The sequence below is a fragment of the Pomacea canaliculata genome, linkage group LG5, assembly GCF_003073045.1.
Source record: "Pomacea canaliculata isolate SZHN2017 linkage group LG5, ASM307304v1, whole genome shotgun sequence".
NCBI classification, from domain to species: Eukaryota; Metazoa; Mollusca; class Gastropoda; order Architaenioglossa; family Ampullariidae; genus Pomacea; species Pomacea canaliculata.
Genome location: NC_037594.1, coordinates 28,538,574 through 28,599,521, shown reverse-complemented (window position 1 = coordinate 28,599,521; position 60,948 = coordinate 28,538,574). Strand labels below are relative to the sequence as shown.

At 40.1% G+C, this 60,948-nt stretch overlaps 2 protein-coding genes across 3 annotated transcripts in view; one reads left to right on the top strand and one right to left on the bottom strand.

Annotated features, from left to right (window-relative positions):
• Positions 1-4,593: 4,593 nt before the first annotated feature.
• LOC112565114 lies at positions 4,594-25,342 on the bottom strand. The gene is made up of 5 exons (XM_025240412.1): positions 25,101-25,342; positions 15,420-15,517; positions 14,867-14,962; positions 6,137-6,293; positions 4,594-5,026 (listed from the first exon to the last, which is right to left on the bottom strand). The coding sequence occupies exons 2-5, from the start codon at positions 15,510-15,512 to the stop codon at positions 5,016-5,018; spliced, it is 357 nt and encodes a 118-aa protein (XP_025096197.1). The 5' UTR covers positions 15,513-15,517; positions 25,101-25,342; the 3' UTR covers positions 4,594-5,015.
• A 28,961-nt stretch (positions 25,343-54,303) lies between these two features.
• The window catches only part of LOC112564732 (rac GTPase-activating protein 1-like), a 17,083-nt gene continuing 10,438 nt past the window's right edge, over positions 54,304-60,948 (top strand). For both annotated transcript variants that reach the window (XM_025239755.1, XM_025239756.1), the window contains exons 1-10: positions 54,304-54,434; positions 55,002-55,083; positions 55,560-55,701; positions 57,136-57,196; positions 57,519-57,667; positions 57,872-58,052; positions 58,332-58,467; positions 58,580-58,664; positions 59,367-59,466; positions 60,810-60,855. In XM_025239755.1, the coding sequence (XP_025095540.1) occupies positions 55,002-55,083; positions 55,560-55,701; positions 57,136-57,196; positions 57,519-57,667; positions 57,872-58,052; positions 58,332-58,467; positions 58,580-58,664; positions 59,367-59,466; positions 60,810-60,855 (982 nt within the window). In that variant the 5' untranslated portion in view covers positions 54,304-54,434. The remainder of the gene's footprint in view (positions 54,435-55,001; positions 55,084-55,559; positions 55,702-57,135; positions 57,197-57,518; positions 57,668-57,871; positions 58,053-58,331; positions 58,468-58,579; positions 58,665-59,366; positions 59,467-60,809; positions 60,856-60,948) is intronic.

Genomic DNA, 60,948 nt, shown 5'->3' with positions numbered 1-60,948 from the left:
CGTTTGGTAATGAGTCCGAGTATTTTGTCATTCTTTGACACAGGACACCAATGACATTTAACTTTCGAAACAAATGCCACTTCATTTGCACAGTCATAGTTTATAGACCCGATCGATCTGATTTGTTTCCATTTTTAGGGAAATATCCAGAAGACACAAAGGAAGAAATTTATTCAAGAAAAACATAGCTGTTTGCTGAAAGTTTCCGGACAGTTTGTATATATTACAAACTTTCTCTTCTCTTTTTATGCACGGGAAGGTGGACTGGAATCTGGAGACAACGAGCTCAAAAATAGAATTCATCACGAATATTGCAACTTGACACCTTGTCTTCATGTAAATACTTGTGAAATACATTTACTCCAATTAATGTTTCAATCTATTGTTATTGTTTCAAACCTAAAAGCCTGTGGCTGGGGATGGAAACCTGATTGTTTTCTTAAGATCGTAGAAACATGTCGGGTGATGTATGACAATCAAACGCTGGTAAGAACAACTCACGACAGACTTTGATTTCCTCTTCAAATGGCTGGCAAAAACATCAGTACAGGCAACCGAAAACAACAAAATTAAAAACGTCCAGCTCGAACATAATGGGGAAATAGCTTGTCTGACAACTGAAATCAGAAATTGGTTAGTCATCGAGTGTCCTCTGAAGGTAGTCTTCAGACCTCGGTCAGGAGCGCCTCGGGCTTGTGGCTGCAGCTTGTTCCATCAATTATTGAAACGGAAGAAAACAGTTGCGCCGGCCTGTGGCTGATTTATATAAACACAAGAAGTTTAATTAACACTGGGGATTCCTTGAAGGTTTGTTTCATAAATTTCTAAGAGAAAGTTGTTTGTTCACAATCTGATCGTTGCGTTACGGACAATCTGTATTGCTGGTAAATCTTGTATTCATTCTCAGAAATAGTTTGACATATCACCACCCTCCTTCTCTTATTTTTTTTTTTCTTTTTGTCTTCTATTTATTCTTTTTGACTGACTTCCTGACTTTATTTTGTTTTTGCTTTGTTTATTATGATTTTATTCTTGTTTTCTTTTAACTCGAGCTTCTGTAACATTCCCGAGAGACAGTCAAGACATTTTATCACTAAACTATATACGATGGTCAAGATGGTCGGTGGTCGATACTTTCGCAGTAAAATGGCCTCCGCTGCTGATTCGGCGTGAAACACATTCAAAGATCAGTGGTTACGAGGGTGGTCACCACCACCACTACCACCACCATCATCAAATATTTTATGAGAGCTGCTGGAGGCAAAAGATGAAGACGAATTTAACGTTAGTTTTTTGTGTACCTAGGACTTTTTCTTTTATTCTTTATATAGATATGTACAAATAATTTTGTTTTCTTTGTAACTGTCAATAGGAGCACTCTAGGGACATGGAGTGTTTGTCAGGGAGTGTTTGGGCCTGGCAGATGTTGGGCCTGGCAGATGCCATGGAGTATCTGAAGAGGTAGTACATTTTGTCTTGGAGTATTTGGCCGTAGTAACCGGCTGGGAGCCACTCACCTCAGAAGGAGGAACTTGTTAACCAAGATTAGCAAGACAGGAAGAAGATGTGGTTGCTCGTCCCCAAGAGGCAGCGCCTGTTTGTTCTAACGACTGTGCCTTAGTAGCGGCATCAGTGATTTTTTTTTTTTTCAGATATCCGTGGAAAATATAGTTTTTTAGATCATTGGATCATCAGGCTCCAATGACTATAATTAATAGCATTGTTAAAAAGTATCAAGTGTGAACAGATTAAAGGGGATCTTTGTTAAACTATAACCGATAAAGATACTGACTCCTACTCTAGGAGAACTGTAAGACAGCAGCAGCACTGGTCAATCGAATGAAGTCTAGTCGCCGGATAAAGAAACAGAAGAATGGAGGATGGAACTCACGGAGGTCGGAATCAATAACTAGCGGACAGTCATGTAGATGCCGTTGACAAGACTGACTACAGCCACCACAGACACTGTACCCTTGTCCTCTCAAACTGTTCCGTGGTTCCAGAGAGATTGTAGGTGGCCTCCTTCTCTGATGGATAGTCACTCAAAGAAAACTCTACACCTAAGGGACCTAAAAGTTAGAGGACTTCGCTGGAAAATTAGATTAAGTGTTGTCGATCCTTTTAATCGGAATGCCATGGCAGGAACCACTCTAACCTGATTAAAAGATTAAATAAAGTTGTACTTCATCTGTTTTGTATTTCAATTAGAGAAGCATACTTGACTGTACCTTTTGTGTCGATTTTGTAAGTCTAGTAAAGAGACATCCTTGATTTCCTACCAACCCACTCTCCTCTTTCTTCCACAAAAAATACTCATGAAAGAGAGATTAGACTTTTGACATTTTTTAAGCTCTTCTTTATATTGTTAATAAGGGTTCAGAACAGTCGTCTGACAGTATTCTTGAGAAATAAAAGAAAAGACAAATTAAATACGCAGTTTGAAGATGCAGCTCAGAAATTTAAGACTGCAACCCAGCAACCAGCCAGTACAGACTGAGAACACACAGTTCTTACCTTTCATAACTAAAAAGCTTTGGTTGCAGTATATGTCTTCACGACGGTCTCATTTATTGATGTTTTATTAAAAAAACTTTACACTTTTTTCGATGTCGTTTTCTCTATCGCTTCTTAACACCGTAAAAGCTGGATTCCCGCTATTCCTACAACATTCTAAACCATCCAGAGTTTCTGAAGCGATCACATTTTGAAACATGAATGATTTTTTTTTTTAATATCTTGATCGTCAGACTCGTCTCGCGTTCCCAAGACCTGTCTGATGCCCCTTGCAGGGCGACGGCATTATCTCCCCGCCTACCCTCCGCCCCACATCCCCCTGCTCTCTTCCAATCCTTTTCCAAGTTAGAAAAAAACTGTTGGTTTCACTTTACTTACACACACCAGAGTTGAACTTTGACATTTTCTCTTGCCATCTGATGACGATGCAACTAAATGCGATGTTAGACAATGACAACGATGTGTGTACACACCGCCCTTACTGCTCATTAAATCTCTTACCAGTCAGAAAAAAGTATAAAACAAGTTTCAAAACAAAAGAAATAATCCAAGGCGTTTTGTAAAACTGGACAGTTTAAAAAGAAATAGTAGATTCGAAAGACATCAATTAACTATCAATATTTTTATTTTCTGCAGGGTGAACTACTTCGGAAGTAAATAAACATACAGGAAACAAACAGAAATCAAATATCAGTGGAAGGCTATTCATGTAATGAAGTAGTCCACTTAAAGAAATAAACCTTTTTAGAAACATGCAGAAAATATGTGAAACCATCTTTGGTCCAAGATTTTATGATGATATAACCAATAATTAATCTGTGAGTGAATGTTATTCCTCTTCTTTGTAACCTTCATTGGTGCAGTCATTTAAAGAAAGTTTGTGAATTTTGTTTTACTCACGCCAAAATTCTTTAAATGATATCCACAAAAAATATTATTACAGACTGATCTAAGACCAACAAACAGGGATTGGTCATTTTTCCCAGGTATGTGGAGAGGTTCGGCACTCCATCCATCTTTATTTCTGCTCAGTGATTGCCTTGGTGTTGTGAAAGATGAAAGACTATTGACAGTATCTCAACCTATCTCAAAATGTTATTTGACTTTGTAAACCGTATTTCTCGTGCAATATTCTCGCAGTCTGTGAACCACTTTTGATTAAAATAAGTTTTCCACTCACTGTATCGCGGAAAAACTTGTGGATAGATAGACGGTTGCTAACTTTAAAGAAATCTTAGACAGGATTCATGACACTTCTGACATTAAAAAAAAAAAACAGTCGTCTGAGATGTCGACAAAATAAGCGGTTTTATGATCAGATTGTTCGGTGGGTTTCACTGGTCCCCTGCCACATAAATAACAAACAATGATTCACGGGTGGATCTGTGACGATCAGTGACTGAACACCACTCACATCTTCAAAGTTTCTTGGTGACACGTGGTGGGCTGCTGGCTATGTTGCACTCGTTGAACGTATTGAAAATGTTTTAGCATCTTGAGCTTGTGACACGAAATACTTTTTTGTCTGTTTTAATAACTAATGAACTTTCACAACACCTTGTACAATTATTTGTCCAGCACTTTGAATATTTTTTTTTCTATGAACGCCAAGTAAATGTCATTTGATGCTCTGTCTGCTCACGTGTTTTCCTCCCTCCTTTCAGCTTCTATGTAATCAGAGGGGGGAAAAATCGATAACCTTTTGAAAATTCAATCTCAGAGCAACACATTTTATATTTGTCGTTTCTTCTTCTTTTGATTTGATTGAAATATGAGAAGTCTTTCTTGACGCCTTTGCTGTATATCAGATCCTCTGATGAAAGTAATCCAGGTTTAGGAGGAGAATGATAGAGAGAATGGAGATAGCAGAGAGAGAGAGAGAGAAAAGAGAGAAAGGAGAGAGATAGAGAGCGATTGGTATAGACAGTGAAAAAAAACTTGGCTGTCAGACTGAGTAGGACTCAAAAGTTTTCTAGACACACGTGCATTCCTCTTTCTGCTTCTTCTTCACTCTTTCTCACACACTAACCAACTCGCAAACTCACGCACACACTTACAAAATATCACAAATACTACATCTGGTGTATATTCCGACTCTATTTCACATCAACCCGAGATGATGCACATGAAAGATGGAAAATTCCGACAAATTAATAACGGAGATTGTGAAGACTTATTTTTTTTTCTTTTTGCTTGGTGAGAGAAAGTACATTTTCGAGCAAAGGACAAGTTCATCCTGAGTTTGAGCGATGGAGGCAATACACACTGCTGTTCACAACCGCCCTCGCAAGACGACAGCTCCGTACACATCTCTGCAGACTGCAACTTTCCTTTCTTTCAAGCTCCAGGTAGACCCCCAGGTGAATGGCAGTCGCTACATTGAACACTCATCTTTGCCGTTCGGTTTTATCTGCTTGATGTAGAGGCTCGAAAATGGAGAAAAGAAGATCCGGACAGATGAAAATAAGAGGTCACCTGGTGCGTTCCTGCTGAGTAAACACTCAGCGTCGCCCTAAGGGTTGAAAACAAAAATTTTTTTTTTCAAACAAGTGTTGTGTTTATTAAAACACTTCATCTGCCAGGAAATGTCAACATCGGTAGGCAAGGGTTTAATGACGTCAGCGTTGTACTACAGAACTTGACTAAGGATATAGTTACAGTCGTTATGACAATCGCTCTCGTTTGTCTTTCTCCTGGTTTGATTGTCTGTCACCTCACTCACTCACTGACACTCACTCACTCACTCACTCACTTTTCACCACTGTCTTTTCCTATTCACAGGTTTCGTGTCAATTTAAACAGCTCTGTCATGATTGTTCTCCTACTCGCTTTTCTTGTCCAACCGGGTAATAGGATTTGTGTCGAAATAACCACCGGAAAAGACAACGCGATTAAGCCCCTTTGACGTTCGGTGTCGCCTGCAACAACAGGCAGAGGATGGGGAGGTAATTTTCCTCGCGGCCTTACAGCACGTGCATTATCTCCCTGGGCCATACTGAGCCCCACAAGCTTATTGACATAAAAGTCAGATTAAGGAACTTGATTTTTTTGCTTTACGATTTGGTTTTGCTTTTCTTTTTTTCTTTTTTTCTTTTTTTAAAAAGATTCCTCTTCTTGAGTTACAACTGTTTAAAATCAAAGGGAAAGAAATGCGCCCCTGAGAAAACACAGACTCATCATGAATGCAAAAATTATAAAAAAATAAATGGACGAAGAAAGAAATGTTGCCAACAGCATTAAAAGTGTCGGTCTGAGGGAGCTCAAAATTGACCTGCCAGTGGTAACTGGGTTAATGGTTAGTAGAGAGTGATTTATTGAAAAAAATGTCTTCAACGCATTATTCAGCGCTAGGTAGATGGTCAGGTACACAGCTTACATTGCTATGTTCGATATCATTCGATATTATATTCATTTCTTGTATATTGTGATCAGTATAGTAGACGGCTACCCGTTGGTTGGTCAGCTTACACTAGCGACTTGCTATGCCCTGTTCTCAACATCTGATTGACCCTCGAGACACTGATGATTTTAGCCTAGGAGGAGGAACTACTAAAGTAAATAAAAGTGAAATCCAGGAAGATCTTCGTCCAAAGACCAGCAGGTGGGTTAAGGGGTTGCTAACCTGAGCGCAGACAGGGGTAGGGGATGAGTGTGTTCTGCCGGCGCCGCATGCAGATGCCCATGTACTGCATGCGCTTCTCAATACTCGTCGTCTCGTTATCGTCGCCCTCCTCGTCTCTGGGCAACATCGCCGGGTTCAGTCGCCCCTCGTCCACCAGCTGCAAGACAAACAGAATGTTACCAGCTGCAAGACAGACAGAATGTTACCAGCTGCAAGACAAACAGAATGTTACCAGCTGCAAGACAAACAAAACTTTACCAGATCCTCGGAAAATAAATCCACATTTCCTCCTTTCTTCAAGGCGTTGGAAGAAGACACCAAACTCAATACAACGCTTACTCTCTCGTCTCAACATTCACCCGCCTTGTGTTATTTTTTTTTCTCACTCTTTCTTTCCCTCTCTCATTCTCTCTCTCTCTGCACTCGTTGGCTCAAGTCGCTGCGCGCTCAGAATGAGACTTAAGTTTTTGTGTTTGTTCTTCGCGTGTTTCAACTTGTCTCGAATTGCTAACTCGCTTGGTGCTCGAAAAATAATCAGATTCTAAAGGCGTCGGCCTTAAAGACGAGCTCCTTAATCCCCTGTTTTCTTTGGCCCAGGGAGGAAAAAGCGAAGTTCAAGCCTGTTTACCAAGACACGATTTTATTTCTTGTTAAGCTTTGCGATTGTTTTGTTTTAGATTTTCATTCTTGCGTCATCTTGTTTGTCTTATATTATTTTTTATTTATTTTTGTGGAAGACTGTTTTCACGCTATCGTCATTGCATAAAGCATCACACGGAGTATTAAATATTCTTGAGGTTTTTTTTTCTTCTTTGACTGTCTATTAATCTATCTATGAATCCATCTAAACAATCCTCAATTTCTCTGGCCATGGAGGTAGAGTAGTGGTCAGACAAGATATTAACTGGCTTATCACCACAGCAGTTCTGATGATGAGGTCATGGGTTCGAATCCCGAATTGGTCTCTGGATGCGGCACCTCTTCTCATGTCCAATCTTTAGGATTTTTAACGGTTGATTGCCACTTTTCAACATCTACCCCCAAGTTGGATGTTACATCTGGTGTAAACAATCCGTTGTCATTCCTACATTTGAGTTTCATTCACTGCCTCTTTCAGAAAGAAAACATTTCTGACTTGGGAAAAGAAACGGACATTGTCATTCAGTCTGTATTAGTCTTGCTCAATCGACGTAAAAAGCACGTAGTTACAAGAAAAACAAACAGATTCACGACAACAACCTACCAACTATCTTTACATCCGAATCTGTGAGTGATTGATAAAAATAAAAACCAAAAATGTCTCAAAATGACGAGTATTTCAAATTTTGCTCGTCAGGAATAACAGTCATCAAATAATGCCTAGAGGCTAAGTGGGAAAATGAATGCTGCTTAGTTTTTTGGAGCACTTTCAGTTTCCTTCTCAATTCACTGAGATGACATTCTTTCAAACATGTTCTGCCTGCAATGCTGGCGAGCGGTTATAATCGCAACAAATAAAAAAATGTGTAATCACGAAACAGCTGTGAAAACAAAATAAAGCTTGTCATTTTGCGAAGTTGTCTGGCCACCGGAAACATCATGTAAGGGTTTTTGTTACAATTTTTTTCTCCAGAACTCAATACTTTTCCCTTTCAGCCAGTTCTAAAGAATCCAAGAAACACAAAGCAATGAAGATTATTAAAATTGCAACAGGAAACTACGACTTCATGAAGCCGGCACAAACTGGCCAGAGACAGAGAGAGAGAGACAGACAGACAAGTGATGATGAACATGAATGTGGATGCTGTGTCGGACTAGTTCTGTTTTAATTTTTGAAGCCATTTTCCCAACCATCCATATTGTAATGTGTTGATTTCTCGCCTTTCAGCCACGTCAGGGTAAGGAAAAGGGGGAAAAAAAAAAGACAAAGAAAAAAGAATCAATCGTTCTCGCATCTTCAGCATCTGAAACAAAACAGAAAAGCTAGTCACCACTTCGATCAGGCCTAATAAATGTTTCACGGTCCCGCTGCAGGCACGGAATTCCCAGCGTTTTGTCTGTTGTCCCGCCAGCAGAACTGAATGGCCACACCATTGATGTCAGGAATACACACACAAAAAAAAAAAAAAAGAAAAAAAAAATGGCGGGGATCGTCTGTTCTGTCGCATCACGCTCTGCCGAACAAACAGACTATCGGTTATCGTCAAGTCGTCGGCGTGGCATCGTACCCCACAGTCCTGTCTGCAAGGACTGACCAACAGAAAACAAACAGACCGTTGTTGCCGAGTGATCATCAGTTTACTGTTGGGTTCAGGTTCGGATGTCTCCCCGGGACAATTCATGATGCCAGGACTATAAACCAGCGCAGCAGGGCCCGCTGGTGTGCACTCACCCACTCTCTTAGTAAGTTTGAGTTCTAAATGACTGAGTCAGAAGGGTCCCCGGCCATAAATGTAAGCTTGGGTCAATAGGAAACAGCGACTGGCTCTCTAATCCTAAGGTCTAGTGTCCCATGAAGGCAGTGGACCCCATCATCTGCAGCACGGGTTCGAATCCCGTCAGACCCAACAAAGTTTAGTTCAGCATGGGAATGAGCAAAGAAGGTCCGCTGGCGACTTTGGTTTTGTTTACGAAGTTCTGCGACTGGCTGTTCTACGCATGCGCCAACAACCCTTAACTGAACATTTTCTTTGTTCGATCATTCTGTTAAAATAAAAACAAATACCTGCGCCCTTAACCAAACCTTAAACTTGGACTGTAACCCTACTCCAAATTTTATTAGATAACTAAATCCAGCGCTTTGTTATGCAAACGTGTCGAGGTAACAAGTTAACACAAACAAACAAACAAACAAACAAACAAACAAACAAACAAACAAACAAACAAACAAACAAACAAATAAACAAACAGACAAACCAACCAACCAACCAACCAACCAACAACAAATAAACAAATAAACAAAAGAACAAACAAACAAACACAAACGCAAACTTCAAAAGTCATAAAAGGAGTATACCAAGTAAACAAAAATATTCAGTAGAACTCGTATGTCATTTTCACTTTTAAACCTCATTTGCTTTTCTAAATACAGCTTGAGCCAAACACGACTACCACGAACCTGTTTGAAGTGCTGCATTTTGATTGCTGACTCACCCGTCTGCGCATGCGTGACAGAACATCGTAGATGGAGGAGAAAAATATTTGCATTAAGCTGTGGATCGCGCAGGATGAACTCTTACATCCTATTTCAGTTTAGAGGCATCTGCTAATTTGATTTTGGACTCACCTGGGTTTTGGAAAACAGTTGTTGCTAAGCACAAACAATAAACAGAAAAGTAAAATAAAAGTCACACACGGTCCAGTTTGACAGACAGCATCTGGTTTGGATGGAGAAGTAAATTGTTTTTCTGACTTTTGCAAGTGTGACATGTGTAATCAAACATCGATCGTCAGGAAGAAGCTTCTTGGATGGAGAAGAAAACGGTGTAGCAGGGTTCTACCCAGGACACACAGATGACAGGTACATATAACGACCAGATAGCACATTAGGACACATAGTTGACATCACAACCAACAGAGAAAGCCTAACCTCACAAGCTGTGAGGAGGGCCACTCACACTTCTACCCACCACCAGTGTATCATGCTCGGATTGTGACAACGGTTGTAAAAAAAAAAATAATAAAAATATAAAAAAAATAAAACGCTGCTAACACCAGTTGAATTTATGTTCAACATTATTTTTAAAAGAAATGGAAACTCTTTCCATGATCTTTGACCTTCAATAATTGGAATCAATTCATAGAAATGTTCTGCCCCCTACTACGATGTAACGAGCAATAAAACCAGACTCTTAACCACCGACCGCTGTGGCTTCAACTGCGCAAAGATGAGAGAGTTATCTCAGCTTGGTAAACGTGAGCAATTCAACGGTGGATAGTTTTTTTTTTTTTCTTGATTGAGCGTGATGCGGTTCGATTTCGCTCATGGGTCGTGCTGCTTGTTTGCGAGTGAGGAGGAGTAAGTGCAGATGATGGCGTGTAGTGGTGCGGGAGAGACCTACTGCCGCCATCATTCAAATGGTGGGACATTGTGACACGTCCCTCGCATTATCGGCGCTCGTCCGTAGTCATGAGAAACATCGCTAGGAAGAAGCAAGAAACCATCCCCGGGCAATCTGGAAAATGGTGGACTTCCATTTCGCCCGAAATCATGAGACGGAGAAGATACCTTGACAGCACTCCTTGCGCTTGTCTGACCTCCTTCTGAAATGTCCAAGGGATGCAACTCGGTAGTCTCTTCCAATCATGACTTGTTATTCTCTGTTGTTTGCGGCTCGTCCCAGTAGAACAGCAGCGGATTGATGGCGATGTTTTTATATTTGTTAAAAAAGCTCTATTTGACATTTCTGTGTTGAATATCCGAAAGAGACCAGGCTAGCAATCGCAGCTGAAACTTCTCGAACCGGTGGAAAAATTATACTTGATACACAGGAGAGCTACACGTCATCTTAAATCTTGTCTGTCGCCCTCTGAAGAATTCAAAGGCGGGTACAAGAAACAAAAGTTAATAAAAGTGTGAGTGGACATTGCTAAGGAATCGTACATTCTCAGACACTGGGAGACATCACAGTTAGAAAATGTTAGAAGACTGGAACCTTCGTCTCCATCCTGTCCACATCATGGCTTTGATATAACTTCAACCACCTTTGGTTTTAATTTTGCATTACGGTTTCCTGTCTTTTGTGAATTTTATATCATCACATTTTCTTGTCTATACCTCTAGCTCTTTTAAGCTTTTCTCCAAGCGCATAATCAGGTAAAGCACAGCATCAAAAGATTCTCCCACCCCGATCTCCATTTGTCTTTCTTATTCCTTTAATGTGAACATTCTTTAATACACACAGGGCAATTGAGAAAGAGTCTGCTTTTGGACCATCGATTACGAGGCAAAAGAAACGATCCAGTGATTTATGGCTTTACAATGCAACGGTCAGGAAATATCTTTGGCTGTGGACACGCTGGTGGCGATCATCCGAGTTAAAAAAAAAGGGAAAAAAGAGAAGAAAACTTGTGAAAGAAGCATTCTCCTTTAAAACAGAAACCATGGTGTCAAAAGGTTAGCTCACCTTTAAACGTAGTAACGATATCTTTTCTCTAGGTCATGATCTAATCCCTTTATCACACTTATCTCTTAACACACCCTTCGCCACATCTTTTCCCCGCGAGCACATGATCACAGCTTTTAAATCACACTTATCTTCAGGGAGGCTTACATCCGGGTCCTTGAGACTCCGCTTTCATTGTCGGTGGTCGATTGAAGCGCGATTAACCCTTCTCAACCCGAGCTGCAGAAATCGCCAGTCCCATCTGATAATGTATTAATTTTAACCCCCGCCTCTCCCATCCTCATGTGCCATTGATTCTGTTGGGCGACAGTCGAGTCATTAAGTCCCAGCTTCCCGACATCAGCCTCTTGTCACTTGTGGATGTGCTGGCAGTGGTTGATACCATTGACAGGGCAACAGGCGCCAGAGGGTTGATGCTGCTCCTGGAGAAGTCACTCGCAGGTTCATTTGATTTAACATGTTTTGCTTGTTCGTGTCACAGAAAGGACCTATTGGACAATCTTACTTACATCCTAACCAGACTTTGCTTTTAAATTAGAATCAATATCACATACATTCTTGGTGTGTTTAAAAGTAATTTGATCATTCTTTCTCATTGTAGATGTTTTTTTTTAATATCCAGAATGTTAGAATGTGAGATAACTTTATATTGCAGCATCGACACACAGAAGTCTTGACATACAAGCAGAAGGACATAAACCAATGAGAACAAGACAGTCATTAACGGTATTGTATCCAAATACATCACCTCAAGCATGGAAAAACAAGTGATATATTTTTAAAAAAGCTGTAAAAACAAGGTACAAGCACCAAGATATTTTTTTCAGTATTAACGCTGCTATTTTAAAGAGTGATTCATCATGACCTGTCACCGTGTCATCTCTCATGAGTACCGCCGATACATTAAACATCCCTGTTGAGTGCTTTCCACGCTTTGTCGCAGCATTGATCGCAGAAGACAAGGGAGGAACAAGCTCACAGCTCGGATAGAATGGAGCGTGCTGCAAACCTATTTCTGTTCATCCCAATGCATAGATGATGGAGGATAAGGCAACAACAACACCAAACAACACTTCGTCACAGACATAACGGCAAAGATCGTAATCCTCGAGCTGTCATCATTACATTAATGATGGCGAAATATTATGGGATACTACTTCAGTACATGAGTTCGGTCTGTCAGATAATAATCACACAAAATAAAAATAAAATAATAATAATAATAACAACAATATGGCCGGCACCAGAAGACATACGCCAACAGGACGAGCGTACTAAGTACTGGGTGGCTTCTTGTGGGGAATATGGTACCCACGCACGTTCGGGGGACAAAGAATTCCCAGGTGTAAGAATCATGTTTATTTTGGCAGCTAGCAGCGGGGGGAACCTTTTGGCGATGCACTCAGATGGCGGGTGTCGCCTAAAGAGTGCGCGCCATTTTCCAAATGAAGGTAGCACCGACACGGAGGGGCGGGGCCTCGTGCCTCTCACATTTACCTAATCTCATTGAGCTGTGGCCTCGAATGATCAACAAGCAGCAGCCTCGATGATGGTGTTGACAGCAATCAAACTGTACCATCAAGCTTGCAGGAGGCAGGGATGCGTCTGTGCATGTTGATAAATGTTCTGAAATTTTAGAGGCCATAGGTAGGCATGATGGTGATCTCTTTGATAGCTTTATGATTATGTCTTTCTCAAAAATCTACTAGCTGCCGGATAGTATAAACAATTTAAAAATTAGTAAAATTAATTGATTTCCACGAAAGAGAACCAAGAAAATGTATTGTCTATGACAAAGAAAGCTACTCAGCTCTGAACTCCACTCACGCACTTAGCAACTTTCATGAAAAAGAGTTCGTCTGTGACAAATTTCCAAAATGGTCTGGTAAACAAAATGTCCTTGGGGGTGGGGGAAAGGGGGTAGTCTCCCCCACCTCAATAAAGATACTGTGGAGACAAGAATGTGAACTTCGTTCACTGACATCATGGAGTTTGCCTACAAAGCAGAGAATTTGTCTGAAAATTGTTCAGACGTGAATAACATGATTTAGGAATTGATTCTATTCACTACTTTCCACCATTTGTACAATACATTTTAGTGGAGTTTAGTCATCTACAAAAAATTTCGGATATTTTAGAGGCAGGAGTTCTTTCCTCAAGAATAACTTTTAAACACACTCTCTATGAAGTTTCTTGGAAAGCAGTCCAGGGACTGAGCCACCAGCTATCCAGGTGGGAGAAAGCTCCATGACTGATTACAATCAATTTCAATTAGATGATTAAAGATGAACTTCTGCCCTCGCTAGTTAATGGGGTAGAAATACAACATCCTTTCACGAGTAGGTCTAAGTTTAGAAACAATTTACTACCTGACCGAGGCATTACGAAACGATAAACATTTAATTTGCTATTCGTAAAATAACACTTATCTTGAGGGTAAAAAAAATAACCGATTATTTCTGGAACTACTTTACTATTCTGGTGTTGCAATTGCGAGTGCACATATGCGCATATTTGTGTCCATACTCGTGTTAGTGCATCCGAGCGAAACAGAATGGAAAAGACAAATGGACTGGAAAGTAGACAGGAGACTGGAGGGAAGTGGAAAGGGGGTTGTAATGCGAGGTGGGGAGGGGGAGTGATGCCATAACAGTGATACAGTGATTTTCCAAAAGGCATTTGATTTCCGAGACGAGGTGCGGGGTCTGCGAGCAGGTCCCCTGTGACAAGAACTCATTCATGAAGAGGCATGCACGGGCGCTGCTGGTGTCATTTGTTTATTTTATCTTGCGATCAGCTTCGACACCGACCCGCCGCCACAGCCGACCTGTTAGCGCGCCCGCCATCTCGCCAAATGTCGGAATCCCTCCGCGCACCGCTTCTGCGCAACGCCAGACATCCTCCGGTTGTCCCTCGCAACTGGGAAGACTAACGGCGCCACCCTCCTCATCACAGAAACCTCACGAACATTGATATTCTTCAGAGAAATGCGTGCTGAGTGGGAAGATGGTTGCATGCATATCCCAAATAAATTCGCGCACGAAGGAAGAAATACACAAAGATCACACACGCACAGAAAGAAGGATAAACTCTTAAAGTATTTTTTTTTCTTCGATCGATCATGCCTGCTATCATTTCAAAATAAATGTCTTTACCTGCTTCTGGGATTTGTTGAGTTTTCCGGTGAAAAAGAGACTATGACCATATAAATCATTAAAATTAATGTTGTTCAAAGAAGCAAGATTTTTCGTTCATCTGCTCCTGTAATCCTCCGACGATCTGTCTCTTGTCTTCAGTGTGATGGTATATTTTTTACGAAGTCAGATTCGAGTGCAGCTGGTTCGTATCTTGGCTTGTAATTTTTCTCTTGCTCCTATATATAAGGCTTAGAGTCGTGGTTGTGGTGATGTTTCTTATGAACTGAGTGAAACTTTGAAGACACACACCCACATCATCATCACCACCACCATACACACAAATGAATGATGGAGCCTGTGCGAATACGAATAACCAAAGTATGGTTTGAGGGAAAAGGGAAAATACAGTGTTGACCTGTGACTCACCTTTCTAAAGCCATTCTGCTCACGTGACTCACCTCTAAAGCCAGTCTTCATAAGTGACTCACCTCTTTAATAGAAGCCATCAGCATATATTTGAAAATATCCAGATCCCGTCGTGTGTCCATGTACTTTGGCCTCTTGTCTGCACTCAGACTGGAATCCTGTCCCAGACACACAGGGTCATGCAGGGTTAATCATCCAAACGAGCGCACAAAATAAATGAGAAGAACGAGAGTATTCTGACAAAACTATTGTCACAAGATGACAGGTATTACAGTGTCGTGAGGAGAATACTGGTCTTAAAGTGAGTGAGGGAAAAAAAGGAATAAAAATTCTCCACAGTTATAAACAAATAGGCTAACAAGATGGGAAGAATTTACAGAAAGATCCCAATGGAAAAAAAAGCATTGTGACATCACTCCACCTCATTTCCCTCTGGGTAGCTCTATAAAAATCAGAGTTTACAGTTAAAGTGTTAAAAAGTTGGGTGTGTGATAAGCGAGTGTTTAAATGTAAGAGGACGACTAAAAATGTCAATGGAAGACAGGGGTGGGTGTAGGGGAAGGCAATAATTATAATGATGGTTGAATAGAATAAACAGCACAGGGGGAGGCTGACCTCAAGAACGGACTCTCCAGAAGGTAGGGCCTGGCAGGACAGAGCCAACAGTAGGGAAATGGCCGCCACTAGGAGCACCAGCTTGTTCTCCATCTTGTCTGCACGCCGTCACCGACACAGGGAAATGAGACACACACACACACACACACACACGCACGCACGCACACATGCAATAGAATTAAAACTAAGATCTTTATTTCTTTATAATTAAAATAAAGAGATTTTTCCTATTTTGTAATTAAAATGAAGATACTGCCTCTTTCATAATTTCTTTGAGTTCTCTCTTCTTTTTTTAAGTTTTCTTCGAGCATATAAATATTCGTGAGTATTTGTATATTTGTATATATATATGTCAGAGAGTGAGAGTGTTGGAATGTCGTGAGTCTGTTATGTTCGCGTTTCAGTAATTCTAGCTGAACACGACCAAATATTTCCTATGATAGACAATAACAAACATTCCTTCTTCCGTCTCCTTCTTTTCTCCCTCGTTATCATCAACGTTACCACCACCACCACCACCACCACCACTACAACACCAACAGAACCAACAACAACAATAGAAATCTTAACAACTTGCAAGATAATAATTGAGAGGACAATCAAATAATTAACGGTGATAGCTATTCCAGTGCAAGACCAAGGTGCGGCCAGCCATGCTGTTCCCTACTAACGAGGCTGGACTGACCCATGACCGCTGCGCCAACGACATTACTTGTCTGCTATGGCTGCACCTTTCTCTCGTCAATCCTCTCGTCTGACAGAAACCCCGCTCACGTGGGTTGGGAGTGAGCGTGGGGTTGGGGGAGGCGACCCTGGTGATGTCGGGGGTTCGCTTATGTCGTAAGTGAGCATCTTCCGCATGAGTAATGATGATGACACGGGGGGAATCAATTATTATCTGCTTTTTGCGGCCACCCTTCACCAAAAAAAAAAGCAGGATGTGAAATCAATGCTAATAAAATTTTATGGGCAGTAATTTCCACACAGACCCCAGTGCGGAGGAACAGGGTGCCAATGAAGGACCGGAAGTTATATACTAATCGCCCTGTGGTGCTGGTAGGAGCATGATTGAAAGCTCGTGAAGTGGACATGCGCTGGAGCCTTTCAGTGCGTTTCCACCCCTCTGACATGGTTGGTGTGTGACCCTTGATACGAAGTTCAACCAATCCAACCACATTCTCCATGCTATGCCACTTAGCTATTTTGAAACATAACATAATCGCCAACATGAAAACTATATTGTATGCAGCAATGTCCCCAATTTGTCTGAGTAACAACAAATATCGTGTACAGCAGTTTTTCCTCCTCACAAACAATAATTTAGTACCCCCTTTAAAAAATTGTATCTCCATTGACAGTCAGCCCTAGTGACCTTTATGCTCCTGGTAGTGCCACCAGTTTATTGCGGAGTCCCACTAATCGCGAGCAACAAGAGGTATGAGTTCATGGCGCTCCTTCGGGACCTGACTGATTGCATTGCTGTGTGATACCCACCAAGATAAACAAACTGTGAATTATGCAAATAATGAGTATATGAAAGTGTTTGTTTTTGTAGCTTGTTAAAGCTTTCGTGGCATCAGGCAGCAATGCTGTGTATTGAAATTATTATTTTTGAAATCAACCACCGGGTTATCATGTACATGACTATCTACTGAGCAATTTATTTTCTCCCAAAGAATGTCAACTGCTATAGCCATTAAACTCTTCTTTTAATGTACTCTGCAGGACTCATGTCATAAACGTTTTGTACGAAGGATGACAGTCTGTCGCGATCGAACCTCCCAGTACCCCACAGTGACACTTTTTTTTCTACACGTTAATTATTCAAGTCTCCGTGTCAGCAAATCAGTTAGTTCTGTTGAGCATTAACAGGCAAAAAATTCCCAACTGTTGATTTGAACCGTGAAACGTTAGTTATGAAGGATTTAATGGACCTATATATATATATACTACTGTCTTCTATATGGTATAGTTTATAATGTTTATATATTTATATATAGTTTATAACAGATTATTATTTTCTGGGCCAGTAAATTTTGAAAGGTCAGGTTCAAAGGTAACGCTGAGGAGTGACATCAGTTCGAAACAAGGTACGAACTGTTTGGCACAAAAAACATGAGTACACACAATCAAACGTATTAGAAATAATCACAGAAATTGTTGCATTAAAGGACTAGTGGAGTGCAAACATTCTTGGACTGAAAAGCTCAGTGTAAGATTATATTTCTCCAAATATACCCTTAATCACTTTCCTTTCTCGAGATTCACACCTATAAAATTCACCATGGACAGCAAGAGGTCAAGAACACTGACATTAGGATCATCCATACATTAATATTGTGAATTTCTCAGCCAATGAAGAGCTGGGAGTATATATATGTTAATTAGGCATAGCGTGACGTCACGATTTTCACTTTCATTTTGTGCATGCAATGCTAGTAGGCGTTAGAAAGGAAAAAGGGTATTCACCCGCATTTGGATAAATAAAACTTGCTCTGAGATTTACCTAATGATTAGAATAATATCGCTCTACTAGGCCTTGAAAAGCTTCGGTCAATACAGAGCAGTGTGCTCAGGTTGTCCAATCAGTCCTTTCTGCAAACGGAGGGCACAGGAGAGGAAATCTTCTACAAGCGGTAATCATTGTCTGTCACCTCAGGAGCATGGGGGAATTGTCAGGTCACAGGTAAAGTTGGACTGCCATGAACTCCAAGCACTTGTCGAGGGCCTGGAAGCAGCACCTTCGAGATGAAACGTTAACTAGCCTGGCCGTCTGGACAGGTCTTGGAGGGTGTCTGTCTGCCGACAAGGGAAGCCAGCCAGGCAGTGAGAGTGTGTGTTGGGAAAGGTCCTTTATGGGCCTTTCTCGTCGCTTTTATGAAATACAGATAATATAGAAAATACATAGAATGCAGAACCAAGATGGCAGCCACAAGATGTCGCACATGTGGCTGGATATGAAGTATGAACAATGAGCTAATGCATTGGAGGACAATGTGCCAATGCACCCAAGTTTGTCCCCTCCGGGTAGACAATCTTAGCATACGTCTGTCCATCTATCTCACACACACACACACACACACACATACATATCCCTTTACCTCCTAACCCTGACCAGCGGGCAATGCGTGGACAACCGAAATGACAGCAAATTTCCAGACATTAAGCGCCGTCGTCTGCGATTCGGACCCTAAGGGCTGATGACGGTGATTTGGTCAACACACGTGACCTCCCTATGACCCTGTTCACCCCGGACACGTTTTCTTATATTTTGGTTGGGTAGGTGCTTGTTTCCGAATACACTTTTACGGGTAAAAAAGTGGTAGTGGAGCATCATGCATTTTTATGTAAACATTTTACTGTTATAGTGTGAGTATGTCGAATTATTTATTCATCTGACCTTTTCCAGTGCCAAATACCAAATTCCTGTTTGGTTCTGTGTACTTTTATAGTCGACACAGCGGTCTGAGCTGCCACTGAAAGCTGACTCTTTGCCATTCTTTGAAACATTTGTAAAAGATTTTTACTAGCAAGTTTGAGAAAATAAACTAAATCATTTACATACTTAGTAAAGCTTGTGGACAGACAGGTAGACAGGCAGCGGGAAAGACAGACAGACAAATAGATGAATAACCTGACGGACGGACGAATGGAGAGAGGGACAGTCGGACGAGATGGACAGACAGACTAGAAGACGGGTGGACACACAGACAGACGGACATACATAGATATTGACGGTTAGTGGGTGTTGTTGAAAGAGGATGCTACGTCCCACACCATGTTCTCATGACATGGACCGGTAAGTGCAGAACACGATCCGTTCACATCACCACTATCTGATTATGGAATAAAAACCAAGATGCTTCAGACAGGGTGTACAGCCTTTTCCACTCTCTGATTACTCTCGAACACTGTGCCAATCCTCACTCTCTTTTTCTCTAATTTTCATTAAATGGTGCTGGCAGTGTTTCTGTAGAACCCACTACAAAGTATTTCCCACACCCCCAGTTTTTGATGATGGGTTTGCTTTAAGAGTCAATGTTTTCAATCGTTTTCTTCCACTTGAACTCCCAAGAATAAATTTCATTCCACCTTCCCCTAGTTGAGGGACTCAGGAGTTCACTTAAACACGCATTTTGATGTGGACACGAAACACAAACATCTGAACTCCGAGCGCTTCTCTCTGTGGCCATCTCCCTGAAAGCATTTAATTTCCGTTCTTATCTCGTGGTTTAAACAAAATGACTTTTTTTTTTAAACTTTCACTTGCCTGTAGGCCCGCTTGAACAAAGATGCTTTTCGGAACGTTGATGCCAGTTTGCACGAACATTTCACTCTGGTCTGGCACAGAGCTGCAACACTTCTCCGATTGCTCTTTCTTGCCTGTGAATTATTTATTCTGTAGGGTTTTTCGCTCCTGTCTTTCTGTCTGTGTCCAATCAAAACAGTGTTGCTTACAGTATTCATGAAACCTGTGAAGTAGTGACAGCTGAAGCGATAACCGACCTCAATGGAAATATTATTGTTGTTTCAATATTTGTTAACTTCCGGTGTGACTTTCATCTGCATCCGACCAATCCACTGCTGGCATTAATTCTATCCGAGGTTGCATCCTTTCTGAAATATTACTGTTAATATCAAACAATGACTGCTAATTCTAACTATGAGTGCTGATAGAAAACGGAAATGGTCGAGAAATGACGACAGCTGCGCCAACTACTGTCTCCAGGATATCGACTACCCTGCGGTTTTTCCGCATGACGTAATATCCGGTGCGATCTCCAAAACTGGCTTAGAAATGGCGAAGAACATGTTTTGTCAACTGCGATATTAAATTAGTCCTTGAACAGTGGGAACACTTGCTTCAACTCACTCTTTATCTCTACAATAGTTGGCAATGATTGTGTGTCTGCTTTCGTTCATGTCTGTATGTTGGGTTGTGCGTGCATTCTTGCATATGTGTGTGTGTGTGCGCATGCGCGCTCAGAGTTCAGAGATCAGTTTCGTTCGCCGCAGCAGATACAGTTAGTCTCAGAACCCAGTTTATTTTACGACCCTACTTCAGAGAATGTACCAGACGCGTTCAGATGCGACTCTTTCTAACAAAAAAATATTTTTTAAAATTTCTTTTTTTTTAATTTTCCTGAAACATTTGTCCTGTTTCATTAATGCGCACTTGAAACCGGGAAAACCAACACACTAATGCTATGACATGAGTTCACAGACTTAAATTACTGTTTTAATGCCGAAAAGCTCTTGAAAAGCCCCCGGTGCCATTAAGGAGTGTACCCGGCCATTTCCATTGTCAGAACTGACCTTAACATCAAGACACATCCGTCACATGCTTAACACTGAGTTGCTGAAACCGAGAGATTGCTGAGGGCAAATGTCTTTTGCTAAGAAAAATTAGAACAAAACTAAGGGATGGAACAATATTTTTTTCAAGTACGGATACACACTGACACGAGAAACCACCTGCACGTGCACGCATCTGCAGTTCAATGAAATAAATAATAATGTACATTTTAAATTTGCAGGTTTCCTATCTCCAATGTTTATCCTGTCGGAGTGATGTGGAGGAATGAAAGGATTATAACAAGTCAAATCATTTATGATATTTTATGATATTAGCGTTTATCTGTGAGTTTGTGAATGTGTCAATCAGTTCATGAGCATCATGGACGTGCATGAGGTGTTAATTCGCATTCCTAACCTTCTACAAAAGAGTTCTCCGTTCCTCACACACTCTCCTATTTATTCAAGGCACAGAAAATCGGCGAAGAAGAACTGGTTTGTGTCGTCTGCTTCTTTTGATGTGAAGGAGAGATTGGACTTCCAATTATCCTCCAGCTTCCTTTTTTTTTCACACCCTCTTCCTATGTCCGGAACTATTTCTTATTCATAGGCCGAAAGAGAGTCCCCGCGGCAGGATCTGTGCGAGACGGGACTATGGCGGAAGCATCGAGGTTAGCTGCTCCTGTAAATGAGTGCAGCATTGAAGTCGACACACGTGGCGTAATATTGTTTCTCAGTCCGTCTGGGGTCGTGGTCGCGGAGGGATTTCATTGCCTGCTGAACGATTAGGCTTCAACCGATGCGAAAGAATCTGATTGCCTGCTTCTGTGTCCTTCTATCGTTCACTCAGCCTCAACGAAGCGTTCGCCCACTGAACACAATACAATATCACAGAGTGTAACATGTTTTGATCAACATTCTTGAAGCTTCTATCATAGTTTGGCTCGTTTTTTTCTTGTTCTTGAATGTTTTTAGTTGTTGTTCTGCCGCGTCGTAATCTAGTTCTTCGTTCTTTTGGTGGGTTGCGGTGTGTGTCGGTGACGATGATTGTGATGCTGGTGCTGCTGTTGATAATCCTTAGAGTCTGTTTTTTTAAAATTATTTCTCTTTTCGTCGTGTCATCGCTTAGGTTACTGATTACTATGAGGAACAAGACTTCCTTTCTTTGAGTGCCATATTCAATTTTATAAAGTTCTGAGCTGCTAAAAAAGTGCTAATATAAGGGTAATAGCTCATAGTAATATTTACATTTTAAATTGTAGACAAATAAAACAGGTAAAATAAATGTCTAATCTAGTAAAAAAATTTTGTAATAGCAAAAAGTTGTATTGCTTTTCCTTTCTTGATGATAAATTGCCAAACTTGCCTGGTGAGTGTATAGGGTGGATGGGATGAATGAGCAGATAAGCGATGAGTGGATGAGAGCAATGAAGGTATTAGGAAACGGTTAGGTATGGGAACACCTGGGAATGCTCACAGACACATCAAATGACACATGATAACATCAGTAAAGACATAGAGTGCCATGAGCCTGACACATGAAGATATATTCATGACATGCGGGACACATACATACAATGGGAAAGAGGCTGGGATAGGAAAAACAGGGAAATACGATCGCTTTTTTTATTAAGATAACCAGTTGAATCCTGCAGGGCAATGTCATTCCCGAATTAATCGAAAGGAACGGCACATGAAAGGGAAGAACAAAGGAAATGCAGTAACGACTCTGAAACTAAAAGCTTGGCATCGGGACACTCTCGTGTGAGAAGATAACGACGAAGAAAAAAAAAATCATCTGGAAGAGATCAAAGCCCACAGTCTGCAGCCGCTTCTCATATATCACACGTTATTTTGCTCGCGAGGAAATTACAGATAATAATGACGAAGGAAGGAGGGATGGTATGAGTATGTGTGCATGTGAGCACAGCATGCACGTGTCGAGGGAGTGTGGAGGTGTTGAAAAATTACTTCTTGCAAGAAACCACAGAATCCAGGTGTGAGTTGGCCATTTTACACATGCGCACTGAGTCAGTCGTTGTTTGTGTAATTCAGTAGCGATCATATAACCACAACATTGAAACATAGATGTACTAGGAATATACATGAGTAGTCTTTTCAAGATAAATTATTTATTTTTATTTGATTGTTTTTTTTATTGATGTTATTTTTTTCAAGAAAAGCTACTGTCAGTGCATTTGATAATTGTGTCCAGAAGCACAGTGTCTTGAACACTTTGCAAGAGCGGTGATGTTTCTATTGAATCTACTTTTGTTGCTCATTTATAAAAAATGTTTTCCGAATCCGTAGAAGTCTCAAGCAATTAAATAACCTATCATCGTAGGTTAAATCTTCCATCAAGTAGAAACAAAAGAGATACAGGTCTCTCGATATGTGGAGAAATCTTGAGGTCACTTACTTTTAAATTCCTTTTCTTTTTTTTTTTTTCTATTTTCTCTTCTTCCATTTTATCTATTTATCATAAGTGAGACAGGGAAAAATGGCCGTCTTGAAACTCGACAATCCATGTATCCGCACATATACTTGAAAAAAAACCACCAAAAAACAGAAAGACCCCACAGACTGTGGTAAAGGCAAATAATATCGGTATTTATCTTTCAAACAGCTCGGCAGGTGGGGATACTAGTACAACAAAAGTAATGTCAGTGAGCAAGCTTGTGGAGAGAGAGAGATAGAGAGGAGATTGGTGGGCCTCTGTCAGCATCACGGAGTGGTAATGGATGTGGGAGGTGCCATTCCAGAGAGTTCCAGAGAATGTCACCTCGCGGAAATAGAGACACTGCGGGGTTTGCAAAGAAATTAAGACCAGAGTCAGTGTCAGGCAAATACTTGGAGACATAAGACTGCGTTACGACAACACGCAGTGTTTGCTTTCCTATCGAGAATGGAAACTTCCAGAACACGGGCTTCTTGCCTGCTTTGTGAACGGGCATCGGGGGGAAAGTGGGTCTGTAAAGCAGACGCATGCACGCGCTTTCATTCTATTCTATTGACGCGCTGCTTCATTCTATTGACTTGCTCAGGGACTTTTTTCCCAGGAGCGGCTTTTTTTTTTTTTTTTTCATCAGGTACTCCACGGGCCTCGTAGCATGACAGAACACAGGATGAATTTTTCTAGCAACTGTTAGAAAACAGAGTTTACGCATGGCTGGTCTCTAATACATAATCCATGGACATGTTTGTCATCGATACTCGAGCTTAAGTATAAACCTGCAAAACAAAGTTAGTGAAAGGTCTTCTGATGAGTTCACCAGCGGGTCATGACAGATGTTATGTACCTCACAGATGGCTTTCATTAACATCTGTTTGGTGTGTGTTTAAAAACCTTGCTAAGAGTTGATCAACGCTGAAAAAAGTGTAAAATTTCCCTGAAGCCAGCCTAAAAATCACTCATTTAATTAGTCCTGCTGAATCTTCAATGCTTTTTCTTGACAATGAACCATTAACCTCAAGCTAGCGACTTGATTTGAAGAGTTCGAGATTTGCATGCCTAACTTGGTTCTTCGTTTGTACTGCAATCAATGCGATTCACTTTTTCCTCTGAGATTCAATTTCTCTTACAGGGACCACCATTGTCGTTAGGAGTATTTGGCATCAGCCAGATCCTCCCCAACACATTGAAACCCTACTAGCAGCCAGGGAAGGGGACATACTGCATAGAATTGAAAAGACCAAATATTTCTAGAAAAATGACGACAAATGAGTAAACAAATAAACAAAGTCTTTCTTGTTGCAAAAGGAGTGTATATGTGTATCTGTTATAAATATAAATCTGGTGAATAATACGAAACAAAATATGATTATATTAAAATGTAACGAACCAGTCATAATGTTTTAAGTATTTGTGAAATGTTACTGGTGATGGCAATAAGTTCCCTTTTATACCATTATTGAAATATAAAAAAATAATTTCATAATCGCAAGGTTGTGATAGCGTCAGACCTACTTGTACAGTTTGAACAAAGTTTACATAAGGCCACGGATAATTTAGTAGCTGTAAATGAGGAGACGATTACATATTTGATTTATAACTACTCAATTCACAATATATATCCTTCAAAACTCAAAATGGTTCCATGAAAACCCAGTGACGAAGTTAGTCATGAAATTGCGCATATAAGCAACCGATGACTAACAGAAATTAAATAGCTAAACAAAAAAATCATTGGTCTCTCGACAAGAAAACTGAAACCTTCTGATGAGGGATGAACATCTTGCATGCAAAAAAAAAAAAAAACACACCAAAAACTAGCAAAGATTCTTTGAAGCAAGACCTTCCCACGACAAGTCGTAAGTACCACGTTGAGAGAAGGTTGAAGTAAAGTTCTCAGAAGTCAAATCTCAAATAAAATCGTCAACGCCTACCTGAGAAAGGTGAGCTGGATAGAGAAGGGCAAGGAAGTTAATCGTCTCTCAAGGTGGTGATGGTGGTAGTGGTGGTGGTAGTGGTAGATGGCGACACCGTCCACAGATGCTGGGTGACACGTAAGCGCTACAAGTGTGTGAAGGCGTGGGAGGCGAGCTGCCAGCACAGCAGGACGGGAGGCAGTGAAGGGCTGGACACGGCGCGGGTTGGCCTTATGTAGCCTGGCCACCGCACGCATCAAATATTCATCCCTCATTCATTTACCGCCGCCACCGAAGCCCGACCAGCGTGCATTTCAATCCTCTCAACAAGGCAAGTCCCTCCCTCTTCTCTTTGTTTCGGCGTGGATGGTGGGAGGAGCAAGGCCTACGGAGACACCTTGCAGAATGTCGTAAGTAGGTGTCGATGGGAGGAGGTGTAGTAGGGGGGGACGAGACCCTCGATTAACTCCCGCGCGCTGCTCGATCTTTCAGGGTGGGAAGGGGTGTGGAGGGAGGTGGGGTGGAATCCTGGGAGAAACGAAAGGATGCAAATATGCACATTGATCAGCAAGCAGCAACGCAAAAGCGGGATACCAGGAATGTGAAGGTAGGATGGCGAGGGTGGGGTGGATCATCCCGTACTATTTGCTCAAACCCTGTCGCGACTTTTTGGTTTTTTGGTGTTTCCCCAATCCCCACCCACAACAAGTACACCTTTAGGCGTAAAAAATACTTATCCAAACCCATAACTCGGGAGTACGTAGGTGTGCTGATGAGTGGGTGGGTAATGTGAAGGTGAGCGGATGGAGAGGCGGGTATGTGAGCATGTGGGTGTTTGGATTCAGTCTACCTGCTCATTACCCATCTTTCCTGTTCTGTTTCTCTGTTGTTCATCCGTCTTTTCCTGCTAACTCAAGACGCAATGAACGGACATATACACGTATATATGATTCCCGTGCATACGAATATACAAACATACTGCAAGAGTGATATCTCCTTTTCATACATGCAGAAATAAAATATAAAGTCGTATAAAAGATAGCTATATTAACATTATTTTTCTGAATCTATCAGGCTGACAATAAGAAATGTGAATAATAGTCTTGTCACCAAGTTGGGAAAAAATAATTTTGTCCTTCCGCCTCTAGTCTTCTTTGTCTCCCCCATCGGTCATCTTTTCCACTCTTTTTTCTTCTCTGTCTCTATCCTCTCTGATCCTTTATCACGCTCTCTCCTTCTGTTTCTGCGATTTTCTTCTTTCGTGCGTGCGTGCGTGCGTGGTGTGTGTGTGTGTGTGCGAGTGTGTGAGATATATATAATTAGAACTTTCTTAACCTTTAAAAAAAATGTGAGGATTGGAGCAGTGCTAACAATGACGATCGATAAACGAGGCATTTCATCTTTCTTAACATCTGCTTCAATATCGTGGAGGTAAAAAAAAAAAAAAAAGCCTGGCGACGACCTCGCACCGACGATGTTTTTGTCCAATCTGCATAGCCTGAGAAGAAAACGACTGTTCCTCCTCGGAATCTCGCCGGTCGTGAAAATGAAACCCTGGCATAGCAGCTTGACCCACGAGTCAACTAATCTAGTTAAGTAAATTTAATTAGCGTCAGTGACGATGTAAATCAATAACCTCAAAATCAGGTTCCCCGCATTGTGAACCGAGAAAAATCCGCCATAGTCCAAAGAGGACGGACTGACAGCTGGAACAAATGAAGGTCTGCCCTGCGAAGAGCGCTGTATTTACACAACTCTTCCCTTCCATTACGGACTCTGTCCAAAGTCTTTCGCAAGCAGGTCTCTTCCAAAGTATGTGGATACCTGTCCCTGTCTTAGATGGAACTGTAATGGGTATCAGTCACCAGCCACTAGCCACGACAATCCACCCTGGGATCCGAGCAGTCACGTGTCCTGCACTGACAGAAGGACAAGAAAAGACGTGGCAACATTCACTGAATTTTGAAAGTATAAAACATAGAACCTTTGTCGGATATTCAAAAAGAGTGATGGACTCATTAGTGATAGTGCTTCACTAATTTATTCTTTCTTTATCTTTATTTTCCTCTTATATGTCGTAAGAAAACAAGTATCGTTATATCAGTGTAGAGGAAGGTTCTAGATGTAGACGCTGTATCATCGTCACTATCGTTTTTCCAGTTATATATCCTCTTCTCGTCCCATTGTTGTTTTGTTTATAGTGTATCTGGCTATTCCACGACCGAGTTTTTTCTTCCTTACATTCTCCACATCCGGGTATTGTGCACAAGTCCGCTCATCATTCCGGTCTGAATGCACCCCATTCTAACCCCCTGCAGCTATGCAGGTCAAGTACCCGGAATGCTGAGCTATTTTGTCCTGTGCTATTTTGACAGGTTTACTCGCAAGAAATGTTAATAATAAAACTCCGACAGAAACATCTTGTCTCGATGTTAAAGGCTATAAACCCACAAACCTTTTAAGTCGTTTCCTAAAATAGCGAAGACGTAAAAATCCGAGACAAACAAAAACAAAATCAAACACACAAACACCACCACCACCACCCAAAAAACAAAAAAAAACTGCAAGGGAAAAACATTTCCCATTGTGCAAAAAGAAATCCTCACCAGTACTTGGTCATCAACACTTGATGAAGGGGGTGAAAATCAGTTGAAATACGCGGGTGTCCACAAGAATTGAAAGAAAAAATTGAAAGCATCCAAAAACTTAGGTGCGTACACAACATGGAAGTAGCATTCAATCGCCAGCAGCAACCTCAGCAAAGAAATCACATCTTTGCGGGGAGAGCCGAGTGGACATGACAAAGATTTCCACGACAGCCTACATAAGTTGACATTCTTTAAAAGGATGACACAAAACATCAAAGTCTGTCAAGGAGAATAAAAACAGATTACAAAAGTGGATGAGGGTTTGATGGTGGTTACTATAACGACTGCAACGGTAGTATTGGTGGTGGTGGTGGTTTATGGTGGTGGTGGGATGGTAATGATGACGACGACGATGATGATGAGAAGGATGATGATGAGGAGGAATTCAGTATTTATAGAAGGTATCAGACAGAAGTTCGTGATGATGGCGTCTCATGGTAGCGAGGACAGTTTGTAGGTAGACTGCGTAATCCATCAGCCACGCCGTATTGTCCCGTCCTCAGAAGACGATAATTGCTTTCTGGCGGTCGTTTGTTGAAACCAATAATGGACCCATTTTGAATTTCCACTCACGCATGCGCATCGAGTGTGTAAACGTGATCTCGCCAGATGAATGGAGGGATACGTTTTAGCCGAGTAGTGAGTGATGATAGAGTGAGTGAGTGAGTGAGTGAGTGAGTGAGTGAGTGAGTGAGTGAGTGAGTGAGTGAGTGAGTGAGTGAGTGAGTGAGTGAGTGAGTGAGTGAGTGAGTGAGTGAGTGAGTGAGTGAGTGAGTGAGTCAGTGAGTCAGTGAGTCAGTGAGTCAGTGAGTCAGTGAGTGAGTGAGTGAGTCAGTGAGTGAGTGAGTGTGTGTGTTCATGTTTGCGTGTGTATATTTTGAATCCTTGTAATTATTCTCTGAGCACAGTGTATTGAGTATACGATGATTAGTTTTTTCCCATATCCGACTGAAAGGAAAAAGTCCTATTCGCGATATCAACGATGTAAAAAAAAAACCTAATAGGAGTAAAAGGTTTCGATCTTTCTGCTTTAACAAATAGAAAGGGCAGACAGACGAAAGACGGCAACATCTGTTACAAGATCTCATTCTTCTATTTTTTTTTACCTTGTGACTCCCAAAGGATTTGTTTATGTTCAACTGTTTGGATAAAAAAAAGGAGTTTCTTTCTGCTTTCTGCTTGAATTTGGCTCTCATGTCCACACAAGAAGCCATTTTCTAAACATTGTACAGCTGCTAGTTTCTTGATTCATGGATTTCTCCTTATGACATCAATCTCCTTATGACGTCACACGCACAGGAAGTGTGTGAGGTCATTGCGAAGATTTGACGTCATTTTATCGTATGACGCACTCTGTGTGTCAGGCTTGTAAGGCTCTGTCTGTCGGAAACTGATGAAAAGACAATTTAGAATCTTTTCCATCTTTTCGTGGCAATCGGGTGCAGCACATTCTCGAGGCATGGTTGTCTCTATGGAAACCACACGTCATAGAGTCACGTGACGGAGAACGAGACTTCTTGGAAGCAAAAAAGAGTCCCGTGTAATTTCTCTTATTAAACACAACATTCTACTAAAAACCTTCAACGTTTTCCACATCAACACACATATAAATAGACGAGATTCAAATGTATCCTACTCTTTACGCCATTCTAAGCAGTTTTATTTTGCATTTGGAATCCCTTTAAAAATAGAAAAAGAGTTAAAACTCATGACTCTTTAATAGTATGTCCTTACAACTGCAGATAGTAAAATATACGCTAGCTTCGTGTTTGTTAAAACAAGATTTATAAGAAATAACAATAAGCATAATAATTCCTTTTTCGGAACAGATTTTAAGATACACGCATCAACAGGGCAGGAAGCTTAAATCGAAAGAAAAGTTGGTCACTGGAGGCTTCTCTGTCAATGACAGTCCAGATATTTTTCGAGGGCATTAAAAGTGCCCACCCGTAAAGAAAAAGCTGCTCCAACCATTCCAAACCCTTCCTGTTGTTTTTATGGATTCACTTGTTAGATACACTTATGTCACTTGTTGTGATTAATGTCCAAAAGCAAGAAATAGAGAGAGAGGAAGAGAGAAAGAGGCATAGACAGTGAGAGGAAACAGACAGCTGAGTTTTTGAACTCTGACAAGAAACTTTTTTGGCGCTTGTAACATGCTATGAACACAAAACAGTGTTGAACTTCAGACATCATGTGCCATACCTTCACTTGAAGAGCCTTTTGTCGACAAAAAAGGATGACTCCTGACCTATAATACTTTAGAATACTCGTATCTCGGGATAGGAGTTAATTTATGTTCGATGATTGCCGATGACCACAGAAGAGGAATGGTGGATGGAAGGGAGAGGAGCAAACTTTGAAAGAGCATAACTATTACTGGAAGTATATACGTAATACAACTCTTTTATAGACGTGAATAGCTCTGGCATATGGAAGCGAAGATGGATGAGGAAGAAATTTGTGTGCAGATTGCTAATGGACAGGACCGGAAGCAGGGATGCTCACTCTTCACGTCTTAACGTCTGCTGGTGGGACGTAACGAGTGTATCAGTTCACGTGATCACCAAACATGATGGCGCGGAGGGCTTTAAAAGTAGGTTCTAGTTTTTTTCTGTATTTGCGCCATTTTGATTGCATCAGAGCGTGCGGCAGCATGCGCATAGAAACACGCACGCGCAAGCTCTTACTCATGTTCCTGGTGGAAAACTCAGGAGCGTTAGTACACAGCGCGTAAAGTTCGCCTCCACACATGGAAACCCTCTTTTATTACTACTACCGAGGTATTACATGACTACAGAGGTATTACAAGACTACAGAGGTATTACAAGACTACCGAGGTATTACAAGGCTGCTGATAAACATTGGAGCTGACACTCCCACTGAGACAGCGCAGAAGGCGTCAGCCATGACGTTTACTGACTAACGGGTTCACGGCTGTAGTGGTGTCGTGTTTTGCTTGGACCACGTTCAGACTTCACTTGTCTAAAGCGAGTAAGGGGTAAACCCTCGGTAGCCGTTTAATGACGTCACTGTCAAAGGTGATGGTGATGCCTGGTTCAAGTGAAAGATAACAGTGACACTTTGCTTATGTCGTTAGCAATATCGTTTATCTGTCAATGATACCAATGACATTCCTGTAAAAATTGACAATAATATTACGGCTTATGTCGTTGTTGAAGGTGGCAAGAACTCCCAGTTTATCTAGATATAAAAGATGACAATGACATTTCTAAATGTCAAACGTGACAATGAATTTTCGAGGTTTTCCCGCTGGAGAAAATAATTTTAAAATAAAAGACCTACGACAGTTCAAGAAAAAAATCCATTCATCATTAACAATTTAATAAAGACGAAAATGTAGGGGTAAGGGATTCCAAATACCAGACAGTATCACCTTACGAGTTGTAATATGACGGTTGTCGACGTCACGCAGAGCCAGCCAGGGTCTGTCCCTTAGTTTCGGATCAGCGTTCGTCGCTCGCTCCAAACAGCCACCCGCCTTCGCTCATTTCACAATCCCAAGACTGCCTTGGACTCGGCGGACTGATGAGTGACTCACGCCACCCAATGGCTTTATCACCAATGGATTTTATTTTTATTTAGAGTTTTCCTTTTGGGAACATTAGTTTTCTGACAGCTAAGATAATTAATATAAAATTAAAATTAATATTCCCATCCAAGTTCCGGCAACTGTTTCATTCTAAAAGTGCATGTATTACAGTTTTGGACAGAATTGATCCGGAAGTGCTTATAAGCATGCAGTCTTGATTATTGTTGGTTGTGAAGACAAAGTAAACAGCTAAAAATAATAAATGAAATGTGTTTAATGAATTTAAATTTATTAAGCAATTCTTCCAGAAAATAAAAGCGTGTAGTTCAAGGAATTAATCAGATTCTTTCAAAACTCTACCTCCCATCAGCTACTAAGGTCTGTTTTTCTTTATTTTGCGAATAATTTCTTTACTAACTTATTCCTTGTTAGTCTGCCTAACTTCCAACATTCAGCTGTTTATGCATGTGGAACTTGTTTACATGTCCATTTGTTTGTTATGATAAAGCATTTTGTTACTGGGTCGTCATAAAACACTAGTGTCTCCCCCCCCTACTCCATCACCTCCATGCGCTCATGCACTTATGCACCCACGCGCACACACAAACACTCTCTCTCACCATGAAGCTGAATCACTCTGAATCATGTCTTCATGGCATTAATCATTGAAATAATAACTAAAATATTAAGTAGATATCAATAGCTACTAAAACAAAGATTTCTTAAGTGAATCATTCACTTCTTTCACTGACTCCCAAGCATTTTCATAAAAATACCGTATACCTCTCTCAGTGCACATCTATCTTCAGATTTTTCTAAACAGATGAGAGCAAAGGTTAAAAAAATATTAAAATAATATAACACGGCTTTCTGACTACATTTTAAAGACAACATTTATTTTAAAGAACCTTGTTCACTTCTTATCTCAGATGCTAAATTCTCGTGTCCTTAATTTGAAAATCACGCAGGCAGCGGAGTGGCCAGTGTGGGGAGTTGTCGGCCCAAGGTTCAAATTGTAGAATCGACGCCCCCACCCCCTGTAGACGCTGTTTTCCTTGTAGATACCTCGGCTGAATATCTAAATCGAGTTGCCCGGATGATTCCGCCTTCGCACATCTGAGAGGCTGGTTCCAATCAACCTGAAAGCCGGCGGCCAGCGCGCTGTCCTTCACTGTTGTGCAGCCAGTCGCCTCACGATCCAGGGCTCCTCCCCTCGAGGTTTCACGTCTGCACCTGTTGACGCATCAAAGAACATTTGTTACCGGCACTCGTCCACCAGGTGCCCCGTTGTATGACGTCAGCCACACTGGCATTGACTTCCGGTTGGCGCCATCTTGGCCTTTTTGAGTCATTAAATCTGAAACGTGATTTTCTCCATGTTTTTTTGTTTGATAATAAATATTTTGTAAGTGGAAGCTGACGTCATATATGTAAATATTTTTTTTCCTTGAAATATAAGTTCAAACCTAGACATATTTGAAGAAAGATTGAACTGGAGAAGACTTTTCATACCTTACTAGGAAACTAAAAGGCAACCTATTCTCGGACTTATTCTAGTTTACGAATGCATGACTTTTATAGCAAAGTTAACCGAAAATAAAAATAAATGGTTGAAGTTAGTTTACCGCTTAATGAACATTCATTTTATTTCTTCAATAATGTTCATAAGCATATTTGAACATTCTATATTCCACCGAATTGGACTAGTCAAATAATATTGTAATCGCTAACAAGACACTGCCGAGCCTCTTTTTTGAAAAACACATATGAAACGCTGCTTGAATACTTTAATCATTTTAAAGCACATTCACAGGAGGCTGTTAGAAAGAAATCTTCATGCCTGGCAATGTAGACCAAGGCCACTGTATTTGTTCATAAATATTGTTGGAACTTTCAAATGTAAGGCCCTTCAGCAAGATGGTGTATCAGAGATAATATGATGGACACAGAGCAACATATCCTCACAAAGCATTTTATCTTTTAATTCTCTCCTCCCAGTCTCAAAAAAGTCTTTCGAGATTTATAAACTCGTTTCTTCGGAGAAAAGATAAATGTGAATTGAGGCATTTCATTTTTCGCGAGTGCAAAGGTCCCAGTGTGCACATTAATTAAACTTTGGACACCACTTCAAACTTGTTTGGCATCGCATAACCCCGCTGTCATATAGTTAGAATTTATTGCCAGACAGAAGAAGAACAAAGAGATTGTCATCTATACCTTAATTTAAAGTTTCAACATTCGGAGACTATCAGTTGCAGACTCTACGAGTTGGCACATGAAAGTTAGAACACAGAGTGAAAGAGAGACTACAACTTTGAATTATTCCTTTTGAAGAGAACAAAAAAAAACAAATAAGTTTCTCTAACTTTGAGAGATTTGGACACAGCTTTGCTCAAAAGCAAAAGCTACTTCCATCAGACATGGTGGTTCATTCAGTCAGTTTGGTGTGATGGTCTACCTGCACAGGTCGTTGGTAGTGCTCGATGGATGCAGCAGCTGACAAGGCTAGTCGCACAGGCAATGATGGTATGACACGTGGCTTATGATAGGTCACGTGCAGGAAATCAATTCGAGATTGCTGTGAAAAAATATAAAAAAGAAAAAGCGATGAAACTTTGGCTTTTCATCTTTGTTCTTTCACTAAAAACCAGCTTTTCTGACTTTCAACGAGAAATTCTATCCTGCACGTTTGCCTGGCTCGTCTCATTTATCATAATAAATATCAAGGACGATAATGTTTGCAATTCCTTGTCTAACCTTGACATATGGATGCTGCACAAAGTAGATACAGGCTTTGGAAAGGCAAAGTCAGAATCTTGACCATATAAATGTATTCATCCTTATATCTTCTGCTTAAACTAAGCCCGAACAGTACGAGAATAGTCTTTGTTCACTCTCCTCGCTATAGGTGACAAATGTGTGTAATCATGTTTTCATTATTTTTGAAAAACTGTTACTTGTCATGCTTTTAAAATAATGTCCTTTTGAAGTAGCATTTTGTTTTGAGGAGCTCTGGGTTTTCAAGAACAGTTTGCTTCTTTTCCGCATTTATGCATTTTTTTTCTACACAGGAGGCAGTGTTTGTCTTCCAGCGCAAAGTCATCAATTTTGTTACACTTCCTTTATGTAAGACCACAAAAATATTTGTTGGCTTTGCTTCGCGGTAAATACTTCGTCCACAAGCTAATTCTAGCATTCTGTCGATGATTTCTTTTGTTCATAACCTTTAGAATGTATGTGTTATCTTCTAGAATAATAATGCAGAATTGATCAGCTTCAGGCTTCATTTCTGTGGGGGTTGCTGGTATTTTTTTCCGTTTGTTTCCGACTTTAATTTCAAGCGAAAATTATTCAACATCATTGTAAACTGAATATAAAAATGTATTATATTGCTTGAAATATTCGAATTCCAACAACTTCATTGACTAAACAAAGCTTATGCATCTTTTAAAACCAATAATCGAATTTGAATGCTGACACTGTTCTAGGTTACCATAGTTCCTCCCAACTCTAGAGTGCTAATGTTTTTATTCTATTTCAGGATGTTTATATTATTCGAATTGACTCCTCTCGATTGTACAGCCAGTGTCTCGTGTTGCTATACTAAATCTTCTGTTCAGCTCACATTAAGGTATTTAATTTCTCCTGGCAGAGAATAACCAAAAAAAACGGATGGAGTAAGGTGTGGAATAAGGGTGTCTTGGAATGATTTAATAGAAAATCCAGACAGGGAGAAACTGAAGCTGTTAGCACCTGGTAAAAATGAGGAGAGCTGGGTTGAGTTTCGCAAGACAGAAAGTAATGGTTGTTTAAAAAAAAACACAAAAACTATGGTCTCTTTAAGTTCAGTTTTCTAGGAGATTCTGTGGAGACATCATACATATTATTTTCAACCTGAAGGCATTCAAGGCTTTCAAAACAAAGCCTCGGTGATTCAGAATCATACACCAAACACATACTCTGTATTTATATGTAATCTGTTTACATAACTGAACATACAATTTATCGCACATCATCATCACTATTGTCGATTATCGACACCGAAGTGACAAAAATGTTCGGGTCGCTTGGTGGTCAATTGGACGAAATCCCACAAAATAACCCTGACCTTTATTTACAAACCACAGACTTTACCAGACTCAGAAAGCACGACAAAACAATATTCATTCTATTTGCAGTTCAAGATTAATAATTCAGATCACTAATCACTTCTAATAAAGTATCTATGAATTCTCCTAGTTTTTTTGTCTCATTTCGTTGACACAACAAAGAGTATTTTTTAAAATTTTTATTTATTTTATTTATTAATTTTTTTTTTTTGGTAAATGAAATAGTCTAGTGCAAATACCCTTCCAACACGTGGGGATTATAAAGGACTCGTCTTTTACCTCTTATCGTCTTCTCTTCAGCAGGTTCATCGACAGGTTGATCTTAGCTTCAGGCGGCTTGTTAATTGCTTACACGAGTTTGATTTTAACGCATCCAGAGCAAACGGAAAATATGAAAGAATGTTTCAATCAATGTCAGAGTAATATTTCCCAGGATCAGATGGTCATCAGTTCTTTTAAAGCGATAATCGTGTTAGCATTATGATCAGAAGTGAGCTGAAAGGGGAATTCTACTCTCCCTCACTCCCTTCTCGGCAACCGGAAGACAAGTGCGCATGTCATTCAAACGTTCAAGCGTCATGCTGTTGTCTTTCATCCTCCCTCTTTCCCCATTTCTCTCCATCTCTCTTTCCCTTTATCTCCATTTATCTGCCTCCCTATCTTTATTGTATCTCTCGCTTTTTCTTTCCTTCACTGTCCCTCGTCTCCCTCTCTCTTTCTCTCTCCTTTCTATCCCACTATCTCCTTCCTTCTCTCTCTTGTTCTCTCACCTTCTCTTTCCTTTCTCTTCTTTTCGCTCTCCATTTCTCTCCTTTCTTTACCTTTCTCGTTCTCCTTCTCTCTCCTCCTCTCTTTCTTACACTCTTCCTGTTTATCTATATATTTCTTTGTCTCATATATCAGAAAACTCGGCATTTTGAAACTCAAGGTATCAAAGAATAGAAATACACCTCGTAAACACTATCATCATCAACTATTGATCAAAAACATTACCTCGTTTAGCTTAAACAAACAAACAAACAAACAAACAAACGAACAAACAAACAAACAAACAAAACAAACAAACAAACAAACAAACAAACAAACAAACAAACAAACAAAAACAGCCTGCTGACATGTCTTCTATTTAGCTTGTAATTTAACTGAATTTTGTGTTAATCCAAACCTTCTCGCCACAATCAATTTTAATACCAAGGGATTTAATCGAGGAACAAACTTGTTTATCGTTTCCTTGCTGTGCACAGATGGCGCCTTAGCGTGAGTAATTTGTTAAAGTTTGTTCCACGACTTGTAGAGCGCGGAAGTAGGTGGCCATCGATTGAAAGGTGTGAACAGTGAGATAGCTATTAAGGACAACGTGGGAGTCGGGGACAACCAAACGTCTTGCTAGCGAATTACCTCTCCCTGAATGTCGAAGAAGAGATGGGAAATGGATTACAGAATTTTTTAAGTTATTATGTACTTAGTTACCCTTGGCCAACTTTTATTTATTTTTTTTATTATGTTTTTACTTCCTGCTGAAGGCTTCAATTTCATCTTTAAAGATGCTGTTAGTGTCGTATTTCTTTTGAGAACTATTTCTCCTTCTCTTTGATGCTGCTTTTGTTGTTTTACTTAACAACACACTACTGTTGTTGGTAGTGGTTTGGTCTGTGTTGGTGAAAGGGATCACAATCCTACAAAAAAAAAGTCAAAAATTTGAATTCAGCCTTAAATTCTCGTTGCATCTGTCAGTTTTTACTTCCCGCTGTAAACGGTATTGTTTCCTCCTAGTATATACAGAATTGTACTTGATGTCTTTACTCAGGAAATACTGATAACAGGACTAAGGTGAATAGATAACCCTCCTGTTGTGGAGGATAAACCCTCCTGTTTGTGGAGGGTAAATTAATGCCATTCTATCCCTCGTGGAACTCTTCTCGAGCCTGATCTGTTTCGTCTTCTCTCCTGCGTGCTGCTAATTGACCTTCCTTCCTCCCTTCCTTCATCCATTACTTCTAGACTGCAAGGCGGATTCTGGAAGCAAAGCTGATTGTTGTAGATGTAAACTGCACACGAAAATAAACATACCCGCTGTAAAAATAGATATTTGTTTGTATAAATATAAGACAAGAACGCGCAGCTACCCGATGTGATACCTTGCAAACGATGCTGTTTCTTTTAAAAATCTTTCTTGTAAGTATTTAAATAATGTTTTGATGTTTTGTTTTCTAGAAAAGGATAATACTGGTGATGGGTAAAAGGGGGAAGAATTCTTGTTGATCATAACCAAACAACAAGGTACCCGAGATTCTCGAACGGGGACAAGGAGAAGAAAAAAAAAACGGGAACTGCCACCGTGACGAGAACCATGTGCATGGGACCCACTTAAGAGCCACCTTCCTCCGGACACAAAATGTCACCAGACTATTGCCAAGTTGCTGATTAAGAGGTCACCATGTCCCATGAGGCAAGCGCCCAGCCAGGCCTGAGATTAGCAGCAGAAACAGCAGCAGAAACAGCAGCAACCGCAGCAGCAGCAGCAGCAGCAGCAGCGTACAGGGGGCGCTTTCACTGACGGTAAGCAGAGAGTGCAGGTAGATGTGCAACTGCTACTTCGTGGAGTAAGCTCGTCGACGCTGGTGCTGATGGCCGCCTATTGATTGAAATTTGTCAGCTTCTAGAGTAAGGGAGAGAAAATTGCTAGCTTCCTGTGCTGGAATTTTTCTTTTAATCCACACGTGTGTGCATGCGCGCTCGCCCTCGTGCGTGCGGAGGAATGGAGAATTGGTGGCAGGGCGTTGCCTGCTGTCTTTCTCTGGCCATAAGGCCCTTCAGCCGGGAAAACCTCTAAAGTGATAAACTTCAGGCCCTCGTAAAAATGGCAGCGAGTCGTTTAGTTTCTCTTAGGCATTCTGATTTCAGTTGTGGCTGGTCGAGCTTTCGTTGGCAACTCTAACGACCTAGCACGGTGTGGGTGTGCGCAGCACTAGTTAAGTCTCGTTCTCTTGCCTCCCATTCGTCGTCGTCGTCGTCATCCCTCTCCTCCTCCCCCTCCTCCTCCTTCTCCTCTCCTCCTCTCTTCCTCTTTAATCTGTGCACGATGATATTTGTAGACCTGTATCTAAGTATACCTGGAGACACAAATTGTGTAACCCTAACCCTAGGAAAATATCTTGCACAGAGATGAATCCAATCGCGAAAAGAAAATGTGCGCCATGCTTGATGCTTTAAATTATTATTCACATTCATTATATGCTCACTGCAGTGTCTATACAAAACAAGCTAATGACATCTGCTCATGTCTGATTTACACCCTGTCCACTTAGGTATAGTGGATAGCCGAGTGGTTAGAGCACCCAGGTGTTGGAATACGTACCTCTTCCAATAGAGCTGGGGAAAGTAAGGTAGAGAGGAAGAGGAGTCTGACAACCCTCTCACAAAAAGCTGACGCCGAGAAACACCTCGCCATCCTACCGCTTCCCCGTCCTCCCAAAAAAAGACCAGCCAAGGTTAGGGGACAACTCTGACCTTACCTGCCTTGCGACCGAAGCCCTTCCGCCTTTTACATTTACAGCGATCCATTAGATTTTATCTTGAAATGCACAAACGACAGGCAGTTTTCAACAACCAGATAAAATGTATGCTATGCGAAATAGTTCGCACCTGTTTTTAAAAAATTTTGACGAGTAAATGTTTACGAGAAACGTGCACGCGCAGTCGTGCCATTGCGTGAGGGCATCTCCGCGCATGCGCGTAATTTTTGCCAAGATGCGAAAAGAAGACCACAAACGTGGTGGTGGGAGGTGGCACGAGGAAGTGGGTAGGCGTGAAACCTCTCTTTTTGTCGCCTCTGGTAGGATTCTATGTTAAGAAATAGAGGCCTGTTGGAAGTGGGGTGTTTTCGATGTGCTTTGCTCGCTGGTCCAGTCGTTGATGACAGTTGACGTTTGTAATGTGTTAAAATTCACGCGCCTCTCTGATGCAATCAGCTTTCGATTCTGAGTTTGATGGAAAGTGACTTTTGATGTAGTTCTACACGTTCTGGGCCTTTCTATGACAATATAGCAGACACATTCTAAAAAAAAATTATCAGAAGGCTGCAATTGTTCCTTCTCTCTCGCAATATTGCTTTTGATTTGCTCACATTATTAAAGTGAAAAACTTTTACCATTCATTCTGATTCTAATTAGTGGTTTGGCCGTTTAAGTTAGGTCGCATTATGGATCTTTAGTTATTTCTTAGACATCCTCATCCACCGGTTTGTTTTGCGAAGATGTCGTTAAAGACTACATTCAGCTTATCTTCCAGAAGCTTCTGAAGTACCCGTCAAAACTCCAGCGAGCTTTTACTCGCTCGTGTCGAGGGAAGAATTAACCTACACACCTTGCCATGCCGGCTGGGTGTTCTGGGAACATGAAAGAACGAGACAGAGTGCTGATCGACGCTGTTCGTCGCCTAGCAACTGTGCAGCGAGGCGCTAGGTGCGATGCCGTGTCATCAGATGCGGCCAGGTCCAGGGCGGATGCCGGGCGACGTGAGAACGCATAACGTCAACGTTGTTTGGCGGTGCGGCGCGGCGATGTGGACACGCCACGCGCTCCTGCATCCGCAACAGCCCACGGCACGCCAGCGCACCTTGCGTCAATGACGTATTTCCCTGTCACATTAAAACCTCGAGAAGTGGTATGTCAGCGTAGGGGAGACATCGCTCGCTTATCACTCCCGTCGTCATTGTTGGCTTCAGATTTCGCCTCGGGATCTTCCCACATTTCTTTGGAGGGGCATCTTTTCAAACAGTTAGCCATCGGAAAAATCTCTCTCTATATATATATGTTTTTTAAACTCTGATTTTTTCACAATCTGAGCTTAAAAATCCCCAGAATTTAAATTGCAGTTGTTTAATTCTCAAGTGACTAAGGAATACTATTTACTTGCAATCGAGTGTGAGGGGGCGGAATGTGAGCTGAGTATGTCTTATGACTTATATGACTTTTTGGTCCATATTAATAATCCCTACACAGTATACATCTAATGTGTAAAGTCTTCAATATAAAACTAAAATCACTCAGAAGACAGCCGTCTATTACGCTTCCCCCTCTACACATCACTCATTCGCCAGAGCAATCTCCTCCCTCCCTCCTTTCTTTCCTCAGTTCTGGGTTTCCAACAACCAAGTTAGTAATAATAATAACTTTTAATGCGCAATTTATATATCACGGAATTATGTTTGTGAAGGTGCCTGCTCTCAGCGCTTGAGACAATGACAGTAAACTGACAGCATATGAAGGAATGGAAGATGAACAACATGGTGAAGACGCAGAGAGAATGAGGTAATATAAAGGTAATATTGAGAGTGAGATTACATTAATCTACAGAGAAGACTAGCCCTTAGACGTCAAAGAAGTGAGGAACGAGTTACCAGACAAACTAACATCATGTGGACATTTCTTAGGAGTCGGGTGCTTATGGAAGAGGACACCAGGAACTGTCAACTGCAACTGTCAAGCGACTTGAGCTGGTCTGGCTTGACCATGTGACCCAACACGACACCTTGAAGACTGTCCCTACATCCCTAGCATCCCTACTGTCTAGCACAGATACAATGTCAGTGGACACTTTAATAAATAGTGTCGATGTTGTCAAAAGGTATATATGAGCCTGGAAGATGAGATGGTCCATTTGTAAGAAGACCAGAGGTATGTCAAAACTACTGTCTCCAATATCTTAGGGTGGAAAAGATAAGTTGTAGACTGGACGGTGGCTATATAATATATTGATGTCCAGAGCGGATTTCTCGAGAAATCTCCCTCATCAGAGACAAAGGGCGACACCAACTGCTGACAGTCTACAGTTCATCTCACACACCAATCGTTTAGTTGCTAAACAATGGCGTGTGGATACCTGCTAAAAGCTTAAATGGGTTTTACTTTTTCTTGCTGCTTTGAATCACGGTCAAACATACTGTTACAATGATACAGAGAGCATGTGTCTGAAAGTAACATTGAAAAAATCGCCGAGGTCAGCAGACGATCTCATGAGAATCCAACGGGGTTCAGATGAGAAATCTCGAGAAACATTGACAGGCTGCACTATGTGGTCATCAGGTCTCGGGACCCAGTCCAAACTGTATTTTCTTTTGTGAGTTGGCTGCGAATCAAACTGGACGAAATAGAAGGTGTGAAGTATTTTCGACATTTTGACAATGTCACGACGAGATGTGTTGTCCAAGTCAACCTTATTATCTTGCAAGAAGAAATGATGGGTAGTGAAAAGCAGAGTGATTTGCTGCTGCTAAAATGTCTGAGAAGAAAGAAGAGACTGCAACTTTGTTCTTGACATTGGGAGTAGATGCATCGAACAATAGCGATCTCAAAAAAGAAACTTCTACAATTTAACCAAAAAAGTGCTGAAACGATATGGAAAAAGACAAGTATATTGCTATGACCTGCAGGTCATACAATACCAGCACTACGGGTAGAGTGGGAAAATGACAATGTTTGACATTTAGACATTAATTTTATTGGACATATAAAGAAATTCGAAAATGCGAATGAAGATCCGTTGGGAACTTCGCACGAAATTCTCAAGAAAACGCCGGTAGCCATGTTAGGCCAAGCGAAAGAGAAGACAGGAGAGAGTCAAACACGTGTCCTTCATCCATGGCATCCATGGGCGAACATTTTTTTTAATCCATAGTATTTGAAGAAAGGGGAAATTAGCAGTATGTAGTCCTTATTCCCTGTTTGTATTCTGAGCTCTGCTTAGAGGTCAGGGGTCAGCTAGGCCGTCCCCAAGCACACTTAAAGCAGCTGTAAATGCTCGCCAGGAGAATTTTTAGTTTGTCGCAAACTAATCATAGAGGACGCTTAACACTCGACCTTTTGCATTTATTTTTAACGGCTGTTTCGCTAGAATTAAAAAAAAACACAACAGAAGCAAATTAGCAGAAAAGCCGAACTGCTCACCAATGGTCAATCAAGGTGTAGATGTTAACTTATGTCCCCACAGCTTCTTTCTCTTGTTTTCTGACAGGTAACTGGTTTGGAAATTAGGTCTTGAAATAGTTGGGAACAGGAACCATAATTAGCGAAAAAAAAATGTGTTTTAATGTTGTTGGTTTTTTGTTTTTTTTTTTTTTGTCTTCCATTTTTTCCTTTGATACAGCCAGTTGTAATCAAAAATGGCTATGATAGTAAACAAAATAAATAGAAAGTTGCAGAATTTTGTTTACTTTCGTGTGTATAAAGGTGTGAAGATATAAGCAATTAATCAAATAAAGAAATGTAACTGGCTCTAAAGGTGAGTAATTGTTTTCTAGACTGGTGTTCACTTGCTGCTTTTTAAGAGTTTTAATGGCGATTACAGCAATTAAAAATAGTCTGAGACGATCTCTGCGCATGTAGGTTTTGGCTAAAAATAAATCTTCTTTTATGTGATCACAGCAACGCTCTTTCCTTCCAGCTTTAAAGAAATATGTCTCCAGGGACTCTATTTGTCTCAGTCGGTTTCTCCAGCCTTCTGATGAATACAAAACAGGAGCAAGGTACTCCGAAGTGCGTGCCAGACACTCCTCCTTTTCGCGCCAGATTCAACCTGATTAGCTGACATGGACAGAGAAAAAGTCTTGATGAAGTAGTGGGAGTTCCCTGGACTTCCTGATTAGCATTCTGTCTCTCCTACACTTTCCTCTAATATTCTCCCCCTCTTTTTTCCTCTCATCCTATATTTAATGTTTAAGGTCTAAGGTTTGCTTCATTCTTTGTCGGTAGGAACATCCACACGAGTAGAGAAAGTACAGACTGGACACTATCTCGAAAACATAATCTCTTAAGTTCATATTATTTTTAGTTGAATGCCTGCTCCTAATGAAAAAATTAATGTAAGGTCAAAAAATCTCACCCCACTGTACCTGAACATTCACTTTCCAGGTAAACTCTTTCCCAGTTGCCACAGACGAGACTGGCCAAATTTTTTCCACCCCTCAGCGTGACCCCTGAAGGATTTCCTACTCCCTCCTAGTATTAGTTGAAAAAGAAGATGCCTCCGATGAGGCCCTCCTACGATTAGGTTGGAAAAAAAAACCTGTCTCCTCTGAGATGGAGAGCGTGGAAAAAAATGTTTCAAGTGTGAGCGTCTGTGTGGATTGTGGAAGGTTTTCTCTTGTGGCCTTAATGTTGCTTAAATATGATTACAAAATGATTGCGAAAGTAAAATAATATTCGTAATATGCGACCTCATTAAAATTTCAAAAGCTCAAAATAATGATTAGTCGGATGTATTTTTTCTGAGGAAAAAATTGTATTGTTCTTTGACTTCATTTCCCAGAGATGATCTTAACCGATTATAAAAATAAATAATAAAATCCGAATGTCATTCAGTACTATACTGTTCAAAACAATGGGAAGGTAAGATGGATAGTCAATCACTGTTTCGGGCCAATAAACACGCAGACAATAACATTGAATCATAGCATTTCTTTATTCACTGAATGAAACATCAGTCAAATTCGTTTAAATCATTTTACCAAGAATTTTAGCTAAGACTGACATAACCCATGTTTTTTCCAAGTTCGGAAAAGTGATATCAGAGAATATATCAATATCATGTGTGTCCACATTGGACTCAATGCAAGCAAGGCATCGTTGTCTAATGGACTAAACTAATGTTCTCAGAGTCCTTTCAACAATTGTCTGCCACTCTTCTGAAGGAACCGGCACAGATGACTGAGCTCATCTTCTGGGAAGGGGAGTGGTTGGTTCTACATCGCTGGCCCAGGACATCCACAGATGTTTCCCAGAGTCCCCGGTAGCCGGTTATCGTACGATACCATGCTCAACCATACCTCTGCATCAGAATATTCAGGCGCGATTGTGATGATAGTCTAATAAGCTCTTCCTGCAGACGAAGCCTGGGGAATAGGCCGGCCAGTCCATTCGGTTGATGTGGTGTTGCTGCAGAAACTCATTGACGATTTTAGCCCTGTACAGTCTGGAGTTGTCCAGAAGAACGGCGCCTACTCCAATGGTATTCATTCCTGGCAATACTGGAGGATGTAAAATGTCATTTCTGTATGCCACCTCTGTCAGGTTGCCTGGAAGGGGAGTTCTGTAGACCTTCCATATCCCACCCCACACCTTGATAGATACACCACCATAGCGATCCAGCCCCGCCACAATGGGATCGTGGTGACGCTCTCCCTGTCCTCTCCAGACGTGGATTCGGCCATCGTGGAAGGATCTGGTAAATCAGTGAAGATGAATGCGGTTTGCTCTTGTCTTGTCCATTCCAGGTGGCATCGTGCCCATGCAAGACGAGCAGCAGGACAAGGAGGACAGCGGGTTACCTTGACCGAAGATCTCTCTCCCTGAACCGGTTGAGAACCGTCTGGTCACTGACAGTTACTTTGGCGGCTACTTGCAGATGTCCTCTATGTGTGAAGTCAATGGCTGTTCTCTGACTTACGGCCTACAGAACAAGGATCCTGTTCTTCTGTCTGGTGGTTGACAGCGGGCATCCGGGGTGTCTTTACTCTGCAACACTTCCCACTGCATTGTAGTGGTCTCAGAGATTGAACCACAGAGTTAAAAACTCCCAGTCGGCGGCCATTTTTGTGAGTTTAAATCACCTTTTTTCATTTGACTGCTCTACTAAGCACTCACAAGACCAAACTGGATTGCATCAAATTCACACTGACTGTTCACCCACAACCACAACAAATTCACTAAAAGATTATGAAGGAATTCTTTACTGTTGGCACAAATACAATTAATAAAAATGTATAAAATAGGAATATAAGAACTGGTGTTTTGGGATAAAGTTACTTAATAAGCGTGAAGGATATAAAAGGTAAAAAAGTAATTCAAAATTTGACATCAGAGTCTCAATTGAATCCTAACCAATGTCGGATATTTCTCAGATTCTAGACATATTAGAAATCATTCAACTTTATAAAGTATTCAGATAGCCATGAAGGATTTTGTCATCTTGACTGGCTGTTAAATAATTCGTATTCTGAAAAAAACTAGAGATTTTGTAAAAAGAAAAAAAAGAGAAAGAGATAAAAGAATCCCTTTTTAATAATAAAGGACAGGCAACGAATTATCACTGGCACCAAGAATGAAAGCAAGAAAAAAATCTTTAAGCTAAGCAGAGTCCTAAAATGTCAGAGAAGAAGCTGATTACTAGTATATCTAAAAACGGGGATTTCCTCCCTTGTTGTCTACTCTTTCACATACACTCTCGTCCACTGCAAGGTACCGTTATTATGTATCAGGCACTGCAGTGGGCCACAGCTGGCAATGGCTTAATTAACTTCAGCCCAGCCAGAGCCAGTTTCCTGCCCATTGTGCAGGCCTGGCAACATGGAGTTCGAAACTGTAAATCAAAACACAACGCCAAGGGAAATAAGCTTCGATGCACGTCGGAACTGGAACGGAATATACTGTAAAATGGTTTTACTACAATGTGTGAGACATGCCGACTCCACTGTCCAGGTAGAAGAAAGTGTACATAAATCTTAATTTCCGTTTCAATTTAAAACTTGTCAAGATATATGACTTTTGTCATCTTGATATCAAACTTTCCGCTCATGCTTAACGATCAAGGAAAATCATTAATAATTTGGTTGAGGGAGGAAGGAGAACATTATCATGATCGGTTGGCAACACCGGGCTTTTATCGCACTGTTGCCCATTGAAAAGTAGGTTGTATACATACTTATCTGTGGTAAGTGACAAAAATGGCTTACAATAATGCAGATGAAATAAAGTATACAGTAAAAATGTTTTCATAACAGATAAATTATTTTATTAACAGTGCAAAAATAATATATCTATTTTAGTGGTATTCGGGTATTGCTGTTTACCTGTTTATTTTTTGTGATTTAAAGTCATCTAGTTTAAATGTACATCTTGTGATTAAAAATTATCTATTGGTTTAGATGTACATTTAACTGGCGGGGTTAAGACTAAGGAGCACTCGTAGCCGGTAGCAAAATGGCTGAGGCATAGCAGTCAAACAAAGTAGATATTAAATATTCTAAGTTTAAAAGTTTATCCGGTGTTTAGGTGCTAGCCAGCCAGGTAACTTTTAGTGGCGTGTAGTGCGCGCGACCACTGAAATCCCTCCTCTCTCTAAAAGTGTGTCGCACTGGCAAAAAAAAAAAAAAAAAAAATGTAATAAAAATAACCGCAGGGGATGGTTACTCCATCTCATTTCATTCTCGATGCCTTTTGCATAACAGCCAGCGGTCACCCTTTGCGCGCCATCTACATCCGGGATCCCGGATACGTTCTTCTGTAACATTTCTCTTTCACACGCTTCTGGCTTTCTGGGAGGAGCAGACTGTGATTAAATTTTAATTCCTAGAGTAAAGAAAAGCTGTTTTGCACAACAGTCGCACTAATCAAATAGTTTCTCCAGAGATTTCACGTGTGAGTGGGTTTGCACAAACATACGTGATGCTAACGAAACTTACAGCAAACAGGGGGCACTCGATGACGGAGGCAGTAATGGAACATATATCGACAGCAAGATCCACATCAACGGTCACCAGAATGAAGAAATTCATCTACAAATGCTCCTGATAGCAAACAGCATCTTCCCAGACATGCGAAAAGAGAACGAGGTTCAATACCGTATCACATCACCCAAGATGCAAAATTTGTCTTTCTTTTTAGACTCTTGTGTGCAAGAAAACGAAGAAGATAATGAAAACTCTGTCCCAGAAGTCTTGCGAATGGTTTGTAAACATGTTTAAAGAAAATTACAGCCAACTGGGAACATTTCACAAAATGGCGTCGAAGGCCAGAGCAAATGTCAATTCTAACTTACATGTCGAACGCCATCACACGATTCCCTCTGGGGGAAAAATCGAGTTTCACGTGCGCCTGTAAATGGAAACAAGAGACACACACACACACGCACTGAGTACAGGTAACATCGTTCTTCATCGACACAAAACACGATGTCCCGCCCTCGTGAGGTCACGTGAGGTTCGTCAAGCGGCGCACGTGGATCTCGCCGCTCCATTCGGAGGAGCTCGGGGGGTGTTCCATGCAGGACTTGGAGTGTGCAATAAGTGCATCAGGCTGAAGTTCTTTCCCCTGCTGACGTCACACCTCCCACAGGGAGATAATAAAGTGTAGCCGTGTGTTGCCTCCTGCAACCGTCGCCAGTTCATCGGTTTGTGTTCATAGAAAGTGTGCAAGTCACTGCAAATTTCAAATTTCTCGCACCACGTTTCAGTTCTTATTTACAAAATTTTGGCAATATTTACTTTTAGTTTAGTCATACCGCTTTTTAACTAATATGCAAGACTTGAATATCTTTGTAATGCTACCTTATAATGAACACCACACAGAAATCACTTTTCTCGCTTTTTAATCTTCGGAAAATTTTTCGTTGTAATCAGTCATGATGAGTACCAATTTTAATCAATTATTATGTCTTTAAAAGCATACTAAAAACACCATGCTAGTCTCTTTTCACACCCTTCCCTGCTCGTCTTCCTTTTGCAATATCATATAGTATTCTTCGTTCTTCTTTTTGTTATTCGTTCCTCGTTGCGTTTTCTGTATTTGACTTTATTCTTCGTTAGTACTGTTTATTCTTGTATACTTCAAATGTGATTTGTTTTCCTGTTCCTCGCATGGTGTCCATGTTTCGATCTTGTTCTTAGGAACTAGAAGAGCATACTCCTTATAGGAGTGTGAGTATCCGCTTTACAAATTATTATTGTTGTTGTTGTTGTTATTATTGTTGTTGTTATTATTATTATTATTATTATTATTATTATTATTATTATTATTATTATTATTATAGATAAAACGTCAATATTATTCAGGGGAAAAAATGAATATAAATTATGTGAATACCACACTTGTTTAGATTTATTACATTGTCATCTAGTATGAAAAGGGAGATTTCCTCCATCTCCTCCCTGTAAGTTCAGGTACTTCCAAATTGACGGCAATAAGCATTAGATAACGAGTTTACTAGCGATGGCGCGATGACCACAATATTCTGTCTGGTGCTGTCAGAAATGTCTTCGAGCTGAACATTCCACTTCTGTAGGAAAGCAACTAGGATGTCAGATTGAAGATGCTGCATTTTTAAAATAAGAGGCAATGTAGGGCTGATATTTTTGCTAGGCTGAAAGGCATGATTATTAAATTTTCTTTCTTGTGCATGATTATGGCCATTGCATGCCATTTCTCCAGCGAAAAATCTTTTGCTGTTTTCAACAATATTCATAATCCTTTCGATAAATTCTTTCCCCACATAGGGCAATCTTGAGTTTAGGAAAAGTCACAAGTCGCCTGATGCTGCATGGAAATACCTCAGGGTCTAAAAGGACACAATCGAAGCTGTCGGTGATGTGAAAAGATGAGCAGAGACGATTGTCAGAGCTGTTTACAGAAAAAAGGAGGAAGAGGAGTGAAAAAAAAACTGCAGGCGATAGTGACTAGCGGCAAGAATGTTGAGAAATGCTAGATAAACATGGCTTTTAACACTTAAAAAAATTAGAAACCTCTATATAGTCATTTTAAAAAAATGCAAGTAATTTCCATACTCGCTTCACCTGTGGCGAGACAAAGAAATACAACTAAAGCAGCATTAAAGGTGTTAATGACAAACTTGCATGAGATAATACTGGCTACTCTCTGCGATGTGTTGATAAACAGCCGCAAGTTCTACAAGAAGGTCTGAAACAATTGCCTCTGGACAAAGTCATTTCTTGTGCCAGATCCATTATCTGCTGCTTTCAAGACTACGGTAAAGGGCCTTAATGCATGTAGGCCTACTCCAGGGAAATAAACTTTTAAAAAAATTTTGAAATCATTGGATTTTGTTTCTAAGAAAGTGTGATGCAAACAATCAAGTGGTTGAGAAATGTGCTGTGCTTCAGACGTAAGAGAGCTCGAATGTGTTGTTGTTGTTGTTGTTGTTGTTGTTGTTGTGTTGTTGTAGTTGTGGTAGTAGGCGAGAGAATACGAGACAAAACTAAGCTCTTCTTCGCAGAATTTCAAACACCCAGACTACTTTCATTAGACAAGTCTAATCATTACCGACGAAATCCTCAAATTGTTTCTTCGCTTCATACAATTCTGTTTCCGCAATAGTTGCACGGATCATGACATGTCCTCTCTACCCACTTTCCACCCTCCCTTCTCTACCCATACTCTTTGCCCTCGTGACGATTGGGCGTCGAATTTTTTGTGTTTGTTTGCTTGGCAAAGATGGCCGAGAACCTTTTGTTAAAAAGCTGTAACAATATTAGACATTGAAAACAAATTTTTTTTGAATATCAGTCCTATGCACACCAATTTGTAACTTGAGACGATCGTATCCACCTGCAATTGAATGTGAGACAGACAAAACAAAATTGTGATGAACGCCAACAAAAAATGGAGAACGATAGTGCAGCCAGTTCACTAACACAATTGAGACTGTGAGCCAATTCAAGTATTTATGAGTTTCAATTGATTAAAGTGGGATGGTCATGTCGATGAAAAAGGTGCCATCGCAGGCAACTTAGGTCAGTTAGTGTTTGCAGCAGGATGTTATGTTGCTTTGTCAGTGTTGTTGGCAGTGTGCCAATGTTTGCCTATATATATGTAAGGGCCGAATGCACTAGAATGTAATCTAGACAAACTAAATAAATTAGGTAAATTAATTAGATAAAACCAGATTGTCTTTGTTGAAAGCCCATAACTGGTGGATGTTACTGGTCAAAAGAGACTTGCCGTGAAGGGCATTATGTTTCCTCCTTAATACCCCCACATACCTCTGTCAAGTTCTTTCAGTAACAGATTTATCCTCCCCAAAGGCAGAAGTGAACGTTTTATGAAGTCAGTTATTTCTTGTAGCAGTTATATATCTTTCAGTCTGAGTGCAGCAAATGCTAAACCCTGACGTTTATGTTTGTCTGTATTGTGTTTTACTCTGTAATATGTTTATACTGTATTTATTTTAAACAGCATTGGGAACAAGGGACAGCACTGGGAACAAGGGTCATCAGGGCGCACACTGACCAGTCTCGGAAAGAGCTAACTCACTTGGTTGTTGAATAGTACTGAGCTCCTGTGTGTGCCATTGATGGTGCATACAAGACCTTCCTCTACATTCTTCAGTAAATTCCATAACCCCTCGTGCCATACTCTATAGAAAGCCTTTTCGAAGTCGATAACGATCACGAACTATAGTATCCCTGGACTGCTGGCAGACCATTTTTTCCCAGTTAACTGCTAAAACGAAGCATTAGACGACATAGCTTTTACAAGTTTACATCTTCCGAAGCTGCCAGCAAGGAAGCGGGGTCAATGCACCTGGACACGTGACTCCCGCTCGACCGGAGCCTTTGGGCTGACTGGCTTGTAGCAATGTCGTGGCCGGTAGGATTTCGAAGAAGGCTATTCACTCAGATGTAATGTCGAAGACCCGTTTTTCTGTCGGGCGTGTCACCCTTATCATATGTCTTCCGGAAAACCGTAGTTTCCCGTAGTTTTTTTCCCTTTGCCAAGGACACATACCTTTCAGGAAGCAGGTTAGTGACAAATCAAGACGCATGACCACACTATGAAATATACAAAGCAAATTATACAGGCTGTAACAAACAAATGCAAGAGATATTTCCAGAATGTGCGAAATATTCACATGAGGTAAAGCAAACAAAACAGGCGGTGGCACAGCTAGGAATATGGATGTACACACTGAATAATATATATATACACAAATATACGGGATAAGGTAAACTATTCAAGTCAGTGGCAGAATCTAAGTCCTACATGTTAAAAGTGCATGAAGGAAATGAAAATAACAATAACATCTGTGATAATCGATTTTTTCACCCATTTACATTGTTATGAAAAAAGCAAAATTATTATAATTAAATTACAAAACAAATGTTCCATTGTCGTCATGTAAACCAATTACAAAGTGGTGTCACACAAACGTATCATCTTGCAAGTGAAGAAAAACTCCGGCATCAATATACTGGTCTTTGTCTCAAATCTTTTTCTTCGTTAAATCCTTTTGATGCAAAAGATCAGTGCTCATATGTTTCGGCAGCCACCACACGTAACGGCCAAAAGACCTCGTTCTGGTTTCAAGATGGCGCTTGCGTGAATAAGGTCCATGGGGTCACTACAATGCTACTACGAATTTCTATCTCGTCCGTGATGCTACGCTTTCTCTTTCCTTGAGTGCTCATGTTGCTGCGCCACCTATCTTTTTTCGTGAAAACCAATTACCAGTCCTGACACGACCTATAAACTTCACTCCCATTCCCACTCACGAAATCGCTCACATCTTTTGCTGCAGCTGAAGCGACTATTTCCAATAGCAAAAGGATTAGAGTCGTGTACCTTGGTTTATAAATGTTTCTTAAACGATATCAGTGATGAAACTGGCGAGGAAACAATAAAGGTAACTTTTAGGTCGCATTATTCTGAACGCTGTTTGTTTAATTCCTCTTGAGCCAAGTAAACGGCTGGATATATAAATTTTCTTCTTTCGTCGTCTTATATTCAATGACCTTTCCCGGAATTCTCTTTGACTGAGTTGATGCACCACGACCATCTCGATCGTGTTGCTGCTTGTTTGTGTGAAGCAGAGTCAAGTTTCGAACTGTAAAACCAGTCCTTCCTCTTCCGTCCTGCGCATAGGAGAAGGCGGAGGGATTTAGGAAATTGGGCTCTGACGGGATTTGAAGATTACGCCAGGAAAACGAAATGTATGCCCCTGCAAACAGCAGAACGCGCCCAGCAAGCAAGATCGGAGAAGAAAAGAGACTTATTGATCACATGGCTTGATCCCCGCCAAGCTCTTGGACAGCAACACAACGGCCAGTCTGTGGAGCAAAAGGAGACAGGAAGACCAGGAAGCGAGAAGCTGAGTGACAGCAGTTTTGGGTGCATTTGAGTTCATTATTAATGCCTTTTTTAAGTGTCAACTCTTGTGCGATATTTGCTCAAGTGTAACTTTTTTGTTGTCATGAATACATGGATGTTTGTTCAGGCTGCCCTTTTGTTTTTGTGAATTCAACTGTAGCTTTTGTCTGCAGTTAATCAGGAACAAAAGAAGACAGCTTCCAATCTGCGGCAACAACAGCAGCTGGATAATTGCGGGCATCTGTACAATCCTTGTTAATGTCTGTCTTGCATTTCGGCTGATGATTTGTCTATTGATCGCATCGTTTCTCTTGTTTATTTTGTTCTTTGTCTATTTCTGCGTGTTTATGCGTGCACACGCGTAGACATGCATACATATCTCCCGAATTTGGGCATACCATGTGGAAAAGTGATAATCCTTCCTACTAATAGAGTGATCATAGTTTTCAATAGCTATCCGGGAAGTGTCGCTTGAGATATTTCCAGCCCCAGTCCCCTCTTGTCCCTTGATCCACTTCCCAATTTTAATCAGTGGACCAATTTTAAAGCAAATTCACTTAAATTTGAACAGATGTGGCATTATTTTACAAAACATCCAACATTTTTGGCGCTTTTACTCTAAGACAATATGTTACAACTTAAGAAAAATATTATACCTGCATGTCTAAAATAAATCACCAAACAAATAAACAATAACGGAGGACTCATTTTATTGCCTGCTTCTTTAATTGCTGTCTCCTTAATTGGTTGATTTTTGTGTACGATGTTTATTTTATATTAAATGCTCTTGATATAAAATGTTTATGTATTTATTTAATTTGATCGTATTTACTGTAACTCTACGATGGGATCTCCTTCTCCTGTGAGTGTGTGTGTGTGTGACACTATCAAGCTTACATTTTTATTATTAAATACTTCTACCATGTTACATGCTACGCTCGTGCTTGCCTCATTTGGGCACATTTATAAACTAAACTGCTCGATCTCCTCTCATAATGAAATATTCATGACAGACTGTAAACGTTATCAATTTTCAGAGAAATTGTGCTCTCATATTGAGGACAGTACATAAACTAGAAAAGCCTTACAATGATACTCCCTTCGCGCACCTAGCTACTGAAAGGCACACACACACACATTATCTCGCCATCGCAAATACTTTTTATATACATGCACACACGAACATCCACGAAAAGATAAAGTGCGATCACAATTCCTCACGCACTCACACACACTTATTTTTAGTTGGTATAATACGTTGAGCAAGCTGCATAAGATATATTACAGGTCTGTAAATAAATGACGCCCGAAGAGACGAGATGTGAACCCATGCACCCGCCGATCCTCACTGTACCAGTAACGAGCACTCGATCATATACATATATACATTGTTTAGCATGGACTCATAGCAGGATCTATGCGGCCCTTTAGTATAAAGACGATGACTAGTTTTAAAAAAATGTCGCCACAAATAACAGTGTATGATATTTAAATTAACAAATAATTACAATGCAAAAACACATGCATGCTTCTTTTCTAAACGAATAAGACAATAGTTTAAATGTGCTTTCTTTTCGGATTGGTTTGCTTTATTTGTTATTATTGCTACAAACATCTTTGCTAATCGACGACCTCGATGAATGTTCTCACGTTCTAAGAAGTTTACTCAAACTACTTGGCTACATTTTATGTATGCTCCACCTTTACTCGCCATCTATAATAATTACAGCTACAAACAGGCGATCTCTCTTACGCAGGCGTGGTTCAGGTAGCGAGAGAAGCTGAAGCATGTGTTCAGGGCGTTGTCGACTTTTACTGCATAAGTTGATACGTAGAATCCATGCATTAAGTACTACAGTTTATTGGATTTCCCGCAGTCTGTGCTTGCTTACACCCATAAATTCAAATTTACCCCTTTGTGTTGAAGTCACTCGTCTTGAAAGCTGATTGGTCTTGTGAAGCATGACACACACACACTGTGGTGCTCGGTCTGTAAGGGAGTTCATCCTACACAGACATTATTCTTCAAACTTGAGAGTGATCTTCCCTTGCACGAACTCGCTAGATGGCGCACGGCAAACTCTCGCTGATGATTGGACAAAGCGAGTCGCCATTTCAAAAACAGAAGCGGGTTATTTGTTATTCTGTTTCAAGCAAAAGAGGTAGAGGTAAGCGAGCATACGATTTCATTAAAAAAAATTCATTAAATCTAACAAGTCTAAACCCTTTGTATTTATGAACGATGAGTGTACAGACTTCTTTACTTCGAACTCTTTTTGAAATAAGTGTTTCGAATGCGATGAAAAGCGGTGTGCCGTAACCCAATTCAGGCTTTTTGTAAACAAAGTAAAGGCTCGTGATGGTAAATAATAATTATATGTATTATAACGAAGTTATATGTATTATGTTGTCTTCCCTCTCCAAAGACTGTTTTGCGATTATTGAGACTGATGATTGGTTATTAGCCTGCTTTTTCCGTAACCTAGTGCTCTGTGTAAGGTTATTGTCACTGTCATATCTTTGTAAAATTTTTAATGTTATTTAATATTGTAGTGGAAAGGGTTTTTTTTTTTTCGTTAAAAAGAGATTTCATATTTTTTTCAACTAATCATTTTACGAACAGGCCAGTTGTCGATGTATCAGTTCATAGTGCATTGTTAAAAAGTTTTTAAAAGTAATGTGTACCATTGACTGATTGTACACCGACCAAAAAGAAACATTCCGTTCTGTTACAGATGGAGGGGAAACTCTCTCTCGTCGCTGCGTTCGATGATCTAATGAGAACTGCAGGAGTATTAAATGCTGGATGTGAAGGAGGTCTGTTATTTGAAAGAGCTAGAATTTAGGCTCATTTTATCTTTATCTAATGCACCGTTAATACTGTTTGCCAAGTAACTTACTTTGAGGCAGATTCATTGATTTAAACGTTGTAATGTTTGAAATAGAAGCACCTTTTTTCAGATCAAACTAAGAAATGTTTAGAACCATGTTAAGAGGAAATGCCGTGATTGCTTGCGTATAATTTAATAGATGATAAGTTTGAAACTCATAAAAGCAAATGAAAACCACTACAGAGGGACATTTTGGGTAATGGTGCACCACGAGGGCTTGTCCTATTACATGTTGTGGTCTAAATATAGCAAATGCTTTTTCTGCTTAGTGGTTAAAATGGCTATTAAGTCAAAGCAATTGTTTAAATATTTGTCACTTTAATGATGTGAGTGGAATAAAATTAGGATTTTGTTTGTATTTACGTAAGTACCAATAAATTATGGAATGTGCACTTGCTGCAGAGTTCAGAACATTTGTCCTGCATGAAGATACCAATAGACGCCGATGGCTAGCAGCAGAGCAGAAAAATGAAAGCCGCGAAGATCGAGTGAAGCGTTTAGAGGCAGAAAAAGCAAAGCTTGAGACTCAGGTCAAGCATGCCAGGTGATTGGTTCACATTCATCTAGACTGATCAACAGCTAAAAAAAACTCTCCACTCATTCCATGTAGATTTCTTTTATAAACCATTTGTCTTTCTGCTTTAAACAAAGATGTTATGAAAAATAAACCAAAAAAAAAAAAAGAAGAACCAGAGTCTTGTGCCACAGCTATTTCCTGATCCAGATTTATTATTTACCTTTCCAAGTTTTGGCAGTCTTTAAGAGAAAGTACACATGCTATAGTTACATGACTTATACAGTATTAGATATGCAACAAACTACTTTTACTAACATATGTTATGATTGAATGTAGCAGTCAGGATTGGCTTTTTTTTTTTAATTTGAGAGTGTGGATATGTTTTTCTGTGGTCACTGGTCACTTCACCCCAAGACCATATCGCCCCACAGCCTGTCAATTCATCTCAGTTATGTTCATTTTGTCCAAGGCCGAAAAGTCAAAATGTTCCAGGCCCAAATGACAAATCTTTTTGATTCTGGGACGATTTGCAATAAATTCAGATTGACAGTAAATTAATAATAATGTGGATTTATATAGCACATTTTTCTACGTTTTTTTCATTAGGTTTTATGATTAACAATAATAGTGTCAGTGCACTACTATGGTTTTATATGCTTTAAGCTAAATGAGTACCAGATCAGTGATATCTCTTCAAATAATTATAGTAGGCAAAAAAAGGTCAAAATACAAGTTAACAATAGAATGATGTCAAAATCTTTACTTTAAAGGATTGTTTAAACAGTAAAATCATGTTTATTCCCTATTGTAAAATTCATTCTCTACATGTGTATTGCCTATTGCCAAGCCATATATGTTTAGTAAAATGGTTGCTAGACTTATTTGTATGGCTCTGTTTAAGATAGCTGAGTTTGCTTATCTATATTATCGTTGGAACAACGTATTGCTCATGTGATAATTTTGATGTTAATAGTTACTTGTGTCATTGGTTATTGATTTATCTTTTGGGCCTGGACTACTTGACTTTTCGATTTTGGGATAAAATGGTCTTACCTGGGATGGATCGACTTAGGTGTGTGGCGAAATAACTGGTCCACTTTCATGTATGAATGTCATGTATGTGCCATGTGGCGCTCTGTACCTGGAATAAAATTTTCAATTTTTTTTTTTTTAATTAAAGATTAGCCTGTTCTCCATCTGATTAGCAAGAAGTTACCATAAGACATCTAGTCACTTCATGCCATTTATGTTAGTATAAGATTCTTTGTGCCTCTCTGCTAATATGATAGTTCCTTCCATAGTACTGAGATGTGAAATGAAAATAGAAAGATGTCTTTGACTGCAGAGCATTGACATTCTTCAGGAAGCAATGGTGAGATTGCTCAGTAATGTCATTGATGTGCCTGCAACATGATTATATTTATTTTTCTTACCCATTCCATCAACTCTCAACTATAACAGGAATCAAGTGCAATATGAACTGCAAAGAAAAAATGAAGCAGAGCAAGGAAAGGCAGCTTTGGTGAGTTAGCTACAGACACTTGCACCATTCCACATCTTCTCCAAAAATGAATTTAACCTTTGGTAATGGAAAGAAGAAAATGTCAGTTATTACATGCTAAAGAAAAGCTGGGAAAATACTGTCTAATCAAGTGGCAAGTGCTGGCAAACTTTCACAGTTTCTCTGGGAAAACTATTTTTATTTCTTTTTATATTTTTTTAGGGATTTAAAATATAGTCTGAATAACAATAAAGGAATAACATACAAAATTTCATTTTTAGGAGAAAGTACAGATAAACAGAACTGTTAAATGTCACACGATATATCCCCCATTTTTTTAAAGGAGCGCCAGCTTGAAATGGTCAGAGAATTACTGATGGATAAAAATAGCAAAAGCTACCTTGCTGATGCTGATCGTGAACGCCTTCATAACCTTTACAACGGCTGTTCGCGCCCAACTGGTCATGGTGGTGGTGATAAGTCACCTGGAAAGTGAGTATCATTGCTGAACAAGTATTTCTTTTTACTGTTGACACTCTAAATTATAATTATTAAAGCCACAATGTGTGAACATAAATTGCAGGCTTCTTTAGAAATCCATTGCTAGTTTGTGTTCTTGTTGCTTAATAGTCAATTTGTGTCTGAATTTTTTTGATAATTGAAGTGCTGACTAGAAGACATGGATATATTATACAGGTTAAATACAATACTGGAATCCTCGGCCTCCGTGCTGTCAGATATTAGCTACGATAAGACAGAAGATGATTTGGAAACATCACACCTGCGTAGTGGGCGTCGCTGGAAGCGTCCATCAGCTCCACCAGCAGATGATCTTGATGTACAAAATGGCAATACTCCACCCAAAAGGCACAAAGATGTAAATTGTACTTTTGTGGTTACCTTGGTTTCTTGTCTTTAGTTTACCATAAATGATGAAAGAAATATTCATTTGCAAAGTCATTTTAATAATCTGATTTAGTTTTCTTTAGGAATTTACAGTTTGTGGTCTTGTCATGAAGGTGTATAATTTGCAGTATGTACTAGTTTGTGTGTGTGTCAGTATTGCAGAGATTTTGTTGTTTTTTATTATGCTGGTTTCCAGTCTTCCAGCTGTATATAGCACAACAACAGTTAATCATAATTTCAACTATTCCAGGACCTTGATAATTCAATAGTCACCACGACAACCATTACAGTTGACAACAAGGGCAAGCCAATATCTGCAACCACAGAGGTTACAGTGCCCAAACTGAACAAAAGCTTCAGTGAACCAGCCCTTGACAAACATCTTGGTGAGCAGTTGTCAACTTTATGACTCAGTCCTCTGAGGAACTAGAGCATTTTAGGAAAATTGGTGCATTTAACAGTCTAAAGTGATGAAAGAAAAATATATAAATTTTGCAGATGACAGCGACGATGATGTATGGGTAGCCCAAGAAGACACAAATAATAATAGGAGGAGGAGAGGAATCTTAAAAAAAACTCCAGAGTATGTATTTTGTGTCTGAGTTGGACAGTTTCACCTTTTTTCAGTCATATAGGGAAAAGGAGTAACAGCTTTCTTTGAGTCTAACTTTTGTCAAATATTTTGCCATTTGTACCTGTTGTATACTAAATTCACTTGCTGTTTTACTGTTGGAAATTTACAAATTGTGACATACCTCCTTTGTAAAAGGTAAAACTATGAGATAACATTCAGATGCTTCAAGCAGGAGTATGCCTGGAATTTGTAACTGCAAGATCGTACATTTGCAAACTATGACTGCATTATTAACTTTATTTAGGTATTGCACCTAACAGGATACCAGGAGCGATCTCTGTTTTGTTAGAGCTTGAATCCAGGCCATGCCCTTTTTAGACGAGTACACATTGCTAGCTTTGGGCCTACAGCACCTTTGTTCTGATGATTGTATACTGGCAACATATATACACACAATCAAAAGTGCACACTTTCATACTTTTCGAACACTGATACCAAAGAGAAACGACTTTGCTGATACTTGCTAAAGATGGGCGTGGCAAATGATACGCCTAGGTCAGGGCGGCTTTACTTTCCCACCTAAGTGGTCACTCTTGGTATCATCATTGATTACATTTTTACATGTATCTATTTGTTTTTTGTTTATCTTTGGATGGAATCTGTTCTGTTGATTTTGCATATGCTACAGTTTGGCTGTACTCTATTTTTCAGTGCTCCGGGTTTAAGGAAAGCAAGCTCTGCGGGGCGAGGTTTGAACAGGGTGCACGTGTTTCTGTCAAGGACTGTCATCAAACCCACAACATGTGTACCTGTATGTATATGTTTGTATGCACAAAGGAGTGTATTTTATCTGGAGACGGGGGTTGGAGGGGGGTCTGTTTTGGCAGTACACATGCACAGTACTTTTCTTACAATGGTGAATAAACATGGGTTTTCTCTTTAGACAACCTTTTAAATTAAAGATTTTGTCATCATTTTATTGTGAACTTGTATTTTGACATTTTGCCTGTTATTTTATGTTACCCTCCATGACGAAATGAGTCTTAAGTTGGAAATTGGAGGTTTGCCAAATTGCATATTTTTACAAAGTACAGTTTCTGAACTTTCTTTTGATACCAAAATTTGTTCTTGTAGTCCTAAAATTGAGTGAGTTATAAACGTTTGAAGTGTGAAAGTACGGTGGCGACCATTTTGAGAAAAACAGGTTCAAAGATTAGTGTCAAGATGGCGACAGATTTTTTTACTTCTAAACTTTTGCAGACAAATTTTTTTGATTGTTTAATATCTGAATCGTTCTTTAAAGAAGTTGAACATATAGACTACGGCCTTTCTTGCAAGGTTTAACATGATGAGGTTAAGACAGGGAAACAGCGTTTGAATTTCATTTTTTATCTGCAGAAATCGGTACTGATCGCAGTAGGGTACCTCGATTAAAACATATTTGAAGTAAATTTCTAACTTTTATTTTAACAAAGCAGTGTATTTTCCTGATAGTTTAATAACCAAGGAATCAATTTTTAAAGAAAAAGTCAAAGTGCACAAAACTGCTCCGCACAACTTAAGACTCATTTCGTCATGGAGGGTCACATATGTTAAGGTGCCACAGTTTGGGTAACGTCATACTAAAGTAGTGTACCAACATCACTGCAATGCGTATTGCCATGCTGACATTTCTGTTTAGTTAATGGTTAAACTTATTCGCATGGCTTTGTTTAAAATAGGCAGCTGAGTTTGCGCATCTATATTGATCCAACAACATATGACTCTTTTAGTAATATTTTATTTGAAATAGCTACTTTGTGTCATCAGTGATCGATTTGTCTTTTGAACTTGAGACGATTTGAGATAGTTTTAGCTGGGACAATTTGACTTGGGCTTTGGGGTGAAATGACCAGTGACCTTTATCTGTGTATAATGTGTACCTTTTTTTTTTTAAAATCCTCTTGTTCAGTGCTAAAAGACTAATGCAAGGTAGCATTTCACAATAAGGTTCATTGCAAGGGCTATGTCCCCATTAGTTCTTTTTCTTATAATTCCCTCTTTCTTTTGGCCTTATATCAATGTTAAAACTATGCTGAATGCAATGATTTAGACAGATCAAGTTCTTAAAATAATTGTTGTCTAAGTGGTTTCATAGCATGTTTTTACTTTCAGTGTGGCAAGAACATCAGGTTTGGTAAGGTGGCCATGAAATGTAAAGGTAGGATATTGAATTTAACAGAAAGCGTTGATCAAAGCATTGCAGTTGGCAAATTTTGTCAAATTTGTAATTTTTCCTTCAGTGTGGTGTGCA

Bases quoted from the DNA above. Each gene is read 5' to 3' on its own strand.
- LOC112565114 (XM_025240412.1), bottom strand. From the start codon at position 15,512: ATGGAGAACAAGCTGGTGCTCCTAGTGGCGGCCATTTCCCTACTGTTG. The intron at 14,963-15,419 runs GTCAGCCTCCCC...TGTCTGGGACAG, and splicing joins CTGGAGAGTCCGTTCTTGAG to GATTCCAGTCTGAGTGCAGA. The intron at 6,294-14,866 runs GTGAGTCACTTA...TTTGTCTTGCAG, and splicing joins TGATGGCTTCTATTAAAGAG to CTGGTGGACGAGGGGCGACT.